Source organism: Solanum stenotomum, chromosome 11, assembly GCF_019186545.1.
Source record: "Solanum stenotomum isolate F172 chromosome 11, ASM1918654v1, whole genome shotgun sequence".
NCBI lineage: Eukaryota > Viridiplantae > Streptophyta > Magnoliopsida > Solanales > Solanaceae > Solanum > Solanum stenotomum.
In genome coordinates this window covers 31,423,134-31,495,222 of record NC_064292.1, presented here as the reverse complement: position 1 = coordinate 31,495,222, position 72,089 = coordinate 31,423,134, and the positions used below count along the sequence as shown (strand labels likewise).

Below are 72,089 nucleotides of genomic sequence, written 5' to 3'. Positions count from 1 at the left end.
TGATTATTCACCAAAATTCATCGAACCTAGTGCAAAAAGAGAAGAATGAGTTGATCAACCCCTCAAGAACAAACAAGAGATTTTCTTTAGTTCAGCCTCGAAATCCAAAGGATATCTCCCTAAAATTCGTCACAAGGTATGTGAGATTTCACTAGTGGGTTCTTTTCATCCACTAGGTCCCTAGAATTCAATCAGATTTTTTATTCTCTATATCTTGTTTAGACGTAGGGTTTCTAAAACCTTGGAAAATTGTTATAAGATAGTTGTTATAGTATTATTAATCAAATTATCATGTTTTTGTAGAAACGTTGCTTAGTTCATTGCATGAAACTCAGAACCCTAGTTGTGATGATTCTCCTAGTTCATGAATTACACTTGCTAGGTCAGTCAAACAGATAACCATGCTCTAGTTTACAAATGTTACATTATTAGTACTTAAATGTTGGATTCTCATATTTGCATGTCAGAACATCGAGTTATCCAGTATTTCAGTTATGTTGTGTCATATACATTTCTAGTTGGGAGTAGACTTAGCACCGAGTTGGACTAGGGTTCAGCATACCATTATAGTCCCAGAACTATATGCCCCCGTAGGATTATAAGTCCCCTTTGTTAGACATCAGATTTAGTGATCACGCTAGCCATGCCTATATACCCCTGGCAAGGTATATTGGGTCCTCTCGATGGGGGTATACATCGGACTCCACATTTAGCTCACCTGGTTTTATGTCGGTTAATAGTAGCTCCCACAGTCAGACTCTAGTACATTTGACCAGGTTTTCAGGTTTTATATCAGTATTCAGTCTCAGCATGTTATGTTCATTATTAGTACTTAGTCATTGCATTTACCTCAGTTTTTGGTTATATTTCAGCATTTGTATTCTGATTAAAATATATCATTGTTCAGCTTATCTATTTTGTTCAACTATTATCAATATTCTGCATGCTCAGTACATTCCAAGTACTGACGCATACCCTGAGCTACATCCTTTCATGATGTAGGTTCAGGTACTTAGCATCCAGATCACACGTAGATCGACTCTCAAACCGTATTACAACAGCTTCAATGGTGACTCATCATACTTTGAGGACAATATACATATTTTCATACTTAGTCTTTTAATTCAGTTTTCAGTTTTGCTAGAGTTAGCTTAGGGCATGTCCGAACAACTTTAGTCTGTTAGAGGTTTTTCAGACATAGTAATAGAATCAGTTTGACTTGTTAAGTTTACCTTCCGGTACTATTAAACTCTTAGAATATTTTATACATTCAGAATAGTTGGGTATTTCCCACTTTCAGTTATCAAATGATTTAGCTTCNTGATTAAAATATATCATTGTTCAATTATGCATTGTTCAGCTTATCTATCTTGTTCAACTATTATCAATATTATGCATGCTCAGTACATTCCAAGTACTGACGCATACCCTGCTCATGATGTAGGTTCAGGTACTTAGCATCCAGATCACGCGTAGATCGACTCTCGAACCGTATTACAACAGCTTCAGTGGTGACTCATCATACTTCGAGGACAATATACATGTTTTTCATATTTAGTCTTTTAATTCAGTTTTCAGTTTTGCTAGAGTTAGCTTAGGGCATGTCCGAACAACTCTAGTCTGTTAGAGGTTTTTCAGACATAGTAATAGAATCATTTTGACTTGTTAAGTTTACCTTTCGATACTATTAAACTCTTAGAATGTTTTATACATTCAGAATAGTTGGGTATTCCCCACTTTTAGTTATCAAATGATTTAGCTTCCACATTAGTTCAAGTTCTCTTAGATATTTTCAGTATGCTCATGATATGCCAACTTCAGGGTTAGCTTGGGGTCACTCGTGATCCTAGGTCCAGTGTTACGTCAAGGGGGTAACCTCAGGGCATGACAAACTTGGTATCAAAGCATTAGGTTTAAGAGTCCTAGGATGTCTAAAAGCCGTACTAAGTAGAGTCTCTTTAATGGGTGTGAAGTGCACCATCTCTATGAGAGAGAGGCTACAAAGTGTTTTAAGAAAAACTTCACTTTCTTTGTTATTCCTATTGTGCGTGAGGTATGATCCAACTTCTCCTTTCTAATCCGTCGTTATGCGTTTCAGATCATGCCTCCTAGTAGAGCTTACGCACGGAATGCTAATCTACGCAATGCTAATGCAGTCCCTCTGATACCGAACCATGAGGTTACGAATGCAAAGTTTCGAAAGTAGCCAATCAGAACAGTCAGCAGGTCCCAGTTCCTACTAACAAAAATGGTGGATCAACTGCAACTAGGGTTCGACATTTTGTTCGGATGAATCTGTTTGAGTTTCTAGGGTCGCAGGTTGGTGAGGACCCACAGAACTTTATTGATGAGGTTAAGAAATTTTTTGGAGTGATGCAAGTGACTGGTAATGATGGGTGGACTTGGTATCCTACCAACTTAAGGATGTGGCTCACATATGGTTCAGCAAAGGTCTACAACCCCAGCACCTTCATCAGCTAGTGCTCCATCCCCAGGTTTCGACAGGATCAGAAAGGTAGGGCATCAGGTTCTAAGTCTTAAGGGGTAACTTCAGGTAACAGGACTTTCCCGACTTGTCCAAAGTGTGGTAAGAACCATCCGGGCGAGTGTCTTGGAGGCAGGGAAGGATGCTTTGGGTGTGGTCAGTCTGGCCATAGCTTAAATGATTGTACTTCTACCGGGTAGGGGCAAGGAGCTAATAATAATATGGCTCAGTCTACAACTCCAGCAGCACCAGCAGGTCGCCCAATTGAGCAGGGTGTGTCGTTTGGTACAGGTGACGGTCAGTGCTAGAACATGTTGTATGCTTTCCAGGTTCACCAGGCCCAGGAAGATTTTTCTAATGTGGTCACTGGTACGTTACCAGTCTTTCATTTAGATGTGTATGCATTGTTAGATCCAGGGGCTATATTGTCATTTATAACTCCCTATATAACACTAAAATTCGGTGTCAGACCAGAAACTCTCTCAGAACCCTTATTAGTCTCTACTCCAGTTGGTGACCCAGTTATAGCTAGATGGGTATACATAAATTGCCCTGTCACAGTCTTTCAGAAAGTCATCTCAGCAAATCTTGTAGAGTTAAAAATGGTAGATTTTGATATCATTTAGGCATAGATAGGTTACATTCTTGTTATGCCTCAATCGATTGTAGAACTAGGATTGTTCGGTTCCAGTTTCCAAATGAGGTAGTCTTAGAGTGGATGGGTAGTAGCTCAATGCCTATGGGTCAATTTATTTCTTACCTTAAGGCCAGAAAGATGATCTCTAAAGGGTATGCCTATCATCTTGTTCGGGTTAAGGATTCAAACTCTGGAACCCCAACTCTTGAGTCAGTCTCGGTAGTAAATGAGTTCCCAAAAGTGTTTCCAGAAGATCTTCCTGAAGTTCGTCCCGAAAGGAAAATCGACTTCGGAATTGATTTCCTTCCAGATACCCTAACCCATTTCAATTCCTCCTCACAGAATGGCTCCAGCCGACCTTAAGAAATTAAAAGAGTAGTTGAAAGACCTTTTAGATAAGAGCTTCATCAGACCCAGTATCTATCCATGGGGTGCTCCAGTGTTGTTCTTGAAAAAGAAAGATGGTTTTCTCAGAATGTGCATTGACTATCGTTAGTTGAATAAAGTCACCATCAAGAATAAGTATCCCATCCCCAAGATTGATGATTTTTTTACCAACTTCAAGGTGCTAGTTATTTCTTGAAGATAAACCTCATATCCGGCTATCATCAGCTCTGAGTCAGAGATAGTGACATTCTGAAAATAGCCTTCAGGACTCGGTATGGTCATTATGAATTTGTAGTTATGTCTTTTCGACTAACAAATTCTCATGCAATTTTAATGGACTTAATTAACGGGGTGTTCAAACAACATTTGGACTCGTTCGTTATCGTCTTTATTGATGATATCCTCATTTATTCTCGGAGTGAGGAGGATCATGCGACTCATCTAAGAGTTGTTCTGCAGACTCTCAAGGTTCGCCAATTATTTGCTAACTTCAGCAAATGTGAATTCTGGTTATAGTTCGTCACTTTCCTTGGTCATGTGGTATCTAATGAAGGGATTTGAGTGGATTCTCAGAAAATTTAAGCAGTACAGAACTGACCCAGACCTATCTCTCTAACCAATATTAGAAGTTTCTTGGGTTTGGCCGATTATTACATGAGATTTTTTGAAGGATTTTCATCCATAGTTTCCCCATTTACCAAGTTGACTCAGAAGAAGGTCAAATTTCAATGGTCAAATGAGTGTGAGAAAAGCATCTCAGAACTGAAGACTAGGTTGACTATAGCTCCGATCTTGACCCTACCGAATGGTTCAGACGGTTATGTGATTTATTGTGATGCATCCAGGATCGGCCTAGGTTGTGTGTTGATACAACGAGGTAAGGTCATAGCTTATGCTTCTAAACAACTTAAGGTCCATGAGAAGAACTACCCGACTCATGACCTCGAGCTTGCAACCGTAGTATTTGACCTAATTATTTAGAGACATTATTTGTATGGTGTTCACGTAGATGTGTTCACAAACCATAAGAACCTGCAGTATGTGTTCACCCAGAAAGAGTTGAATCTTCAACAGAGGAGATGACTTGAATTCCTCAAGGACTATGACATGAACATGCTTTACCATCCTGGTAAGGCCAATGTAGTAGATGATGCTCTCAGTAGACTATCTATGGGTAGTGTAACATATGTTGAGAAAGAAAAGAAGGAATTAACAAAAGATATTCACTAGCTTGCTCGCTTAGGAGTTGGTCCTACGGACATGTCAGATGGTGGTGTGATAGTTCAAAATAGATCAGAATCTTCACTGGTAGCGGAGGTTAAGGAAAAATAGGATAGTGATCCTATATTACTTCAATTGAAAGGTGCAGTTCATCAACAGAAAGTTGAGGTTTTCTCCCAAGGGAGAGAAGGTGTGTTTCGTTAGCAGGGTCGCTTATGTGTTCCTAAGATGGGTGAGTTGAGGCAGAAGATCCTTACAGAAGCCCATAACTTCAAGTATTTTATCCATCCAAGTGCCACTAAGATGTACCGTGATCTGCGGGAAGTCTTTTTGTGGAACGACATGAGGAGGGATATAGCAGATTTTGTGGCTAAGTGTCCTAACTGTCAACAGGTTAAGGTAGAACATCAGAAACTAGGAGGTATGACTCAAGATATTAACATTCCTACTTAGAAGTGGGTAGTGATAAACATGGACTTCATTATAGGTTTACCTTGTACTCGCAGACATCATGACTCCATTTGGGTGATAGTAGACAGAGTTACTAAGTCCGCTCACTTCTTAGTTGTCAAGACTACAGATTCAATGGAGGACTATGCTAAACTCTACATCAATGAGATAGTCAGGTTACATGGGGTTCCCTTGTCTATTATCTCAGATAGAGGTCATCAGTTTACCTTTCATTTCTGGAAATCATTTTAGAACGGTTTTGGTACTCAGGTAAATCTCAATACAACATTTCATCCGCAGACGGATGGTCAGGCAGAGTGTACCATTCAGACCTTAGAAGACATGTTGAGAGCTTGCGTGATCGATTTCAAGGGTAGTTGGGATTATCACATACCTCTCATAAAGTTCGCCTATAATAATAGCTTTCATTCCAATATTCAGATGGCCCCTTATGAGGCATTATATGGGCGTAGATACAGATCTTCGATTGGTTGGTTTGAAGTAGGTGACGCAACATTGATTGTGCCAGATTCAGTTCATGAAGTTATGGAAAAAGTTCAGCTCATCAGAGATAAACTTAAGACAGCTTAGAGTCGTCAGAACTCCTATACGTATGTGCGTAGAAGGGACTTGGAGTTTCAAATCGATGATTGGGTTTTCCTGAAGATGCCACTTATGAAGGGGGTGATGAGATTTGGCATAAAAGGGAATCTCAATCCTAGATATGTAGGTCCTTACAGAACCCTGAAAAGGGTTGGTAATGTGGCTTATGAGTTAGAGTTGCCAATAGAACTAGCAGCTTCATCCAATCTTTCACATTTCCCTGTTAAAAAAGTGTGAGGGTGATCCGACATCAATAGTACTATTAGAGAGTGTCACTGTGAAGGATAGTTCACTTATGAGGAGGTGTCAGTTGAGATTCTTGACCGTCAGGTTCGTAGGTTGAGAAATAAATAAGCCGCTTCGGTGAAGGTTTTGTGGAGGTGTCAGTTCGTAGAGGGAGCTACTTGGGAAGCAGAAGCAGCCATGTAATAATTTCCCTCCAGTCTCTCAGTTTACTCTTGCGTAAATTTAGTCTCAGTATCTTGTTCCTCCAGTTGTTCTTGCATTTCAACATAATTGCATGTTCATAGAACTCAGTTCAGTTAGATATCAGTTTCCAGTACTTAGTGGTAGGGATTGCAGCTCTTTTCCTCCATACTCAACTAGTTTAGAATTCATTCAAGGACGAATGTTCCCAAGGGGGAGATATTGTAACACCTCAGACCTTATAGACCTATACAACAGACATTTTGTTGAACCACTGAAGGGTTCACGGACCGTGAGAGGAACCACGGTCCATCGAGCTGCTCGTGGTTCACACCCAGCCGAACTTGCTAGACCACGAAGTCCTTCACGGGCCGTGGACCACCACACGAGCTGTAGGAAGGCTCGTGGAAGCCAGGCAGAACCAACCAAGCTCAAGCACCAAACTACACAGCCCACCATGGGCAGTGGTCTCGATGACGGGCCGTGGATGGGTTCGTTGTCTTGAGCCAGTAGACCCAACCCCAAGTGAAGAACCATGGTGGCCTTCACAGTCTGTGGTCCTTCACACAGTCCGTGAAGTGGACCGTAAAGGGGACCTCCCAGAACCAGTACACCTTGGCCAAGAACCACGACCCACTTGACGGGTCGTGGTCTCAATGACGAACCGTCAGTGGCTTCGTGGTCGGCCCTCGTCAGTTTTTAAGTAGGGTTGTTTTGATCTTTTCCCTATGCATTGGGCATTTAAACTACGTTGTTTTACACCTAAACTACATCGTTTTACTCAGTTTAAGCCTAGTATTCTAGTCAGAACCTATCCTAAATAATTATTCATCAAAATTCATCGAACCTAGTGCAAAAAGAGAAGAAGGAATCGATCAACCCCTCAAGAACAAACATGAGATTTTCTTTAGTTCAGCCCCGAAATCCAATAGATTTCTCTGTGAAGTTCATCACCAGGTATGTGGGATTTCACTAGTGGGTTCCTTTTATCTACTAGGTCCCTAGAATTCCGTCAAATTATTGATTCTCTATATCTTGTTTAGACCTAGGGTTTCTAAAACCTTAGAATTTTTTTATGAGTTAGTTGTTATAGTATTCTTAATCAAATTATCATGGTTTTTGTGGAAACGTTGCTTAGTTCCTTACATGAAGCTCAGAACCCTAATTGTGTTGATTCTCCTAGTTCATGAATTACACTTGCTAGGTCAGTCAAACAGATAACCATGCTCCAGTTTACGAATGTTACATTGTCAGTACTTAAATGTTGGATTCTCAGATTTGCATGTCAAAACATCGAGCTATCTTGTATTTCAGTTATGGTGTGTCATATACATTTCCAATTGGAAGTAGACTTAGCACCGAGTTGGACTAGGGTTCAACGTATCATCATAGACCTAGAACTACGTGCCCCCGTAGGATTATAAGTCTCCTCTGTTGGACATCAGATTTAGTAATCACACCAGTCATGCCTTTATACCCCTGGCAAGGTATATTGGGTCCTCTCGATGGGGCGTATACATCGGAATCTACATTTAGCTCACGTGATTTTATGTCGGTTAATAGTAGTTCCCACAGTCAAACTCTAGTGCATTTGACCAGGTTTTCAAGTTTTACATCAGTATTTAGTCTCAGCAAGTTATGTTCATGATTAGTACTTGGTCATTGCATTTAGTTCAGTTTTCAGTTATATTTCAGCATTTATATTCTGTTCAGAATGTATCATTGTTCAGGTATGCATTGTTCAACTTATCTATTTTGTTCAGCTATTATTTATATCATGCATGCTCAGTACATTCCAAGTACTAACACATACTTTGCGCTATATCCTTTCATGATGTAGGTTCAGGTACTCAGCATCCAAATCACGCGTAGATCGACTCTCGATCTGTATTTCAACAGATTCAGTGGTGAGCCCTCATACTTCGAGGACAATAGATATGCTTTCCATATTCAGTTTTCAGTTTTTCTAGAGTTAGTTGGGGGCATGTCCCAACTACTCTAGTCAGCTAGAGGCTTTTCAGATATAATAATAGAATCAGTTTGACTTGTTAAGTTTACCTTCAGTATTATTAAACTCTTAGAATGTTTTATACATTCAGACTAGTTGGGTATTCCCCACTTTCAGTTATCAAATGATTTAGTGTCACACCCCAAAACCGGATGTGATGGCACGTGTCCAAACCCCACCGGACACGTCAGCCTAACACCNAGTTCATGTTTTTTTAGATATTTTCGATATGCTTATGATATGTCAGCTTCAGGGTTAGCTTGGGATCACTCGTGATCCTAGGTCCCGTGTTACGTCAAGGAGGTAGCCTCGGGGCATGACAACAAGTTTGAACATATATCACATTGTAAAAGAGTAATTACATCTAGTAGATCTAAAATGATTAACAATAAATATAAAGCAAAGAAGTTAGATCTAGCAAAGAAAGAGAACTCATTGTAGTTGAGTAGAGATCAAGAACCAACGAGGATTAATAGGGTCATAAAAGCATCTTTGAGCTCTCAGAAGATGTAGGGAGAACACTTCACCATGGCTAAAAGGACCTGACCAAGCAACACCAAAACTGACAAGAATTTGAGCGGACACGATGTAGATGAAGGATTGTTGATTACAAAAGCCAGAGAGTTCATTCGCTCTCACTTTACTTCCATTTTTTGCTTTGTAGGATTAATTTTAATTTTCTATTAGTTTTTGGGACCGATCCATTTGGACTGGTCATTTCTATTTGATTTGGTCCTTTTTAGGCCATTTTATTAAGAGAAAACACATAAAATCTCTCCTGAACTTGGTTGTAAAATTTACTTTAACACTTTAAATTTACGGATAATTATTTATCACCTAATCTCTTTTCAAGTGAATTTAATATCACCCTAAAATTATAATATCAGTCTCACAAAGGCAAGTGCATTCCATATGCGCCATGTCATCGATACATCAGCGCCACATCATTGCCATATCAGCACCACATTGAACATTATTTAAATTTTGATTTTTTAAATTCTTTGTTTTTGTTTCTTTTTATTTATTCATAATTTTATAAGTAAAAAAATCTCAAAAAATGAGCTTGCCTGTTCCTCAACTCAGTCAAAATTGCAATTGAACAAACTCAATGAAGGATGAAAGATTGATCCAAGATCTTAAAACCATTCTCATAAAAACACATTCAATTTTTAAGAAACATTATCAAAACAAATAAATTATAACAACTGAAAATTTAATTTGAGATTAAGAAATTATAAATTTTTCATTGAAAAGAGCTTTAAGTTCTTCACATTCAAACACTACCATTTGAAGCAAGAACAAATTGTTGATTTTTTTCTTTCCTTTTCAAAGGAAGATGAAGGAGTGGGGTGGGGCTGGTGGTATACTAAGGGCTGGGGTGGTAGGGTATGAGAAAGATGAAGGAAAGAAAATTTATTGGCTTAAAAAAATAATATTAGGGCCCGCTTATTTTTTCTCTCTTTAATATTTGGTATTTACGTACTATATTTTTTTTGACTTGCCATGTCAGTTGTTTGGGTGTATTTAAATACACTTGAAAAGAGATTAGAGTGGTAAATAATTACCCGTAAAGTTAAAGTGCTAAAGTAAATTTTGCTGCTAAGTTGAAGGTGAATTTTATTTATTTTCTCTTTTATTAATTAGTAAAAAGGCCACCTAGCCACAATTCATTAAAAAAGGGCAGTGTTTTCTATCAATTTAGCACTTCTCTTTCTTTCATTATTCTTCTTTTAAATAATTTACGGTAATAGAGAAATATGTGAATGATGGGCAAATACTACTACTTGTGAATTTTATTAAAAAGACATTTTAATTTATATTTTAAAAAAATTAAAAAAGAGGTTGTGTGTATAAAATTAACTTAAATAATATGTTTATATTGAAATTGTATTAAAATATAAATTATTTTTATTCTAAATCTTTTTTTTCAAAGTAAAATCTTAATGTAATCAACTTTTTATAATGTTAACAACTTCAAGGATATCTCAGACATTTTCATAATTTAAAAAATGTTTAACAATCCTTGTGTACCAAACACATCAATAACTTTTTTCCCGGCTACAACACTTTTATCCAAACATGTAACTGTTTATTTTTAAAATAAGTTTCAACACATTAAAAAATGCCTTTAAGATACTTTTTAAAAGCTATTTTTTCAGTCAATCCAAACAAGCTTTAAATAAGAGAATAAGAGACTATATGAATTAGTTTTGGACTTTTGACTTATAATATAAACCAAAAGTCATAGGTTACAAACTCTAACCTGATTTCTAGCTTATTTTTGTTTAAAATCAATTGCATACTTGTAAGCATTTTTTTTAATTTACTCAAAAACACTTGAAAAATGCTTTAAAACTATTTAGAATAAATTAATTCGAACATGCTCAAGTTAATTATCATGCAACACATCACATTCCTCTTCAACTAATTTTATCTCAAATTAACTGTTTGATTATATAATTATTTGATTTTACAATTGAATCCAGCTCATTTTCAAATCTCAAAAATTTATTATCTAAACGAATTAATAATTCTTTTAGACTAATTTTTTCATACCACACATTTAATTTTACTATTGCATATTAATCTCTAACCAAACTGAAATGGTTTCGATCACAAACTAAAAGAAGAAAAAGAGAGAACAAAATATATGTATGGAGGTGATTAGCAAGAGTAGGGGCCGGGAAGGGGCTGAGACTTAGGATTCGAAGACCAAGTCAGAGACTACTAGACGGCTAGCTAGTGAGCGGTTCTTTCGGGCGGGAAGCAGGGTACACCTTGAACCCTTTGAATTCAATCACCCGACTCTATGCCAGGTCATGGGCCAATATCTCGATGCTGTTGAAGGTATGAATGAACAGTTTACCCTAATTGGTTGGGGGTGGGCGGGAGCTTAGTAGTTGCTTAGTTAGAAAAAAGGCAAAATAATAAGACACTCGATAAGAAAAAATTGGAATTCGATCTGGACTTTAAGGCAGCCTCGTAGGAGACATTGGATGTAACCAGCCTTCAAAGGCGGAGGAGTCAAAAGCAACTTTCGATTCAAATTAACTAATCCGCGACCAACAAGTTTCCGAAAGAGAACTGAATGGAATTGTTACTTTCCAAAAATCTTGCTGAAAGTGAGAAATCATCAATTAAAGTAGATGCAACTTCTATTTAAGTCATTGATCTCATATCTATAAGTAGTGGACGTATAACTATCGTCCGCAGTCAACCTTACTTCGGTACAAAGGATTGATGTGTCTCGTTCCTAAGAATGTCGTATACAAATGAATTCACTTTTGGTATAGAATAAATGGGCGAAAATGCTCTTCATCTCCCCTCGCCGTACTTATCTCTGGAAGTCGCCCCTACAACCCCTTGACTCCTGCGGGCTTCCTTTTTCAATTCCAGAAGTGGAGGAGCCTATGTAGAAGAAGCTGTAGAAATTTTGGTCAATCGTTGAATAAAATCAACTGAAAGGGAAATCATTTCACCCTTTTTTTTATTTTGTGTTCATGAGTCGGTGTAAGTTGATTATTGGTCAAAATTAAAATTAAACTAATTTAATCAGATTTTAAATTATTAAAATCCAATCAAATATAATATACATTTGTCGGTTGGTTATTATCGATTTCGATTCAATTTAGTTTGGTTATTAATCATACAGAAAAATTATAAAAAATGAAAAAAATTCATTCAAAAAGAAAAGAATTCTCTGCCATTTTAGATCTTATAATTCTTATATAAAAACTCTAATTATGTTTAACCTTAGAGGTTGTTTGGTAGCTGGATAAAACAAGTCTTATCTATGTATTAGAGTCTGTATAACTTATACGACGTTTGGTAGGTGGATAAGAAAAAAGTTATTCATGTATTTAATTAATACGATGTTTGGTAGGTGGATAAGAAAAAAGTTATTCATGTATATAATTAATACGGTGTTTGGTAGGTGGATAAGAAAAAAAGGTATTCATGTATAAAATTAATACAATGTTTGGTTGACAATTTTGAAATTCGCATAACTAATATATGTATAAGTAATGATGAAATTTGTGTATTATTTATGCGGAATAGAAGATAGAATAATTAATACGTGTATAGCTAATACATGGATAAAAAGCTAAAAGGACAATGTTACCCTTATCAATTTCACTTGACTACTTTCTTCTTTTACATAATCAAAGAAATGTTTTAATTTAAATACAAAGTTAAAGAAGGAAAGAATATAATTGTAAAAAAATGTTATAATTTAAAAAATATATAATTTTACTAATTTTTAATATAAAAAACCAACATCCACAATAATAATTTATGCATAACTAAATTCCGCATAACTAAACATTGCATAGCTAATACTTGTATAACTAATACCTACATAACTAATACCCACATTACTAATACCTGCATAACTAATACTCACGTTATTAATACTTGCATAACTAATACACTGATTACTAATACCCACATTACTAATATATGTATAACTCTATCCAGCTATCAAACGACCATTGTTAGTTAATTCAATATAGTAAAAAACATAAATTTATTGAATAATACATAAACTTTTAATATTATTGCACACATAAAAATTGCATCATACATTATTCTTTTTCGTTAGAATGTTGCATTTTTTCGTAAAAAAAAAGTTGTTCATAAAAATAATATATTATATATATGTATATATATATATATATATTATCGATTCAATTATTTCTTTGTTATTTTTGAATAAAATAAAATTAAAATTAATTATTATCCATTTTTTAAAATATAAAATCAACTCACAACAACCAAAATAAAAATAAATTTATTTAATTTAATTTTTCCGTTTAAATTGATTTTACCTAAACCATGAACATGTTGGCAAGAGCATGAAGTACAGCCGACTTCAGAAGGACAGCTTCAAAGGGGAGTGAAAGAGTATGAGAGGGTTTTCCTCTGTAGCTTCAAGGGCTTCTTCACCTGCTTTCACCAATCTCTCTAAACAAAACCAAAATTCCCTCACACCCATTACTCCAAAACCCTCAAATCTTCATTCTGTTGCCACCACTGGCAACCCCATTACTCAACAAAGTTCACCCAGTAAGCCGAAGCCTTCATTCAATTGGAATTCCAACACTTCCATAGCAGCTAAAAAGGTAAACTTTCGAGCAAGTGTTATTGATCATAAGTATTTTTCCCAAATTCTTGCAAGAAAAGACTGGTATTTATTGCTAAACCACGAGTATAAAGCCAAGAGGGTTACTTTGAATCACCAAGAAGTTGTTAGTATTTTGCAAAATCAAGAAAACCCATTACACCCCTTTAGATTTTATATCTGGGTTTTGAAGATTTGTCCCTCTTTTGCGAAGAATCAATCAGTTAAGGTGGTTTTAAGTAATGTACTTTATAGGAAAGGTCCCCTTTTGTTGTCAGCTGAGCTTGTTCAAGATATCAGAAACTCTGGAAATGTAGTTACTGTGGACTTGCTTTGTGTTCTAATTGGTAGTTGGGGGAGATTAGGGTTGGGGAAGTACTGTACTGACATTTTAGAGCAGGTTTCTTATTTGGGGCTCGCTCCTAATACTAGGTTGTATAATGCGGTAATCAATGCGTTGATCAAGTGCAATTCACTTGACTTAGCCTATTTAAAGTTTCAGCTAATGCAGGTAGATAACTGTAAACCAGATAAGTTTACATATAATATTCTCATTCATGGAGTTTGTAAGGCTGGGGTTGTGGAGGAGGCGCTTCGTCTGGTGAAACAGATGGAAGGAGTGGGATACTCTCCCAATGTGTTTACTTACACAATTTTGGTTGAGGGGTTTTGTAATGCTAAAAGGGTGGACGAGGCATTTGAGCTCTTCGGGGTAATGAAGAGTAGGGGTATTGTACCAAATGAAGCTACTGTAAGATCATTGGTTAATGGGGTATTTCACTGTGTGGCACCAGATATGGGCTTTGAATTGTTATCTAGATGGTTAGAGAAAGAACATGTCTTGCCTAATGTAGCTTGTTCTTCCATGCTACATTGCCTTAGTACTAATTTTTTGCCCAGAGAAGCAGCTCAACTTTTAAGAATATCAATTGATAGAGGTTACTTACTGGATAACTCAACTCTTAACATTGCACTGACTTGTTTAATCAAAGGATTGGAGCTTGATGATACTTGTCAGATATTAGACTTCATCACTGTTCGAGGGGTGAAGGTTAGTGTTGATATTTATCTTGCACTTGCTGATGCTCTTTATAAAGGAGGGAGAGTTGAACAGGGGAACAAATATATGGACCAGGTGTTTAAGGATGGTCTTGTATCTAACACATTCTTCTATAACCGGGTCATTGATTGCTTTTGCAAAATCAAAATGATGGACAAAGCATCAGATGCTTTCAAAGATATGCTTCAGAGAGGTGTCACTCCCAATATTGTAACTTTTAACACTCTTATTAGTGGATATTCCAAGGTAGGGGAGGTTAACAAGGTACATGAGCTACTAGTCATACTACTGGAACATGGTTTTCGACCAGACATTTTCACGTTTAGTTCAATGATTGATAGCCTTTGTAGAGTAAATCGCATTGACGATGCTTTAGACTGTCTCACAGAGATGGTCGAATGGGGAGTTGCTCCAAACGCCGTACCATACAATATCTTAATTCGTGCACTTTGTGTCCTCGGGGATGTTGGTAGATCACTGAAATTATTACGAAAAATGCAAGGTGATGGAATAAAGGCAGATGTTTTCTCCTTCAATGCCTTAATTCAAAGTTTTTGTAAGATGAATAAGATTGATGAGGCTCAAAGGCTTCTGATAAGCATGTTGACCCTGGATTTGATCCCTGATAATCATACTTATGGTGCTTTTATCAGAGCCTTATGTAACTTGGGGAGATTTGATGAAGCTAAGAACTTGTTTTTTTCAATGGAAGCAAATGGATGCGTCCCCGATGTTTTGACATGTAAACTATATCTTGATTCACTTATTCAATCAGGCCATACTAAAGAAGCTCAGGATGTTTTAAAGGAGTGCGGGAAAAGGGGAATGCTATTGGAATCCATCACTCCTTCGTAGTATCTTTGATTTAGGAGTGATTATCACTTAATGCTCACAAGCTACACTGCTTGTTAGCCAATCATGAAACCCTTGCTATTGGCCCATCAGGCTGACCAAATGTACTATAGGTATGACTGCTTTCTTGATAAGTTTTTGTAGGTATGCTGCTATGATCTCTTCTCTTTGATTTTCTACTTGTTTTCTTCTTCTTTTGTTTCCCTATGCATTTTTATTTTGTTTATGAATGTCTGTTTCATTTTGATCTCTAAGTTTTTATTTAGCTTTATGCTTTCCCTGTTGATGCATGACAAAGAAAAATCTTATAGCTAATAAAAGTTACCTTTTCCCATCTTGCTCCTCTGGTCATTATAGTTGCAATTATGAATCCCAAATGGTAAAAGATGCTATGTAGGCAAGGACAAAGATGCGTACTTCCAGGCAGAGGAAAAAGTGGGATTTGGTTGTAATAAATTACTAGTCTAATACACTGGAAAGTGGGAATGGATAAGTTTAAAAAGTAAAGGTGCTGCTCTATGGACTGGTGATGCCTCAGATGTCGCCTTTTGTGTATATCATTTGTTCATAAGTGTTCCTATTTAATTGACTAAATAAAATACTAGACTTTTCAATAGATTATAACTGTGTATTCTATTAGGACATATGTTTTTCTCCAAGTTATGAATTAGCTGTGATCTATTATAGTAAGCAGCAATTCTTAATGTAATGTTAATTGAAGGAAAACCCTAAATGTTTTGTTTCCACGTTATGAATTAGCTGTGATCTATTATACTAAGCAACCCTCATAGTTCACTGTAATTGTTTGATTTGCCCTTTTAATTTATGTTGAGGAAAATATGGCTAAAAGACACCTATACTATACCTAAATTTGTTGTAATCATGTGACTTTTCTTTAACAAAACCCTTAGGGGTTGTTTGGTAGTGTGTATAAAAATAATGCTTTATAGAATGTATTAGCAATGCTTGCATTACTAATGCTTGTATTAGTTATACATAGATTATTTCTTATGCATTGTTTGGTTTGGTGTATTAAAAATAACATGCATTGTACAAAAATATTTATTTACAAAAATATCCTCCACAATTATGGTGAAAAAGATGTAAAAGGGATTGAGGGGTAATTGTGTCTTTAAAATGCTAATGCATGCATTAAATCCCTTTGCATTACTAATACCTAGAAATCCATGATATTAGTAATACACTCCCCAATACACAAAAGAGTGTATAACTAATGCAAGTATTAGTTATACATAGCATGAAAAAGTGCACCAAACAAGGTACTTCTAATACATAAAGCTAATGTATACATTAATTTTGCTAATACACTCTACCAAACGACCCCTTACAGTTTTGGGGGGATGGAATGAAGTAGAAGTTTCACTGAACACATTGGTGTGTCTGAAAAGTGAATATGGAACTCATCCAGAAGATGCTTTTCAGTGACGTCATATTGTAGTGACCAATGTTACTATACATTGAACCCTCGAATATGTTCGAAGATCTCAAAATAATATTCCAGTTTGTGGGATAATTTTGCACGATTCCATCGAGAATTGAATTGACCGTTCCTTTATTTCGACTTGAGTATGTAAAGAGAAATTACGGTTGATATTCTAATCAAAATATTAGACATTCCATGCCCTCGGAGAGTGCTATGTCATGCTTGGTCACTGACATATCCTACTTTACTTAATGGGCATGGGTCAATTACGACATGGTCACAGTTATGGAAGCCCAAGACACCTTAGAATGCTGCCTCTGCACATGGAGTGCAGCATCAGGTTCCATCTTAACAGCCTACAATTTAAGAAGGAGGCCTAGAGTTACAGTGAGTTGGTAATGTATGTTTAACAAAGATGGAGGGGATGCTGACTACTTCATTCAACATTGTATTTTTTTTTAGTTTGATTTATCAAAGAATTTCATCAACTAAATATTGTGTAACTTTCTCAAAGAATAGCGATCAGGAACAATCTCCACATTGTAAGCAAACTTCTCGATGAAGTCCTTAGCCAATGCATTCCAGCTAGACCATTGCTTCATTTCTTGGGAGGCAAACAATTCCAAGGTTTCTCTGTTTAAGATTCGGCTAAAGAGTCCCATTAACAAAGCCTCATTCTTACCAGCTCCCACAAGTTGATCACAATACGCTTTCAGATGAGCCAAGGGGTCCTCCAAAAGTGTCAAATTTCGGTATTTTGAACCTTTTCAGAAGTTCCAAATTTGGGTGGATACACAGATCTCCATAGTTCAGTCCAACAACATCTGGAATATAATGGAACTTGTTCATCGCTTTCATAATGTCTTCCTTTATACTCTGCTTGGTCGTTTCTTCTTTGGCCCTCCACTCTTTTTTCTGCACCTCTTAGTGATCGTGTTCGGGATAGGTAGTGTAGCTGTGTAGGGAAGATGTGGTGCTTGGTATAAAGAGCTAGCATGATGTGGGTTAGGGGTGGTTAAGTCGATGGTGGGGGGCTTTTGAACAGGAATAGTGGGTGGGCCATTTGGGACATGTTCAGGAGTTGGATTTGGAGGAGGAAATGGAGTGGAGGCCTTCCATCACTTGGAGTGTTGGCAACAATAGCCAGATTTGATATCTCAACAATTTGTTTCATCAACTGTGCAATCAACTCATTTTGTTCAGTAACAATGGGATCCATTACATCAATTTCAGTCAAGCCGATACTCTTACTGTTATCCGTCATTTTTCTTTGAATAAATTTCGGTTGGGGAAGGAGCCTTTTGGAGCTTTAGATCGCATGAAGTATGGATGCTCGACCAGTTTATCAACACAAATCAATTCTAAATACCTGACAGGGAAAAACAACTCAGACAAATCTGTTAGTCTTTGTTTATAACATATAATGCAAAATATCACATAGAGAGAAAATAAACACATAAGAGTTTCTTTGTTTGAGGACAAGTTAATCCATGAGTATTGGGAGATGATTTAAATAGGCAGGAATTTGTTTATTTGATTTTGGGGCTAGTGAATCAGGAATGTTGACTTGCATTGAGCTAAAGTCTTCTTGCATCTTTCACGGTTGTACTCTCGACAACTGTTGATGTGAACTTACTATTTCCTTGTAAAATGAAGGGGGAGAAGTAAGCTTTTAAAAGATAGGGGTCGGGCATTGAAGGCTGCCTACATATCTCATGAATGAGAAATCAGGTCCTCCGTAGTTCAATTTGAACAGTAGTAATTTTTTTGAAACTTTATTCATTCATAGATCCATTAATATGAAAAGGAAATAACAACGAACTTCATAAATTAAACTACGCCACTCCTGAGACTTCTTGATCTTTTACTCTTAATGGATAATGTTGTGGGGATTCAACCTCAATCTTCCCTATGTTGATGAGATGTTCCAAGTCAACTTTGAAAATACGACATAACTCAATGTCATGTCCAGATGTCCATGATAGAGGAAGACCTTGTCGTCTTCACACCACGCCGAGGAAGTTTTCCACTCAGCCACTACCCCCAAAAGCCACTTTCCATATTCCAGTCTACACAGAACCACATCTTCCCTACACTACCTATCTAGAACTCAATCACTAAAAGGAGCAGGAAAAAGAGTGGAGGGCCAAAGAAAAAATGACCAAGCAGAATATAAAGGAAGAGATGATGATTATATTCCCAATGTTGCAGGACTAAACTATTAAGATATGTGTATCCCTTCAAATTTGGACCCTTTGGGAGGGTTCAAAGTACCTAAATTTGACACTTTTGTAGGAACCTGAAATCCCTTGGCTCATTTGAAAGCATATTGTGATCAACTTGTGGGAGCTGGGAAAAATGAGACTTTTTTAATGCGGCTCTGTAGCCGAATCTTAAGTGGAGAGGCCTTGGAATGGTTTACCTCCCAAGAAATGAAGCAATGGTCTAGTTGGAATGCATTGGCTAAGGACTTCATCGAGAGGTTTGCTTACAATGTGGAGAGATCGTTCCTAACCGCTATTCTTTGGATCAAGTTCAACAAAAATGACGACTCTGATGGGGTTTAAAATATGGTTAGAGGTGGAGTCAAAGTGGCTAGAATTGCAATTAGGAAACAGCCAAATGGATTGCACTTGGAGTTACGGATGTAGTCAAATTGAGCAAATTCGACTAGAAATTGAATAAGACTAATTAATTAACAATCTTCATAATATTAATTAACTCGAAAAATGATCTACTGATTGATTAACAAAACATTTTTAAAAAACATATTAATAAAATTAACAAAACATTTTACACTGTGCGCATCCAAAGGGTAGCAGTTGCGGGTTTCCCTTGTCATAAAAAAAAAATAAATTAATAAAACATTTTAATATATATATAATTTAAATAGGACAAAATAACTGGAAAAATATTTCGAATTTTATAAAACTAATTATTTCCAATCGTTTTATAAGTTAAAGAAGCTCGATGATTAATCTACATTGTGGAGGGCTGAAATTGGGTGTCACCAACATTCCATCATTTTTGAGAAAAATGTACAAGTGAATGGGTGACCGAACAACATCGTTGGCGAATAAGCAATCCAATTAATTGTAGATACAATAATTTTTTCCTTACGGGCCAAAAAATATATATAAAACAAAAATGATGTATATACTTATTTTCTCTCAATATTCTGGAAAGTCTTCAATGATATTGTTCTGTCTTCCTTCTCAAAATGTGAGGATGAATCGAAATGTTAAAAAAAACCGCATGATTTTTTTTTAATGTGGCTGTTCTACTAGTAAGAAGTTGTAGAATCGGATTCCCTTGATACGCGTGTTCCTACCTGAGCTTAAATGGATGAAGTAAGAAGAGCACCGGGGTATACTTCAGCTGTCTGGATTTTGTATTGGACGATAGCATAGCTAGGACCTTTCATGTTCTGATTGAGCCTATGTTCAAACAACTGATGCTTTAATCATTCAGTTGACATCTTGCTGCTAGTCCGTGTTTATGATCTTTCTGGAAAAAGCAGGAGTTTCTGTCAATTTTACCTACTATTAGAGTCCTTCTAGCTTTGAATTAGAGTGTTGTTTTCAATTCATTTTGTTTAATATTTCGTTGGTTACCCCTAGAATGGCGGTAGAGGCAATGACTTATTGGAGGACAAGATGGAGGCCGGAAAAAAAACACCCTGCTTTTCTATACTATTTGGAAAGAAAGGTTTAGTAGAATTGTTTGAAGGATTAAAAACCCATAGATTACCATTTAAGTTCCTTTTGCATCTAATTTGTATTTTTGGTACAACAAGGATACTCCAGTTTGCATGGATAGTTGGCTTCAATTTGAGTTTTAATTATGGTCTACATGGTATATAATGTTTGTATAGCAACCAAGGGTGTTACCTAGCGATTAATGAAGCTGGAACAGACTATGGGAGATCATGACTCAAATTCCAGCTGATACAGAAAACGCAAGTGATTTCTTCCTATTAGTCCAAGTTTTGGTGGCCAGAGTTACCTAATTACTTATAATGATGGAAAGTAGCAGGTAACAAGTCAATTAGTTGAGATGCGACTGATTCTAACACTACCGTTATCAAAAACAATAGAAATTTATAATGTTTGTATATACGCATTTTCTTTGTGTTGTATCAATAATATAATTTTGAATATAAAAGGAGGTACAAGTTTGAAGAATAGGATGTTGGCTGTTCCAATAGGACAACGTTGTCCATATCAAACATTCGAATACTTGGAGATTTTGTAGTGATAATGATCTTGCAGAATTGATAGATACGTGATGCAGATATCTGAAGTGTGATTCCCTGCCATAGTTAACACTTGGATAACTCTTGTTGAACAACTTTATACGATAAGACTGAGGTGGTGTTGCCTAGCTATCCTAAATGTTAGGTACACTATAAAAGAGATGTTACACAGGCTGACAGGCACTCCAAATCTCATGGCTATGATGCACGCCCTTTACTTTTAGTAGATTTCTGCTCTACCTCTCAAGTCTTGAGGTTCAAAGGAATTCCAATCTTTTAGTAGTTGAAAGTTAATAGAATACTCCGCCACTAGGCATTACTTTAGGTACTCCTAGTATAAGTGTGTTCGTATTATATTTTTCTTGTTTTTAGGACTCCTGTCAGAGAAGTGTTTGGGGGTTAGAATTTTCACTTGTGCATTTATGTGTCTGCGCCTCTGGTGTAGTAGTAGTATTTTTTTTGTATGAGGATCGACTGTGCTTTTCCAAGGAGAAGCAGTCTTAGATTGACCTGCCCTGGAGAAACAGCAAGATTATCTTTTATCTCTTCTGTAGAAATCTTGATATTTTATATCTGCTTGGATAGAATGATATTGTTTTAGCTGGTTTACTTTTTAATTTGCTTGTATTGGATGGCACAAAGTTCCAAATTATATATCTCCTCTGTGAAATGTTGCTGTTCTACATCTATGTGGATTGAGATTGTGGTAATATTTGACATTTCAACTCAATTTTCCCCTAAAATGAGGATGAAGACTTTTAACTTTTAGTTATTTTCGCTTTTACTTATGTTTTTCACAGGATGGGAATGGGCTGAGAAAGCAAGCATCATGGCCAGCTATCTTCTGATCTAAAAGAATTGTTATATTACTTGTTTTTCCGTGAGATGGGGAAAAAATATGTTGGTGCTTTGTATTAAACACCTCTCTTGATCTTAAGAAATCTGATTTTCATTTCAAGGACCTGACTAAAGGAAAAAGAAGGAAGTTACTGGCGTTGTCTTATCAATGACAAAGTCCAAACAGATTTTTCTACCTGTTATAGATAATTCACCGTGAATATGAAGATGGAGCTCCTTGTTTAGGTCTCTCATGCATTAAACCTGGGTGTTAGTTTATAAAAAGTTTTTTCTCTGACTTCTTAAACGATGAATAGTTTTTTCTTCCTTTTCATCTTTATTCTTGTCTAGGTGGAGTTGACAGTAATCATGACTGATTTCAGTTTGTGTTCATGCAGCTTTGATGAAGTTTTCTCTCTACTAATTCCGTCAGCCATGTAAAGAAGGCCAAACATAAGTCAACAAGCAGTATAGGCTCCTGACATGTGCCTTTAGCCCCTTGTAATGTAGGATATGGAGATATTTGATTGTCTCTGTTAGTTGAGAACTTTTATCTCAGCATGTATGATTAAAAAAAAGTATCGATGTTCTGTTCTAAGTTGGCCTTTTGAGGTTAGGATGGTTATTCGTTTGGGGTTAAAAGGAGAAATGTGTAATGACAAGTTCAATCAATACCGATCGAGTACTTAGCCGAGCAGATTAGTAAAAGGAAGGATTACGAAGAAGTGATGCTGTCCCTTTTAACATTTTCTTTGGAAGCTGAGGTTGGTCTTTGCCATATTTCGTTAGGTTCTTCCTATATTTCCAGAAGTCCTCCTGGCTAAGAAATCATCAAGACACAATCCCCTGTATCAATGTATTTCTATGAGAAACCATAGCATGTTTCCTCTTGGAAATTTGTTATATGTATTAGCAAATTCAGTTTGTTCTGTCACATATAATATTTCACTAATGTGAACACTTCAAGATGAATTGTTGATATGCTTATCTAAGTAACAAAATTAGGTCTTCATACTATCACTTATTCTTACCCACCAAAGCTACCATATCTAGTTTATTTCTCTGAGGTTAGGTGTTGTGTTGCTTCTTCTCACCTAAAATTATAAGTTATTCTATCCTTCCATGTAACCCTCCCTTTGAAGAGAGTGTGTGATGGTTGGGATTCCTTCTTTATTAACTAAACATCTCGGATTCAGATGTAGGAATAAAAGAAACTTTTGGTAGGAAGCGTTTTGCCCTTAGTAAGCCTGATTTTGAAATTCGTTTTCTATCAGTGTTACATCAACATCCTGGCTTCAGATGCAGTACTAAGTACTATAAAGTGTAACTTGTGGGGCAAGGATGGATCTTTTTAGGTTTGATTTTCAATGCAAAATACGTCAAGCAAGTAAAGTCTAGTTAGTTCAACTTAATTAGTCACTCACCTTTTTAGACCATCCAATATTTTAACTTTCCATCGAGCAGATCACCCATTGCTTTTACTTTTCCCCATGGAATTTATCTTTGTTTTACTTGACTATTGTAGATTCTTCAACCATAAGCTTCATTAACATTCCATACCATAATTGTAAACTTCTAATATATATTTCTTCAATCATCCTGCAGGTAGAACATTACGCAACATGAAGCATTCTCTTCAAGCTTTAACCCTGACCTGTTTCTTGTTTTTCCCATTCACACTAGGTGACATATATACTTTCTACTTTTCTTCGAGTTAATTTCTACTTTTGAGATAGTAGTGCTATTATCTCAAAAACTAACTTTCTTTGTTGAAGAAAATTGGAATCGAGAATAAAGATGGCTTTCTAAGACAATAATAACTAGTAATTAGTTGAGTAATCGACCATATGAGAAATCAACCCCTTTTCTTCTTGCTCCGTTATATTGCTGATTTATTTTCATATATATGACATTAATGTAAATTGTTGTTTGATAGGTAAAGCAGATGATTATGAGGGTCAAACCGCCGCTGCAGGAGTACTTGGAAATGAATATTTGCCTAACTACGGAGATTCACATCAATATGGTGGTGGCACAATTGATGCTCAACCTGACTATCTTTTCTCTAAAGCATTGCTATGTTTCACTGATAAGCATGTAAGTCCCATGCAAATGATGGATGTTCTCACTTTATCTTTGGTCTATTTCGCCGACATGATTTTGGATAACTTGAATACAATTTGAAATGCAATAATGGATGAGTAACTTAGTTCAAATATTGAAGCTGCAGATATACAGTAGTTGTGAGGAGTCTTATAGATTGACTGAGACAGGGGAGCTCCATGTACCACCTGAATATACCGATCAATACTGCAGAGGACCCTGCTTAGAGGAGACTCACCATGTGCTTAATTGTCTTGGAAGCATACTCTCGCACTTCAGATTTTATAATAAGGCCACCATTAGAGCAGTCGAAGAGACTATCAAGGAGGGATGTAGCTATGGCCCTGAAAGAGGTCAAACTTTCTCCACTTTACTATACAAAAGTGTCCAGTATGTTCTGTTGAAAAACATATTGGATATCATTAATTTGTTTCGAGCTGGGAGTATTTTTTTAAAGAAACAAATGTTTAATTTATATACGCTGACAATATACTATTCAACGTGTTTGAACCTTGTTGTCTCTTTATCGAAGTTGAACTCATTCTGAAATTTGTCGACAGGTCTTTTCAATGTTGCTGAGCACATCCTAGCTTATGATAACGCTGCTTTTCGTGCTTCAAAGTCGTCCATGCTGCATAGCTTTGTTCTGATGACTTTGGCCCTTATTTTCTTCCTTTGAAGCAACGTTCACAAGTGAAGATATTGCTGGAAAAACTAGCTTCTGATTTACACGCAACGCTTGTTGTTTAATTTGACTAGTGTGTTGATCATGTAGTATTAGTAAACAAAAGTTCATTTATTGGAAATTCTTGTTCCATATGAATTGTTGTAGTCTTGTAGATATACATCCAAAACTCTTGAAAGATACAACTGTACGTTCTTTCTTGAATGATATCTAGTAAGTTTTTTCCTTAATTGCCAGTTATCTTTACTAATCTTAATGTCTAGAACTTGCATTAACTTTATTCTGAAGAAAGGGAAGGGCTCCCAAAGATATTAATATTAATTGTGATTGATGAAAGAAACAACGGAACATAACAGGAGATCAGGAACATAACAGGAGATCAGTTACCGCGATTAAAATACAACAGTTGCAACCTACTTTGATTCAAAAGAAACGCGACCGGATTGGCAACAAAATCTGTCTCTCCTTGATACATGAAAGTCCCCATAAACTAAACTGAAAGGGGCTCATCCATTCTCTCTCTCTATATATATATAATAGTTAAAAACTCATCAATTTCCTGTTGACGAAACTCTGCATTCTATTCCATCAATGACTTCTTTGAAGGAACTCTGCATCTTCTCAAGAAATGTTACAATCTTCCTCTCAAAATCAAGAACCCAAGTTTCTGTTTTCTTCACTCTCTTCTTCTTCACCTTAACTCTCCTCATTTTCTTCTCCTCTCCCTCCGCCGTCACCACCAAGATTCTTGCTTCTCGTCTTCACTCCCACTCATTTTCTTCCATTCATGAATTTGACTTCGTACCAGTATCTGATACTCACACAACTAGCAGTACAGTTTCAGCACCCACAAACTTCCCAACAAAATCTTGGATTTTCAATGTTACTATTCAAGAAGATGACAAATCTTGTGATATTTTTGATGGTGAATGGGTCAGGACAATGATCTTCATCCGCTTTACAAACCGGGTTCTTGTCCGTTTATCGATAATTCTTTCAACTGTTTCAAGAATGGACGTCGTGATACAGAGTATCTCAGGCTTAAATGGAAGCCACATGGTTGCGAAATCCCAAGGTTAAATTCTTGATTTATAATCCCCTGTTTTTTCTCACAAATGCATCTTCTTGTTGAATTCATCTCTTTTTTAATAGGTTTGATGGGTTGAAAATGCTGAAGATGTTAAAGGGGAAAAAATTGGTTTTTGTTGGAGATTCATTGAACAGAAACATGTGGGAATCTCTGGTTTGTGCTTTGAGAAACTCACTCATTGACAAGAACAGAGTGAATGAAGTTTCGGGCCATCGTCAGTTCAGAAGTCAAGGATTTTATTCCTTCAAATTTAAGGTTCAATGAACTATTTATACTACTAGTAATTAATGATTTCAAGTTTCTTGAATGATATATGTTTTGTTATGTGTAGGATTTCAAATGTTCAATTGACTTCATAAAATCCCCATTCCTAGTTCAAGAATGGAGGTTTTCGGATAAAGCTGGAGCACGTTGTGAAACTCTACGACTCGATACAATCCATGGCTCTCTTACTAAGTACCATGATGCTGACATTATCATCTTCAATACTGGTCATTGGTGGACTCACCAGAAAACTCAGAAAGTGTATAGACTATCAATCTTGTGTTTGCTGATTTTGTTCTTTTTTTTTTCTTCCAAGAAATGATTTTTATTAATTTCTCTGTTTAGGAATAATTACTTTCAAGAAGGGAATCATGTGTATAACAGATTGGAAGTGGCAGATGCATATACTAAGGCATTGAAAACATGGGCAAATTGGGTTGATACAACTATCAACAGCACCAGAACTAGGGTGTTTTTTAGGGGATACTCAGCTTCTCATTTCAAGTAAAACTTCTCTTTTTTCGATAGTCTAATGACTCTTTTTAACCGCTATGCTTTCTTCATTATTTTCTTATTATTTTGCTTGGATTTGATATACTTGAGGGTCTTTCAAAAACAATTTCTCTTCTACCTTCACGATGTAGTTCTCTCCAGACCCCATTTTGTGGGATGTTATGTTGTTGTTTGATAGTCTGATGAGGGATAGCTCCCTTTTTGGCAGAGGTGGTCAATGGAACTCAGGAGGAAACTGTGATGGGGAGATGAAACCGATAATAAACGAGACTCAATTAGGTCCATATCCATGGATGATGAGAGTTCTTGAATCAGTAATATCAGAAATGAAAACACCAGTTGTTTATCTCAACATTACAAAGATGACAGACTATAGAAAAGAAGGACACCCTTCAATTTTCAGAGAGGCAAAATCAAAGAGGAGGCCAGGGATGTTTCAAGACTGCAGCCATTGGTGCCTTCCTGGTGTACCAGATTCTTGGAATCAGCTACTTTATGCAACTTTGCTTCAATCACAGCAAAAGTTTTCCCATCCCAAATAAGCCATCATTCTCTCTTGGCCTTTTTCACTAAGGTCTTGTAATGTGTAAATATGATCAAATGCACATTTTTGCTTTAAAATTTGGTTCCAAGTGATTACCACAGTCACATGAAGTTGGAGGAAAGTTGTTTTCATAGCAAATCCACAAATTTGTTGTCTTTTTTCTATCGTCTCGTAGTTGCAAAACTATTAATCTCTTCGTCTCAATTTATATGTAGTTTGACATGTATTTACCAACTTTGAACTCTTGACGTAGTGGTTAGGAGGAAACTCTTTAACCAATCAAGTTTGACTTGACATAAAATTTATGAAAGACAAATTTTTGAAACTTGTGGTATAAAATAAGTTTGAGATGTATGTGACTACAAATAATGTCATTAAGGGCACAATGAGGATTTTAAAATTAAACTGTTATTAAATATAGAAATACATCATTTTTTTAGACTCGTTAAAAAAAATGAGTCAAATAAATTGAGATAGAAAAAGTCTACTTTATCTACCATTCTAGGTGAATGTGTTAGTCCTATTATATTTTAAGAGTCCAATAATTTATTTTACTAGGATTATGTATATCTTTTTTTAAAAATAAATATATTGAATTGTAATAGAGAAAATACATAATTACCCCATCGAACTTATACCCTTTTTAAAAGTAGACACCTTAAGTTTGCGGGGGTTCTATTACCCTACGAAACTATTTTTAACCATGATAAATACACCCTTTTAACCCATTTTCAGAGTATGTGCAATCTCAAATTCAAGAGGCACATAAAAGAGTAGAAATTAATCCCAAAGCCAATGTTTTAGTGCCATGTGGCATACCAATTAAAAAATTTCTTTTCTTTATTAAATAGACTATTTTCCATCTTCTACAAACCTCCATTGATGGCCATTGAAGTGCCCTCCATGTTCAACCAAAAAAAATTCTCTTATCTCAATTCAATAGTTCGATCTATAAACGTGAGATGCCATATGAACTTTTGGAGTTGGCAAGTTCTCGAAAAGTTCCTTTTCTGTATCAACTAAAATACTCTGTTTATAAATTCACTATTTCTTTCTCTAAGTACCCAACAATCTGATAAGCTAATTTGGGGACGCCAAATATGAATGAGTTGAAGAATACACCTTGGACTGCAAAGACTAATGCACGTTCGTACCATTTAGGGTTTCATAACGGATAGATCGATGAAGGACATGAGATGCATCCGTTTGTTCCCTGCTTCTTCGAAGAGGGTTTTGATCACAGTAAGCCCGTATTGTTTACTTAACTTGATAACATTTGTGTACCCATAAACAAAGAAGATGCCATTTGAGTTGTCACTGCTATGAAATTCTCCAATGATGGAGCTTCTTCAATCTGCCAGCGTAAAAGTCATACAAACATCTGTAATGGAGTTTCTAAAATTCTCTAGTCGTCATGATTTATGTACAAAATATTTAAGATAAAAAAGGGAATTTGTCAAAATTTTGAACGGATCTGAGTTTTACCCAACCCTTTATTAAAGAGCCAAGAAAAAATACAGTTACATTAATTTATTTGGAGGTGAGACACACTCGTTGGCAATGAGGTTGTAGATGATGTTAAAATGATGTATTTAGTGTGGTTGAAAATAATTTCGTGGGGTAATAGGACTTTCACGAACTTAAGGTGTCTACTTCAAAAAGGGGTATAAATTCGATGGGGTAATTATGTATTTTATCACTGTAATATATTGATTATAATTTGTTTCATGTGATTTTCAAATATGTAGTTTTTATTTTGAATCTTTTTAAAGAATATATAGATATATTGAAATTCACATGTTACATGTACATTGATCATCGTAAGTATATTTTCCCTTCTTTTATGAAAATTGTAATTGAATGTATATAAAACGGAAAAGGGTATGAAAATGATTTAAATTAAAAAATTTCATATCACCTATAGAATCATAATTGCTTTTAATGTCAATTTTAGAATAAAAAATGCCCCTTCTTTCATATAGTGGAACATACGTAAATTTGATTAAATAAATGGTGTTGATTTATTCGTTCATGTGACACCAACCATAAATATTTCGACAGATCTAGCTTCTTGGAATTCTTTTTATGAAAAGATGCCGAAAAATAATTTTAATGGATTTTAAATTGAGAGTTAGCCTGAAATAGCAAAACCTATATATATATTAAAGAGTCAAGTTCACTAGGTTAGAAATCATACTTCAACCACCCACAAAGTTCAAATGAAACAACCTAAGAGTCATACTAGTCTATATTATAACTTAAAGGACCTTTTGATACGTCGATAAAATTATTTCTAGATTATAGTTCGTAGAGTAATTTATTTCATTTGAAAGGTGGGATAAAATAATCTCAAACTGAATGAGATAAGATGGGATAGTTAGAATTAAATTTGAGATTAGATTTACTCTATGCTTAGTTGGCAGCATAAATTTATCTCGAGATAAATGTATACCGTAAATCAAACATCATATAAATTTAATATCAAATATAATCCTAAGATATCTCACCTTATCCGAGACAAAAAGTTCAAGAAAAACTTGATGGTTATAATTCAATTTCTCTGTTAGGTTCTTGTGGAATAATTGATGTTTTGAAAATTAGAAGTGCCTAAAAATTCTAGATTTAAAAACGCCCAATTGATCTTGTAACAATCTTTTGAGTTAAAAATATTTAATTTACTTTTTGTTGTAAATATATTTATGTGGATGTCCATAACTTCAAGGTGTAATTACACAACACCTCCATAACCTTCATTCTTGATATTTCTTCATAACTTACATGGGTAATGTCTCCATAACTTTCATGGTTAAGGTCATGTTTATGACTAACATTTTGTATGCCTCTATGTAATACTATAAATAGAGGCATCAGAGTTTATATTGGATACACTTGAAAATTTGGAGAACACTTAAAAGAAAGAAAATTATCTTGTAATGTTCCTCTTGTCTTGTATTCTTCTTATCTTCTTCTTTATATTATTCTTTTGTTCTTAAATTTTACAACACATTCATCTTTTAATAATAGTAAATGCTTAGTAATCTAACTCTATATCTACTGAATAAATAAAGTCAAATGAGTCAAATATAAGTAGAATGAAGGAACATTTGGAAAATTAATATAAAAAACAATTATGATTCAATAGATAAAAAGAGAAATTTAAGCATTAATACATTAAAGATCTGTTTGGAAAGTCACTTGGTAATTAAAATTAGTGTAATTATTAAGGTAATTATCAGTCTAACTAGTAATTACACTGACATGTTTGTGTGACACACTGTGATTACAAATATATTGTTTGAATGCGCAATTGGAATCATAAGATTATATTAAATTTTAGAAATAAGAGTTAATTATTTAAAATTTATACTAGACAAATAAGAAACTTTATAGATGATATTAAATTAAATATTTAAGATATATATTGTCTTTTGAAAATATATTAATTAATAAACATATGTTCTTAACTAATATTATTAAAAAATAATTGATTTATATTTTTCAAATTAGTCTATTTCAATTGAATTAATCATAAAAACTAAAAGTACAAAAATTTTATAACATCATGAAATACATGATTGACAAAAATATTAATATTATAAATAAAATGTCATAAATTATTAAAATATTTGACAAAAAGATAATCAATCAAGTCTAACTAAAAAATGAATGACTTGCAATGTGAAATCTCAAGTCAATACTACTAAAATAAATGAAACTAAAAATATAACATAGGTTCTAAATTCAAATATTTATTTTTTAACGTAATACTCTTATGTAAAATTTCAACATAATATACATAAATGTAATTTAAAAGAAAAAGGAAACATAAGTCTATAACCTTACACAACAATATATTCTACTTTAATTTAAAAATTAAAATACTAACAAAATTATATTAATGAAAAAAATAAATAAACATGGCATAAAAATAGACAATACGAAAAATATCATGGAATCATACGAAGGAAAGATTGAAAATGAGAAAGAAATGAAATATAAATAATATAAAGTAAAACATAATTTTTTAGAATAATAAATAAAAAAAGAAGTTAGATAATAGAAATTAAAAAAAATTAAAAATAATCAACTTATAATTATACCACGTGATTACCAGCAATTCATAGTCCCTCTCTGAGAATTGGAGACGGTAATTACCCCTACTAAATATACCAAATTACCCGCGAACCAAGTAATTACATGACCAACCAAACATGTTAGACAATGTAATTACACCAAACACACTAAATCCAATTACCAGGGTGACTTTCCAAGCAGGCCCTAAAGAAAGAAATATTGAAAACGCTCTTGAACTTGACGTAAATTATCAGTTTTATCCTCTAACTATTGATAGTCTTAAAACACCATCTACTTGACTAACAAAACTCATATACACCTCCGATCTATCACAAGACATATCAAATGATTTCAAACTCTTGCAAAAGCAAAAAACTCTTAATAAAAATTGAAAGAAGTGTTAAAAACACCTCTAAATAATCCAAAATATTTAGTTAGTCAAATAAAAAAAATATTTTTAAAACAATCAATAATTAAAAAATAAAATTAAAAATTCAAGCCGAATTTAGGTCTTTCTCATTTTGCCAAGGAAAGAAAGAAAAAGAAAGATAGTCTAGTCTTGGCGAGCACACCATGTCGACATAACAAAGAGGAAGCAAAATACTCCCTTATATCAATTGTTTCCTTCTCAACACTTTGAGCCAAATCTATACTCCTACTATTTTCCCTTAAATCTCCAATACACATTACCGGAAAATCTCTCGCCGGTGAAATGAGACGGCCAGCGACCATGAACATCGACGCCATGGCTCGGAAAGTCGACGTCGACAATCGAATTCCTCTTCGCAATTACTACAGGATCGCTAATAATCTCCTCCGACAGGTAGAATGTTTTCAAATTCTCCACCACTTTATTTTGTTTTACGGATATCCTGCCCCCAAATGGATTGAATTGGGTAAGCTCTTTATTTGATTTTTCAATTGGGGTTATGATTGTTATATTATTGATACAACTATTAAAGCTGCAACCTTTACAACTACAACTATACATCAATACCAAACTAGTTGCGATCCGTTAAATTATTCTTCTATATCCCAAGAATTCAAAACCCCTTCCTTTATTTGTTTTCTCAACTCGGGTGCCAACTTGTTAGAGTTGAACTTCTTATTTGATTTTTCAGTTGGAGTTTTAACTTTTTACTGATATAAGCTGTTTAATGTGGACCATAGCAAATACAACTAAAGTTGTGCCTCAATCCTAAACTAGTTGGGGTGCACTATCTAAATTATCTTTATCGATTTTGCTCTACTCGGGCCTATTTGATTTGAATACTGACCATTGTTATGATGATAAAACTGTAACTTTTACGGCTGATGCCTCACTACAAAGTTTGTTGGGTTTGGCTATATGAATCTTGGTGTCTGTTGCATTCCGAAACTTTATATTAACAAATGGTTTTGTGATTGTCTTATGGTTTACTTACAGGCTAGTATTCATCGCGGAGAGAAGAATATCATAGACTTGTATATAATACTTCTGAGATATTCAAGGTGAATCAGGAATAATGCTTTTTTTTTATGGCCAATTTATCCTTAGTTGGACATTTATGTGTTTGCTAATAACTAAATGGTGTTGTTTGTACAGTTTGGTTACTGAAACAATACCCTCTCATCGAGATTACCAGGCTTTGCATCCTAAAGAAAGAGCATTATCCAAAAAGGTCAGTGTTTCATCAGTTCATCTTCCCAAATGATCCTTTACAAATGGGGTTACTTTGAAGAATTTTTCTTATATTTACTAATTAACATTCCGGACTGCAAATTAATTCTTCATATGATCTGTATAGGATTTGTTATTTTTAAGTAATGTGTCCAGATACAATTTGTGATGGCGTGCTTTAAGTTGACGTCTCGACTTGAAGATGACAATTTTTCTATTTTTGATTGTCTGATTGTCTCAGATGCTGTTAACTGTGCTAGATGAACTAGAAGGTTTAAAACCTGAATTCCAGCGCCAGTTTCACGGAATCGGTGAAGTTCAAGTAACAGCTCAGCCTTACCAACTCAATAATCTGGAGAACCATCGATACAGACCAGTTGGGAATTCTTTAGGACTGCCTTCTACCAGCAATAAAGCATCTTCAGATTATGATAATCAATGGGTACATAACATACTGTTTTTATTTTATTTTCCTTGAATTGTTTGGATTTTGGTTGATCTGTTGCATTTTATGATATTACTTTGGCTATTCGATTTTTCTATCACTTTATGCTGTTTTCATATTTCCTTCTTTAGAAACTAGAATGGTAAATAATTTAAATTATATCAGTTGTCATGAAAGTACTTAAATTATATTAGTTTATGGGAAATTTTCTCTTACTGGAAGTCACATTTTCGTATTTTTTTTCCATCTCAGTGAAGTAAAGGGCATAATTTCTTTGCCTCCAATATCATTCCAATTTATATTTTGTCACTGTAACTTTCATGGCCTTCTCCTTAGCCTTGTTTGTCTTTCTTACACCTTTTCTCTCTTCTTATGGAACACAAATTTGTATATGGTAAAATTGCAGGCCATAACAAATGCACCTTCATCTACGTGGAAACAGAACAACGAATATTCTCGTATTTCATCCCCAAGTTCGATTGACAAGCAATTCCAAAAGCTGTGAGTATCCAAATTAAGAAAATTACTATTTTTTCTCAGGGATGGGGGTTGTTGTGTTGCAGAGCATGAAAAAGTGTATTTACATAATTTGTTTGTCTTTGTTGGTTTCCCGAAGACTCATTTTTCTAAAATCTTTTGGAATATTCTAGATACATAATAATTTGACTTACTACTTTTGAGACAACCAAGATCGCTTTTAATTTAACACCAAGACAACACATTAATTTTTATACTCCCCCTCAATGTATCGATTTTGAACTCCTTAAAGCTCACAAAATTTCTTAAATTTTCCTTGGGCAATGCTTATTGAAAATACTATCAACATAAATTTCTTAATTCAGTAACTATATTCCCATTATTACTAGTAAAAATCAAATCATCAACCTAAATAGCAACAGTAAGAATGAAGTTACATCGTTTCTTCCAGTTCAAAGAAGTTACCTTGTTTCTTCGCTAAAGAGTTGGCTCACTCTTTGAAAATCTCTGAATATGATGCACAAAGTAGTTTTCAATTTGATTATACCATCGCATGGTGCTTGCTTCAACCCATACAATGCCGTTTTGAGCTTGTATTCTGTCTTTTAACAGAACCATCATGTTTGATTTCTTTTTCAAGTTCACCATTCAAAAATTGATTTATATCTAGTTGGTACAATAACCAACCTTTTTGTTCAACCAATGCAATAAGAGTTCAAATTGTGTCCTTCCAAAGACATGTGCAAAAGTTTCATGATAATCAACTCCTTCCTGTCTGTTGTGAATGAATACCCTTTTTGCAGCTAACCTTGCCTTGTACTTCAATAGGAAACCGTCCATATACTACTTGATTTTGTAAGTCCACTTTACTCCTATGGCTTCTCGATTTTCTAGTTTGCTTACCAACCCCCAATTCTGATTTTTTCGATTACTTGAAATTCTTCCACCATTTTCTTTTCCGAACATCGTCTGTAATTGCTTCTTCAAAAAGCTTGCTGGTTCAACCACTACCTTGGCTTGAGTTGTGAGAACTTGAACCATCGCTTGAAGAATATGGTTTGATCACATCTTAGAGCTTCTGCACCATTAATTTCCTCAAATGGATCGGATGCGGGCGAAATTCCCGCCAAAGCTGCTGCGCGAACGCCGTTGCGCCTTTTCTTCAAACACTACAACTTGTCATTGAACCTTGCGTTGCTCCCAATTCCAACTTGCTTCTTCGTCGAATAACACATCTCTACTTATAATAGGCTATAAAAATGCATTTCTAACTTGTTTCAACAAGCATATGCCTGTTCTCTTTGGATTTTGAGCATACCAAATGCAACCTAAAATCTTCAAGTGCTTCGCCGAAGAGGGAGTTCTGTTTTGCACCGCTATTCGACACCTTATATCAAGTACACCGTTATATGCACTGCTTCAGACCAAAAACTATTTGGCATTCCCTTCCATTTTAGCAATTATCATTGTTTTTTCCATTCCAACAACAATTTGATTCTTCCTTCCGATTCACCATTTTGTTGTGGCGTGTACCGATGGGTACCTGCCTTTCTATTCCTTAATCTTCACAAAACTTATTAAACTCTCTTGAGGTATATTCTTCACCTCTATCACTCCTCAACACCTTTATATGGCGGCCACTTTGTTTTCCAACATAATTTAAAACTTTTTCGGAACTCTTTATATCTCAGATTTTTGTTTTATGAAATAAGCCCAAGCCATTCTTGTATTATCATCAATGAACAAATAAAGTACCTACTTCCGCCAAGAGATGTTGTCCTCATTGGTCTACAAACATCTTTATGAACCAGCTCCAATGTTCATTTTGCTCTCCATGCACCACTTCACATGTTGCTTTCCAATTGCACACCCTTCGCTAACACCACCTTCATCTTCAATTCTTGGCAGCCATACACCATATTCTTTTCTTTTAGTAGCTTCATCCGTTGAATATACAAGTATCCTAGTGAGCATCCAAGGGTGTGGCCTACTGGTCAATGAAATGGGTTGACAACCATGAGGTTTGTGGTTCAAATCCCTGTAGTAACTAGGTGATTTCATATGTCTTAGCCTTGGTGGGCAGAGTTACCGGGTGCCTGGTGATATAATGGAAACTCTCTGGCTTCCCCCAGATTCATTTTTTGAGAGGCCTTTAGAATACTCTAGATTCTTAATAACACACTAACATACTAACTACTTTCGAGACAACCAAAATCACTTTTAATTACGACAAAGACTACAATAATTTTACCAGTCTTTGTGATCCTATGTCATTGGTGTTTGAGCAGAGATACTGCTGTTGAAGAAGTTAAAACTGGTTTCTTGTCCTAAAAGGTTGGTGTCACCAAGCTTGCTTGAATACAGTCAACTAGTCAGTTTATGCTGTGAAGTTCTGTGGTATAGGGTTTCACAGCGTTTATGATATATTGGAGTCACTGGTTATAAGCTTTGCTGGACATTTTGCAGTTATAGAACTTGCAATGAAATTCATATGCTTGTAAGTTTACCTGAATAAATCTTTTTCAGGTTAAGAGAGTTGTTTGCCACATGCAGCACTATTGTCGCCAGGGAGAACTAGTGAAATTATCAATTTTAAGCATACCACTAGTCCCTATATTTTCAGCAACCTAACTTTGACTGATACAACTTTTCACTCTCGTCTTAACTTTTTTTTTTTTTAAATTTGGTAACTTCACTCTCATCTTAACCTTGTGCAAGTCAAGTATGAATGTTTAATTTGTCATTAGAGGTTTCAAATGGGCGGGTTGGGCTTATTTTGAGCGGTCAAGATTGACTGAGTTAATAAATGGGTAGGTTATTGACCCGCCCAAAAGCTACTTGGGCTGAAAAATGGGATAAATGCAGGTCATAGCCCCCCCCAATTACTAAGTTTTAATTGTTTTATTTGTTCTATTCTAATTTTTTATTACCTAATAAATTGTTTTTCTTTATTATGACTAAATATAACATATCAAATTAAAAAAAATGTCTTTCACACATTTTTTGACAAGATTGCTCATGAGTCAAATTGGGTTACATATCAACCCAATTTTTAATGGATTGACATAGGTTTAGCTTAAATAGGTTGAGCTAATAAATGAGTGGGTCAATAACCCGCCCAAACTTGAACGGATTGGGTGGGTTGGGTTTGATTTTGCCACCCGTATTTGTAATGGTGGAAGTTTATTTTTCATGTAAGTTCTGTCATTCTTCTAAAGTATATTGTGTGATAGTTTGTATGGTAACCGGAAATTTCCTGATGTAATTTCAATGGTTGTTGCATAAATTTATTGTTGCAGATCTTTCAATTTTTCTGTTCCAAAGCAAGAGACATTATCAAGGCACTCTTTTTTTGGCCCCAATGGTCTTCGTGGTCAATGGTCAGGACCTAGTTCTGAGATAAAGGTAGTTTTGTTCCGTTAAAAGGTAGTTTAAGATCTTATGATAGAATTCAGCCTAAACAAAATGACCTTTTTTTTTTTCTTACAGGTTAATTACCCAGTACATGATGATCTAGCTCCAAATGAGATTTTGAGGTTAGGACCCTGCCAAGTTTAGTTATTGCTATTGCAGCCTACTAAGAGCTATGAAGTCTTATACGATAGATAATTGAATTAGTAATCGTAGTAGCCCAAAACTTTGTAATACTATGTTTTTCTATGTTCTTATTTCTTTAAATTACTTTGGTACAACATTTTGAATGTTCTGTCACTATTCTTATAGCCTTAATCCAATTGAAGATAGACCTTTGGTGTCTAAAGACACTAACTTGATAGTGGATAAGTCTTCTATGGAATCAGTTCTTTCTTTGGATGATGGGCGATGGTTACATCCTACTGAGGATTCCAATTTTCAATTTCTTGACGATGTGCGGAGTGATAATATTCCTTTGAGTAACTTAAGGCAACCTTCGCCTCCTCCAGTTTTGGCACAATTACAACAAGAGTTTCGTCCTATATCTCCATCCAAAGTTGCAGATCCAAGACCTGGGCCCGCTAAGTGCATTCAGGATGAACCGTCCAGTTCAAATTCTTTTCAACATTTGCATGTTGTGAGTTCTTATTTTATTTTACATCATTTTGGCTTCTGTATCTCCTTGATCCATAGAAGTCTTACTGTCATATTTGTAGGAAATTTGTGTTAAAGCCTTTGCAGTTGTAGTTTTAAATCAGCTTTACCTGATATAAAATTGTGCTTGTATGACCTTTTCTTCTTTATTCTTATGCTGTAGCCAGTGAGACTGATGGAAGATTTCTTGAGGTTAGCTCGAGAAAATACAAAAAAGAATTTAGAAACTTGTGGAGTTCTTGCTGGTTCACTGGTATGAAGTAAACACAGTAAATCTAATTGCTAATTGCTAAATATGAAGTTTATGAACTCTATTTATGTGATAATTTATGTCTTGTATTCCTCAACTTGCAGAAAAACCGTGTTTTTCACATCACTACTCTTATAGTCCCAAAGCAGGAGTCAACTTCAGATTCAGTAAGAAAAAATTATGTTTCATCTGTACGCTACATTAGATTTATGCTTCAGCTTGACCTCTAGTTTTCAGAAAGCAAAATTAGATGAATTAGGATAGAGGAAGTCCAAATCCTGTATGTAATCGTCTCTAGATTTTGAAGTGAAACTGCTGAACCAAGTTCGTAAATTGCTTTTTAGGAGGATCTTTCAAGTTTCCATTGTTGAATTTAAAAAACCTGAATTGGGATGGAATTGCTGGAAATAGCACTCATTATGTTTTCAATTCCCTGTTTTCAGAATAAAAGTTAACATAAGAAACAATAAGTTAGTTGGTAGTTTCTAAATTTCAGATATGGTTTCCTAATACTCTATTTTTACACTGTCCTGATTTTAAAATGAAGGTGCGAGCATGATAATACTACATGAAAGGAAATATCATACTAGTTCAAGAATAAAATATTTTGATATGCTTCAATGATAAAGAGTGGTTTTTACATGTTTCTAAACACAACTTTTGATTCTCAGTGCCAGACACTAAATGAAGAAGAAATTTTTGAGATTCAAGACAAACACTCTCTCTTTCCTCTTGGTTGGATCCATGTAAGTATTGCAAGCAGATATGTTGACTTATGATTCTATGCTTGGTCAACATAAGTGTCTTCTACCGAATATGAAGATTTGAATAGTGAATTGACTTTGTTGTCTCTGTGGAATAAGATAAATAGATAAGAAAATTCAGCTGATATAGATGTGTTCTGCTTCCATGGAATTGTTTGAATTGTCTAGTTTACACCTTTATAAGATTAATAGAGTATGTACTCTCTTGAATCTTGTAAAAGTTCCTGCAGTACTGCTCGACAGCTATCTGTTAGTATCATTATTTTTCTTTCAATATCGGTTGGAGTCATGGGAGCTAATTAAACACTTGGGTACCTTGATTGTAATACGTTTTCTATCTCAAGTTACTTCATTTGCATTCATAGTAGGGGACTCTGTTATGATTTATTCTGACGTAGTTGATGGTTTTGTTTCATTCATTAAGGTCACAATATGCTTTGGCAACACTAGTGGCTTTGTTTATTTTTAAAGATTGTAGGGGATGACTTAAAAATTGTAGGGTATGACTTGAGTTGAATCTTTGATTGTTCTGACTGTCATTAAATTCTTTGTTGTCATAACTGGCCTAAAATCTACTATATTGGAAACAAAGATGAAATGCAGGACAAGTCTCTTGCGTGGTGTAAATGAACTAGATTTAGTTTCTCTCACATCTTGACAGGTTTTATCACCCATGAGTATGACTTGTTGGCTTCTTGTTTGTGATAAATTGCAGACACATCCATCACAAACATGTTTTATGTCATCAGTTGATCTGCACACTCATTATTCTTATCAGGTAATAAGCAATGCTTTGTGTTACTTTACCTTAGATATGACGGAAAGCTTCAAATATCCAATTCTTTAGAATATAAAGTGTGTATATTTCTTTATATTCCTCAGAAGTTGAAACCTCTCCATCTTAAGTATAAATGTGAAATGGTAGAATGTAACTTTACAATCTAACTATAGGCGGTTTGGGGTAGTTCTGTATATTGAATATCTTTTACTTGTGGCAAAAGGATTTGCTATAGATTTCAAATCTTTGAAGAGTATCATCTGAAAAATGCGCATTATATTACCTAATCAATGATTTTCATCCCATGGAGGAGAATGGATTTGTAACTGTTCAAGTTTTTATCTGAGGGTGCATTTTTTTGTTTCTCTTGACACACTTGCTTTTGGCTCATTTGTAGATTATGTTACCAGAAGCAATTGCAATTGTGATGGCTCCTACAGACACAGCCAGGTATATCAATTCTCTGGCATTGCTCGATTAGTTTGTACACAAAAAAGGATTCTAAGTGCAGTTCTGATCCCCAGCTCCATAATTAACACACTTGTGAATTGTAATTTAACTATGCAAGTCTTGGGTGGACTAAGCTCTCTTTTAAAGAAGTAAATTATTGAATGATTTTTAATTGAATCAAAATTCTGGTGTCTTACTGTGGCAGTGATTGGACTTGCCCATGCCTTTGGGCTGTTCAGTCTCATGCGATGCCAGTGAAAAATGCACTTATTAAAGTAGTTTTTTAAACTGTGGAGTCCTAAAACCTATATAGTACAGAGATCCAGTATCTGAAAAAAGTCAAATAATGGAAGCGACTCCAAAATACTGATTGTAGTTTCTTTATGTGACAGCCCTCATGGCATATTCCACTTGTCTGATCCTGCTGGTGTGTCTGTTATTCGGAAATGTCAACAACGTGGTTTTCATCCTCACGAGGAGCCTGAGGATGGAAGTCCAATATATGAACACTGCTCTCATGTCTATATGAATGCAAACATGAAGTTTGATATTGTAGACCTTCGGTAACCTCACAATTTATAAAAACCTTGGAAAACAGCGCATTTAGGAGTTGCAATGATGGTTGTATAGTATTTTGTCTTGAACTTTTAAGGTATACGGCACTTTTTTGTACATTCATTCTCAGGGATCTGAGAATACAGTTTATTTGAAGTGAGCGATTGTGTATTTCCCTTGTTTTCTTTTCTAGTCCAATAATTTATGTTGTACATGAAATGAAGACTTTTGGTTTTGTCATTCACATTCTTTCCCTAAAACCATATTCGATTGACTTTATTCATGATATATGTTGCAGTTATAATCTGCAGTGTTCATATATTTTGGGAAAACGTAACTTTTAGAGTTTGAAGCTCTTCAATATTAGTTAGATAACTTTAAGGTGAAATAATGTACTTTTTTTTCTGCTTCCCCATTCAGATGCATATGATTGAAATAATAGTCAATTTAATGTGTTTCAGTTAAGTATGACTGAATGCATGCATATGTAAGAAAATTAAAAGGATCATAAAAGGGTTTGTTAAATTTGTTGTTAGGCTCTGACATTTAGTAATGGTATTATTCTCTAGAAATGAAATTATTCCAAGAGGAATATGGAGTAGGAAATATACATAATTAGCTTTATTTCTTGTTAGATATGTGAATTATAACTTTTGTAATCAGATTATGAGCGTCTAAAAGCCGTCTTCTTTGGTCATGGCCATAGTGTAAAACTGGTGTATTAAAAATAATTAATGCCAGCATATCTAATACATGTATTGCTAATGCTAGCATTATTAATACACTTTATTTAGCATTATTTTTATACACTCTACCAAACGACCCCTATATGTCGTATTTTAACATAGAGTTGTTATTGCGATTTTCTACTATATATTTTATTATTCTAGTATCCAGTTGATACGCGACCAATAGGGTAAATGAATGATCTCTAATAGAATTCGAGGGAGGAAAGTTAGAGATAAAATGTGGAATTGGGGGAGTACGATGCATTTTATGGAATAGATCTGTGGCTAGGATAGAAATATACCTAATTTACCTTATTTGGTTCCCATACAGAAGATATAAATTTATTCAGATGAGTTATGATTATTATCACTTAACATTGTATGTATGAAACTAATTTTGATAGACAATAAGATGTTCAATAACAACAACAACAATTACGCCTTATAGCTAACAAAGGAACCATGATAGATCAACAATAAAAATTACCCCCTAGGTAAGCTCAGCTAGAGCCACTATCATAGCTCGACATTTTTCTAAAGGTTGCACTTACTTGACCTAACCAATTTGAATTTTTTACGATAAATAATTGTGATTTTAATAAATTGATCACTTACAAAACATTAATTTTCAATTTTAAAAGATAGACCATGTACTTTTAAAAATAAAAAAGACGATAAACAATAGTAAAATTGAATAAACCATTTACATTTACACATAAAATTTGCAAGTTGTAGTTTTAATATGTATGCAATTTAATAAATTGTTCAATAAATAATACATTCAATAAGACCACAAATGTCATGTGGTGATATATTTGCCTTTTCAACTAGTAAATGTTAAACAACTCACATTTCAAATATTGTATTGAATTTATTTAGCAACAAACAACTCTCTCTAAAATATAAAATTTGTAAGCTAATTTATTTAAATAAATTTACTATTACAAATATAAAACATAAAATCAAGAAAAAAAAAACAAAATTATTAGATTTGAGGGGTATTCCCATGGTATTAAATCCCATGTATTACTAATAACACCAAATGGAATGTATTAGTTATACATCCTATAGTATAGGGTGTGGATTAGTTATACATACACTCAAAATTCCTACTAAATATAATATTGGCAAAAGGCATAAATTGCCCCCTAAACGTATACCCAAAAGTCATTTACACACTTTAACTAATGGGGTGACCTATTACACACCTTAAGTACATAAAAGTATATTTATTTCCCCCTTCCGTCACCCAACCCAGGACATTATGCCTAGAGTGAAAGCCACTCGCCTCCTATTTAAGCCACGTAATAAAAGACCCCAATCCGATTCATTTGACCCAAACCCGTTTCTTTTCACCCAAACTCGTTTCTTTTCACCCAAACCCGATTTTTTTCACCCAAATCCATTTTATTTTACCCTAGTCCATTTATTTCACCCACCCGTTTCTTTCTCTAAGAACACCAAAACCTAATCGAAAAAATTCATCTGTAAATCCTAATTTTAGCTAAAGATTTCTTCGATTTTGTGGTGTTTTTGAAGCATCCTTGTAGTTATATTTGAAGAACATTCTCGATCGAGGCGTTCATCATTTGGTGGAAGCAAATCGGTGGTTACTAGGGTTTGGTGGGTACAATCGAGACGTTTATCGTTCATAATTTGTTGTCGTCTCCATATTTGAAAGGTCAGTCAAACATTTCTAGGGTTACTTCATAGTTCATACTTTTTAGCTTAGGGTTATTTCATCTTTATTTTTTTTTTCAAGTTTATTGTATGTTGTCTTTCATTCACATNNAATAACTAAATTGAGAATTATAATAGTTAAATGTACACAAAAATATATTACCAGTATGAGAAAAACCATGTAACCAGTTCGAATAGCAACAAGTGTTTGAACATTTTCATGGTGGATGCAACTTCTATACTTAGTGATTTCCTAAAAGACTTTAAATAGATTTTGAGTTTGGATCTCTTTAATTTTAAAATTTTAATATTATATTATATTTTTTAATTATTTGTATTAGCCCACGGGCTGGCCCTACCTATATTTCTCAAGCCCCACAAATCAGCAGACTTATTCAGGCCGGGCTAAAAAGCCCTTTTTTTAAATGGGCTCCAAAATTTTTAGCCCAGCCCTATTAAATCCCAGGTTAGGCAAGGCCGGCCCAACAGGCCTAGCCCATATTGTCGGCTCTAATTTTAAGTCAACATGCTCACAATTCTGAACGTGCGGGGTGTTTCAATTAGCTTAAATTAACTTGATCCCAAAGTCCACATTGCAATTTCAAGTTTAAAACCTTAAAAATAAAGGGAAGGATGAAGGTGAAACAATGAAAATTGGGGTGGATATAAAAGAAAGGAAGTTGATTGTGCCCATGAATAGAATTAAGTGTTTTGATAATAAGGTGAGCAGAAAAATAGAGAGAACAAAAAGTTTGAGAAACTTGAATTTATTTTTAGACAATTGCTCCTTGAAGTAAATGTCTTAAAGTGCATAGGGGAGAGTAGTCACTATTTTAATAAAATATTTTCTATTAATCACTTAACCGAAATTACAATCCGTGAAGTCCTTTTAATCCTATGTTTCTAATTTTTTTAAAAATAGAATATGACACTAAGGAAAAACTTGTGGTATATCTTGTATGCATGAGAATTCATTTGGAAGAGTGAGCGCTATTGTTTTATTTATATTTTTTGAAATTAAGTTGTCATATATTGTGAATATGTGACGGGACATTTCTCTTGAAAAGTGAGATCACATAAATAGTGTAAATTCGATGATCTATTCGATTTTTCTACTTGATAATATATGATTGTATTTACCCTATCAATTATGCGGGTGAGTTCGTTCGAAAGGATGCATTTGCCATCTTAATAGAATTGTCAATTGTTAAATACACTTTTATTGATAGTTTTCTTGATGTTTACTTTTACTCATTTTTATGTTTAAAACTTATGCACGTGCTTTGTGAATTGTAGGTAAAAAATCAAGAATTTCTATTTACATGTTGTACACGTAAATCTTCAGTTAGTTATTTATATGATGGATCAAAATTTTAAAACAATTAATCCAGATAAAATGCACCAACTTTTAAATGTTAAAAATTATTAATGTTTTAATCTTACTAGCATAATACTTAACATTAAAATGATTGGATATTGTCTGAAATTGCAAATATGATTAATTTAGTGAAGTTAGGTAAAATTTGTATTTCTAACATCATAATATGCTATGTGATCGTATTTTTTTTTATCTAATATTGTATTGTAAACAAGTGTTTGATGTATATTCCTTTGTGTCTCTTTGGCTGCTTCGTTATAGACCAAATCATTTGTAGAATATATTTTTTTCTTAGACGTCCTTCAAAGTTCATCTTGAATAATTGATGCTCCTAATTTGTCTAATAATTTTTAAAAATTATGAGATTGTTTAATTTGAATATATTAAATAATATAAAAAAACATTGACTTGTAATTGAGCCTTCATTAATGACTTTATGCTGGTAGTTGCTTAAAAATGAAGATGGTCAATATATTTGATAATATTAGTTCTTTTAAGTTCTTTTAATATCGGACTGGGTAAAACCTGAATTAACCGTGGTGCACTTGCGGGAAACTCCTTGCCGAGGGCCTGTGCACCCCCGGGATTAGTCGGGGCTCAAAGAGACTCGGACACCCGGTGCAAATCAAAAAAAAAAAAAAGTTATTTTTGTTGATATACAAATAACATTCTCAAGTTGGCATATATAGTGTTTTTTAATTCAAAAATGAAAGTGTGATTTGCACTTGAATACTATTTAATGAGAGCGAGAATATGAGTCTTGGTTAATAGGAAGGAGTGCATCTATATATGAGTAAGTAGGAGAGTTGTCTCTCGACATGTGTACTGTTGTCATGCATGGTTATTCCATATTGTCTATACATGTACATATGGACATTCTTAATTAGTTTAGTTAGTGTTATAAATTATAGAATATATATAACCCATTCCCCTTTACCCATTAACTTCTCNTAGTTCTTTTAAGTTATTTTTGTTGATATACAAATAACATTCTCAAGTTGGCATATATAGTGGTTTTTAATTCAAAAATGAAAGTGTGATTTGCACTTGAATACTATTTAATGAGAGAGCGAGAATATGAGTCTTGGTTAATAGGAAGGAGTGCATCTATATATGAGTAAGTAGGAGAGTTGTCTCTCGACATGTGTACTGTTGTCATGCTTGATTATTCCATATTGTCTATACATGTAATGGACATTCTTAATTAATTTAGTTAGTGTTATAAATTATAGAATATATATAACCCATTCCCCTTTACCCATTAACTTTTCCTTGATTGTTCTTCATTTTCCTTACCCATTTAATGTGACTGATTGGATTAAGCGGATATCCCTTTCCCTTACCGATCTTTAATTTCCTTTGCCGTGAATATATCAAGAAATGTGAATTTTGTGATATGCGCCATTTGTGACTTGAAATTTATTGGGTGGAGAGAAAGATTGAATCTTTTCCTCTATTTCATAATTGGGTCAACGTGGGTTGCTTTCTGATTTTGTAAAGGAGCAATGGAAATGGAGAACATTGAGGGGTCGTTTGGTGTGATGGATAAAAGAACTTAATCTCGGGATAACTTTTTAGTGGCCTTTAATCCGTTGTTTGGTTGCAAAAGTTGGAATAACTTATTCCATGATTAACAGTTAGTCCTGGGATAAGTTATCCTTACCTGGGGGTGAAACAGTAATTCCGGGATAACTTATTCTGGGATAAAGTAGGTAAAATAACAAAAATAGCCCTCCTTAAACTCTCTTTTTTACACCACTTTACATTCATGTATATTAACATAATTTTTCACAACATTTCTAATAACATTCACAACCTTAATTATTAGTTGTTCTTATGATAATATATTTTTCCATTAAAAACATTTATTTTATAAATATAATTTTTATATATGAATATATTATAAGTTGAATTTCTTTACCTAATTCTTATGTTTATTTTTATTTCGATTTCGCTTAAAATGTTCACTCCACTACTAAATTGCACATTTTTAATTAAATATTTTACTAGTCACTTAAAAGTTATATTTCATATATCAATTATAATGTAAATAAATTTAATGATAAAATTTCGATTACTTTAATAAATTTAAAATGAAAGTTTTAGTTTTAAGCTAAATAAGATGAATGTTTAGTTTTAAACTAAATACGATGAAAGTTTTATTTTAAAGCTAAATAAGATGAAATTTATATTTTTAATCTAAATAAGATTGAAGTTTTATTTTTAAGTTAAATAAGATGAAAGTTTATTTTAAAAACACACGGTACAATCATGAAAATGCACACACAAAATATTTAAGCTAAATAAGATGAAAATTTTATTTTTTAAAAAAAGAATAACTAATTAAAGCTTGCAAAGTAAATGTAATAAATAAATAAATAAGGTGGATGGTATTATCGTAAACAAACAACTTATTCTTAGAAATTATGCAATGAATATAAGTTTGAATATGACAAACCAAACAAGCAATAAAAACTAATCTCATCATTACTTATCCCAGCATAACTTATCCCAGCATAATTTATCTCAATATAACTTATCCCAACATAACTTGCATTCAAACCAAACGACCCCTCGTGTTTCGTCAACTGATGGTATTGAAGATGAAGAGATCCAGTTATCTCATAATCATCATCATCAATTTTCTGCAAAAACTCATAATATTGAAAAGGATGGACAAAGGGAAAATAGGGGAGGTGCGGACCCACATGCTATTGTGGAGTGCACGTGCACATGTTAACTTCCGAAAAAATCATATATATATATATTTATCTTGAGAAACTGTCAGAAACTAAATATTTTTAATAGTACCCCCACAAAAAGTATGAAATGGTGCTTTGTACTAGTGTAAGCTAACAAATCCACCCAAATGACCGGGATTCAATCCTAAGTAGAACCTTTTTTTTGTAACTTTTTTTAGCTTAATATTGGTGCACCCGGAGAACCTTTTTTTTATAACTTTTTTAGCTTAATATTGATGCATCCGAGTTTTTCAAATCCTGGATTCGCCTCTTGGAAGAAGCGGCAAGAGAGACGGGGTGGGGCATGGGTTTAAAATAGGGAGCGGGTCATTCGGGTTAATTTGAGTCAATTTGGAAATTTCCGTCAATTGAGGGGTATAAATAGTGAAATTAGTGATGGCAGCGATGGTATGGATATAATCAACCAATATGCATACTTGAACAAGATCAATAATGATAACTGGAGCAAGCAAATGGAACGACAAGACAGGTTATTATATACTGCTATTTTTGACCTAGAATGATGTATATGAGCGAATAGTTAAATAGAACGAAAACATCCTTGGTAAACTGCATTAGAAAATAGCAGGATGTACAAGAAATGAAAAATAGTGAATTCTTTTCACAAGGAAATGGAGATAATCAACAGAGACACCAGGGAAGCCAAATGTATTCAAATACATTCTCCAATCTATATCCAGAAAGTATGGATACATTGTTGAGAAAATAAATTCCTTCCATCAAAAACAATTAACTACGCAATGACTATATACAATTATTTTCCATCAGTGCAGGAACACAAGTTGTTTTGCCTCCAGCAGCAGCACTACACCATGAAAAAAATTGTCCACTCACTTGAAGAAAACAAAAGTTACCAAAAAGTGCTCTTTTAGAAAATCCAACTTGTTTATTCTCTCCGATACATATAAGAAAATGAAAAAAAATTATAAATCAGAAAAAAAGAAAAACTAACTGAATAGTGAAAAATTCAATGATCAAGATTATTTAAACAACGTATTTACTTACACCATATCAACTTCATTCTCCTAGGGGGCCAGGGTCCATTTCAGGCAGAAAAGAGCTCGCACTTTGGAACTGTAAGCAAGTTAGTTTATTAGAAATATGCATCACAGTTGCACTGAATTAGGAGCAAATCCATCTATTAAACTGTAATTTCAGCATACCATGTCATAACCAGTCATACGCTCAGGAGTGGCAACAATACCAACTGGAACTTGACAACTTAATGGGTCTAAATCCCGTCAAAGCAATACACTATGAGTCGAGCATCAGAGCATAAGTATGAAAAAGAAACAGAGAAAAACATGACCTTTCAAGTGTTCATCTGTGATATACGCTTTACATATGCTTCAATATAATAAATCAGCTTAAGAGGGGAAAACATCTGTAGTAGTTGTCAAAGTTCAATCCAGCTCAATGTTGAGCTTTAATGGAGTAATCGACTCCATTATTGAGAGAAGGAAGAAGCAATTTGTGAAATGAAAAACTGTATATTGAATCATCTACCACAGATGTGAGGTTTATATATGTACATGTATTGTGAAGCTAATTTTGTAACTGCTCCTATCAAACTAACAACTTTCTAACCGACTACTCTAACCACATTAGATGACTACTATACAGATTACATAATTATCTAGTCTAAGCTACTTCAGTACTTCAATATAATACTTCAATACCCCCCCAAGTTGGAAGGGATGAACGTACTGCCAACTTGCCAAGAATAGATAGATGAGAGACTCCTGTGAGGGCTTTGGTGAAAATGTCTACTAGTTGATCCATAGTGGTAACATGATGCAAGGCAATGAGACCTTCTTGCAATTTGGTCCTTACAAAATGATAGTTGATCTCGATGTGTTTAGTTCGCTCATGGAATACTAGATTTCTGGTAATGTGAAGGGCAGACTGACTATCACAAAATACATCAATGGGAGAAGGGAATGAAATGTTAAGTTCTTCAAACAGCCTGCTTAACCACACTAATTCACCCACCACTTTTCTAAGAGATCTATACTCAGCTTCTGCTGAAGACAGGGGACACATTTTCTTGTTTCTTTGATTTCCAACTCACAAGGTTGTCTCCTAGAAGAACAATATACCCAGTGACTGATTTTCTGGAATCAGGGCAGGCAACCCAGCCTGAATATCAGTAGGCTCTAACTCTACATTCAGTGTTTTTGGACATAAAAATATCAAGGGTAGGATCTTTCTTCAGATATCTAAGTAGGTGAATAGTTGTTTGGAGATGAGGCTCTCTGGGATCCTGCATGAATTGGCTAAGGTGCTAAACACTATAGGCAATGTCTAGCCTAGTGTTTGTCAGGAAATTCAACTTCCCAATAAGTTTTCTATAATAAGAGGGGTCAAGGAGAGGAGGACCTTGTTTTGCTTTGAGTTTGACATTTGGATCAAGTGGAGAGGACATATAGGTGTAGTCAAACAGATCATATTCTTTAAGTAATTCCAATGCAAATTTCCTTTGTGAAATAAGGACACCACTAGTAGTATATAGGATTTCCAGGCCCAAGAAAAAAATCAACTTCCCCAAATCTTTGATCTTGAAAGTTTCATGGAGAAAAGCCTTCAGGTTCTCTATTTCCAAAGTGTCTGTCTCAGTAATGATCACATCATCTACATATACAACTACAAAAATGGTAGAACAACTGTTCTTCTTGTGGAAAAGAGAGTAGTCATTCTCTGAGTGTACATAACCTTTGATTGAAAGTGCTTCTTCCAACTTTTTATACCACTTTTTATACCACTGTCTACTAGCCTATTTCAAACCATAAAGAGACTTGTTTAACTTACACATCAACCCTGGTTTATTAGGAGCAAGGCCCTGAGGTCCCTCCATGTAAGCTTCCTCATGTAAATCTCCATAGAGGAAAGCATTGTTTACATTTAATTGGAAAATATCCCAGGCTCTCTTCACAACACTAGGAATCAATGATCTAACTGTCATCTTGACAACAGGGGAAAATGTCTCTGTATAATCCACTCCTGCTTTCTGAGTGTAGCCTTTGACAACCAATCTATCTTTAAATCTCTCAATGCTACCATCAGCCTTGTGTTTTACTTTGTAAACTCATTTGCATCCTATGGCTTTCTTCCCTTCAGGTAAAGGAACCGGATCCCATGTATGGTTAGTAGGGATGTTCGTGATTTGGTTTGGATCGGTTATTAGTTAAAACCAAAACCAAACCAATCTAGTTGGTTTTTTTTTAATTTCTAAAACCAAACCAAACCAAACAAAAAAATAACCATCGATTTAGTTATTGGCGGTTTGGTTTGGTTTGGTTCAGTTTTTCTGGTTTATTTGGTTTGAAAATAATATTTTTTTTGAGAATATATGTATCTTGATAGACACAGACACCTAGTACATGAACAATCCACTTTTAAGCTAGTGTTGGTTCAATTAAGCAATACTAGAGTTATCATTACACAAACAAAGTGATTCAATTAAGAGAAGTGTGTCTATCTTATGAAAGGTATGGTAGGTAAAGACTAAAGTGATAAATTTTGATGGACTTAGACTTAGGATTGTAATAGTTGGGCTAAAATTTAAGTGTTTGGGTTGAGAAAATGGTAAAGTTAAAAACTTCAGTTACTTCAAATTTAATAAAATGTTTATATTTTATTTAGAAATACTATATAAATAATTATAAAATTTATATATCTAATTTATCGGTTCGGTTTGGTTATTTTTGTAGTTGTTTTCTAGTAAAACCAAAACCAAATCAAATGGTATCGATTTTCAAAATTTAAAACCAAACCTAATCAAATCAAACCAAATATCGGATTTTTAAATCAGTTTGGTTCCGATTGCGGTTCGATTTGGTTTTTTAACCATAACCAAGAACAACCCTAATGTATGTAATGCCTCATATTCTTGTGGCATGGCTGTTTTCCATGCATGATTGAGAATTGCCTCCTCAAATGATGATGGTTCACTATCATTGCAAACATTGTTAACCAATTGCTGACTTGTTAATGCTAGGAAATCAGGAGCAATGTGACTATGTCTACAAAATAGTGAGCTTAAAGATAATGGTGTAGAACAAGTTGTTGCTTTAGGTTTAGGACATACATAATCTTGCCGGTAGGTAGGTACTTTGTGGGTTCTAATGGATCTCCTTTGAGGGTGAGTAGGTTGAGTGTTAGGTGTAACATCATTTTGGCAACAAGGAGGTGTAATGGTGGTAGGACCAAAATTTGAGGTTGTAACACTAGTGTTCCCTTGATTATCATAGACAGGTGTAATACTTGGTACCACATCATCAATGAATACATTAGCACATTGTACAGATTTTGACATATATTTAGAGACAACATGAAAGGAAGTCCCCTTAGGAGACAAACTAAAAGGAAACACATACTCATGAAACATAACATCTCTAGAAACACGCAGTCTTTTTCTGGCTACGCTAATACCTTGTAACCTTTTGTTGCAGATGGATATCCAATGAAGATGTGTGGTGTGGTCTTTAGGTCAAATTTATCTCTGTGGGGCTTAGGTACAGTAGGATAATAGAGGCATCCAAATGCTCTCAATTCAGAATACTGTGGTTTCTTATTGTGAAGGCTTTTAAAAGGACATTTGTTTTTCAGTGATGTGGTGGGCAGTCTATTTATGATGTGTGTTGCTGCTAGGATGCATTCTTCCCAATACTTTAGGGGTATTTGTGACTGAAACATTAATGCCCTAGCAGTCTCAAGAAGGTATTTGTGTTTTCTCTCAACAATGCCATTTTATTAGGGTGTATATGAACATGTTTTCTTGTGGATAATTCCTTTGGATTGAAAATAATTTTTTGCCTCAGTGTTGGTAAATTTCATGCCATTATCAGACATTGAATGGTGGTTTCAAATTGGGTTTCAATCACAGAAATGAATGCTTTTATAACTTGTAAGGCATTGCTCTTGCATCTCAACAAATGTGTCCAAGTGGATCTACTAAACTCATCCACTATGGTAAGGAAGAATTTGTAATTGTTATGTGTTGGAGTATGATAGGGTCCCCAAAGGTCAATGTGGAGTAGTTCAAAGATTTTGGTAGTTTCAATGGTTCTTGTGGGGAATGGAAGTCTGTTTTGTCTGACCATGGGGCATATGGTGCACATGAAAGGTTGGTTGGAAGAAAATTGTGCAGGGATAGAGGATATACTCTGCATTTTAACAAAAGGAACATGTCCAAGCCTATTATGCCATAACAAGTCTACATTATTTTCATTAGATGAGCAAGGAACAACAGACTGAAGGAAAACACTGTTATTGCATGCAGCTTGAAGAGAAACATTCTTATTACAAGGAAGTAAAGATGAACTGTCTACAACTGAATGTAAATATGGTAAATTAGAAAGACTAGAACTAGAACGATAACTTGGACTAGTGGAACTGGAACTGCAGATGCAATTACAAGAGGAAATGGAATCTGTCTTAGAAATGACTCTACTGCTCTTCAAACACTTTGAACATAGGTAATACAATCCATCTCTGCTACTACCAATCTCTTGAGGCCTCTTCATTGAAGGGGCCTGCAATATGCATGAAAAATTAGTAAACAACACAATGGAGTTGAGCTGAACATTTAAAGAGTGAATAGAAACCAAATTGTATTTGAAGGAGGGTACATATAACACCTTATGTATGATAATTTCAGGGGTAAGTGTTACATCACCAAATTCTTGTACCTTAACCTTATAACCAATTGGAAGACTGATAAGCATTGGGTATGGTAGTGTTTTTATATTGGTCAAAGAGGCTTTGCTAAAAGGCATGTGGTTGGAAGCTCCTGAATCTAGAATCCACTGATCAACTTTTGATTCATAACATTTACAAGATGGTTAACTAAAATCAATTGAAGAAGTGCAGATCACAATACGTGCAAACTTTGCAGCTATCCATGAGTGTTGTCTGGACCATCACTGCATTGAAATTGTCGCAGCAAATGCATCATTTGTCCATATTCCTCTTTGGTTAGACTAGCATTTTGATCCTCAATCTGGATTGTTAGACCCTTCCCTTTATATGAGACATCAACAACATGTTGTCCATGTACATTTGCCTTTTTTCCTTTCCCTTTATTGGACCTATAAGGTTGTTGTTGATCACCCTGGCTACTATTGTAGTTCTGGCTACTGTAGCCTTGAGTGTTGTTAGATGTGTTGGTGGTATTCGGATAGTCATGCAGTTTGTAGCACTTATCTTTTGTATGCCCTGGTTTCTTACAATACTCACACATTGGTCTTCTTGTAGAGTAGTTTCCAAATGTACTGCCGGATGCATAATTGGGCCCGGGAGAATAGTTTGTCTTAAAGGTTCTTGAAAAAGAAGCTCCAGATGAGCTTGCATTGAGAGAGGTGGACTCCATAAAGAACTGATTGTTTGGTTTAAACTTTCGCTGTTTCTCTTCCTGGATCAGTATGGAAAAGGCTTGCGCCATGCTTGGCAATGGAGTCATCATAAGAATACTCCCCCTCACCACAGTGTACACTTTAGTGAGTCCCATGAGGAAATGAATCAATGTTCTAGATTGCTCTGCCTTATGTGAGTTATCTTTTGCACCACAAGTGCAAGTGCACGTACATTGACCCTGAGCATTCAAAGTGCACAACTCTTATCATAACTTTTTAAGTCTAGTGTAGTTAGTAGTGATATCAAAATTTCCTTGAGTCATGTCAGTAATCTCCTTTTGTATTTGGTATAGCTTCGCACCATTGATTTGATTATATCGATCCTCTAATTCCTTCCAGAGTTCTAGTGAATTATTTATGTATATAACACTATATGCAATTTACTTAGTAAGAGAGTTAAGGATCCAGGAAGTTACCATATCGTCACACCTCTCCCATTGTTGCAGTTGAGAAGGGGTTGCCCCTAGTTTCACACACTCTTCGGTGATGAAACCGACTTTGTTCTTCACAGAGAGGGATCACATGACGCCTCTTCTCCACAATCGGTACCCAATTCCATCAAATGGAGTTGGCACTAACATTGCACCTGGATTATCTAAGGGATGCACATAGAGTAGGTTAATTGTGTCAACTGTTGGTTGTCCAATTATACCCAAAGGAATGACATTTTCAACTCGATCGTCCATGGTGGAAAACAAAATCCAGAGGAGAGATTGATCAATCAAATAGATGAGAGATTCGATAGATCGATAAAATAATCGATTACAAAATTGTAGAGAATTACTTGCGAAGTACATCTCAGAAGAAGAAGAAGGAAGAAGAGACGAATAAATTTCGGAATTAGCCGTTAGGCTCTAATACCATGTCAAAGTTCAATCCAGCTCAATGTTGAGCTTTAATGGAGTAATCGAGTCCATTATTGAGAGAAAGAAGAAGCAATTTGTGAAATGAAAAACTGTATATTGAATCATCTACCACACATATGAGGTTTATAGATGTACATGTAATGTGAAACTAATTATGTAACTGTTCCTAACAAACTAACAACTTTCTAACCGACTACTCTAACCACATTAGCTGACTACTATTCAGATTACATAATTATCTAGTCTAAGCTACTTCAGTACTTCAATATAATTCTTCAATAGTAATTAACGTCACATATATAGAAATGAAAAAAATGCAGCAAGAGTTCAGAGTCTAGACAACTTAGCAGGAGAAACCCGTCAATGGTAGAATCATTCAGAAAATCATCGTTTCCATAATACAAATTTAAATCCATTTTAAGTTGATAAACATAATCCTTACGTGCCACACACTCTAGGGAGAGTTGGCAAAATAGTCACTCTCAAAATTTATTTGAACATTTAGACACAAGTCTTGAAAAATTAGCTATATGGACACTAATAATGACATCATCAATTATTCTTTCAAAACATACAAGACCAACTCCAAAGTTTTTAATTACACTTTAATTTCCCCACCTCTTTCAATAATTTTTAAATTTTTCCCACCAAATAATTTCAAATTTAAAAATAATCAAAAAAGAAAATATTATTCAAGCCCAAAAAAAAGCTTCCATTTTCCAATCGATTTCACCTACTTTTTCCGATTCCAACAATTTTTCCGGCGAAATCTTCCTCCTCACAACTATAAATCTCCATTCTTGCTCATTGCCTCCATTGTTATTCCATTAAAAAAAAAACAAATTGTAAAAAACATTTTCCCACCATTTTTACAAGTTTGAAAAGATTGCAAATTCCACTCAATACTACTTTAGTAGATAACATCCATAGTTTAGAAGCCCTACTGATACAGTTCTTCATTTTAGAGCTAGCCGAGTATCTATTATATTCAATTTCATTTATTGACGATTTTGTTTGGAGGTTTTCTTACCAATCCTCTCCCAGTTATAGACCGACACCGTAATCTAGGATTAATTATTATTATTAATGGTTATTATAGGGTGTGTGGGAGGAGACTCCTAAATGTTGGATTTGAAAATCATGTGACAGTGGCCTTCACATTTTATCGCAGTGGTTCATACACGACATGGTTCAAATCGTAATTGAGATGTGGGGAATTATCTTGCGATTCAAGAAAAGTTGTGATTAGCTATCTAATAAATGAAATGGAAAAAATACATTCAACATTCATAAAAAAAATGACAATCAAGCGTCTCTATACATGTTGAATGTCACTGTCGATTGCACTAGGCAAATATTTAGTAAAATATCGTCTTGAGGTCTATGGTACCCGAGTCACCACATATTATAATCGATGACAATGATTCAATTTAAGATGAAATCTTAGGTGATCATTAATATGGATGCTTATCCCAATGAAATCGGAAGATCCCAAATTGTTTCAAGAAAAGCAACGGAAGTGTGGATCGGGATCATAACCCAACCACAGCTTCTCCGATGGATCTAATTTTCAAATAGCACAAACATTTAACAACATGAATGACTTGAAAATATTGTCAGACCAAGCGTCGACGAGGAATTCTTTTGATTATCCTACGTTGAAGAATTATAGTATATAGTTCAATGTGAAATATATATCCCCTGATTGTGCCTGGATGCTGCGGGCGGGGAAATATGAATGCCTGGCCATATTTTCATCTATAAATAAGTTGGCAATCAAATCTGTATTGTCAAACATGCCTTGCACAACCATAAAGAAATCTCAATCAAATTCATTACGCCGAATTATGTGAATTTATATCGAAACGGAAAGAGTCCAACACTAAAGAAATTTAGATAATTTTTTTTCAAGGAATTTCATTATAGTTTTAGCATCTATGAGTACTATTCACTTATGCATAAAGTCGACGTCTACCTTGTTGCGTACTCAAAGTTAATTAATGTTATCATTGTTGAGTTCGAATAGTGTGTGCCGCATGAATTATTAGATGTGAATATTCCTTCACCTTTGTCGATATGAAGGTCGAAAGATAGAAAATAAAATGTGTTAAGGATGTCGCTGAGACTTTCAAGACAGGAGAAGGAATAAATGTTTACTGTGTAATAGTTTTGGACACAAGAGAACCATATGTAATAACAATAAATCCTAGATAGACTTGTCCCACTTTGTTTTTGTAACTCAAGATAATGTATGTAATTTGAGACTCTGCAGTTTGGTATAATTAGTGGCATGTCAGTTTTTTCGACTTTATTCCCTTTCTATAATTATAGACTAAAATATAGCATATATTATGTATACTGTCTATTCGATTTATGTATTACTTACTGCATAATGTATTGAAAGTTTCTATATGATTCGATGAATTTATACTAAACAAATTGAATGGTCTACGGAGTCTACGTTTGACTAAGACCATTATTATCAAAAAAGAAAATAATTAATTAATTAAAAATAAATTGTTGAAATTTACACAACTAAATGAGCTTAAACAAGTCGTAAGATCATATAAGAGTTCACATACATTGGTGACGATGATTAGAGGTGTGTAAGGATGAGTAGTTGTTATACAATCAACATTCTCACATTAATGTTGATCAAACACAAGTATGTTATGACTTATGAGGATTTCATTTGTTCAACTACAATTCATTCTCATACATCTCTAATTACTATGCACAATTTATGCACTCTTAGATGATCATATGACTTGTTTAAACTCAATTAGTTGTGTAAAATTTAATTTTTTTTTTATTAATTAACCATTCTCTTTTTAAAATTCTTATAGTTATAGTCTATACATGTGTATCATAATCTAGTAAGTTTATTATGGATGAAGGTCTTAATATAGGCTAGACTATGCTTAGTTTGGTCCTCGACTTCTTATAGTCAATTCTATCCTAAGACCTTCATCCATATTAAACTTACTAGGTTAGCATACATATGTATAGACCATAACTAGTCTAATTATGAAAAGAGAATATTTAATTAATAAAAGATAAATTATTAAAATTAATACAATTAAGTGAGTTTAAACAAGTCATATAATCATATAAGAGTTCACATAAATTGAAGATAACAATCAAACATGTAGGAGGATGAGTTGTGGTTGAACAAATGAAATCCTCACAAAACATACTTGTGCTTTAGTAAACATTATTTTTGAGGATGTTAATTATATAACCACTATCCATCCTCATACATCTCTGATCGTCGTTCCCAATTTACGTAGACTCTTATATGATCATATGGTTTGTTTAAGCTCATTTAGCTATGTAAAATATTAATAATTTTTTTTTATTAAGTAATTATTTTCTTTTTTGACAATATGCTAGTAGGAGCTATAAACTCACACAATATATTATTGATAAATCGTGTAGTTTAGATATACAATGAATTCAATTGATGGTCCTCAATATAATATAATTTATGTAGTTGTTTACTTTTTTGTTATATACTAATATTCTGGTTATCATTGCACCAACCAACATAGAACTTACAAATGATGGAGTGTCAATCTATGTGTTCCATCATTTACCAGCCACATGAGATATAATTGATTATATTTATGATGTACAATACTAACAAAATTTAAATATCCACTTTTGCATCGGTAGTAAAGTACAACTCAAATTACATCCAATTGTAACATTTGACTTTTTTATATATATAAAAAAGAAGGCAGTCTTTGTTTTAACTCCCTCATTTTATTGACTTCATTTTTTAGTCAATTTTAAATAACTACAATGTCTCAAGCATCTCAAACATCCAACACAAAAATATTATTGCTCCATCTAAGTAAACGAAGATGTATTGCCTTTTGTTATATTGTTGTTTCATATAAATAAATGAGGAATGCGCAAAGGAGAATCTGAATACTTTCCAGAATTATTTTTTAATAAAAAGAAGGTAATCTTTGTTTCAACTCCCTCATTTTATTGACTTCATTTTCTGTTCAATTTTAAATATCTATAATGTCTTAAGCATTTCAAACATTCACTGCAAGAAAATTATTGTTCCATCTAAGCACACAAGAATGTAATGCCTTCCGTTATGTGTCTTCTATGATGTTGTCTCTCCATCTAAATAAACGAGAAATGCACAAACAAGGATCTAAAGTTTGTTAGGAATATTTTTCAAGATGAGAAAAAGTCTCATTTATCCAACCCTGCAATCAATGAAAGGATAAATAAATTTATAAAGTCTATGTATTACTACATTAACATATAAAAGTTCATAATAAATCGATAAGATGATAGATAAGAAGTACCAGAAATACCTAGAAAAATTTGTATAAAGCGTACAATGCATTATTCTTCTTATTAAACGTTTCTTTTTTTTTTTGTTTGTTCAAATCAATCTTGATCTTCAAACAACTCTATGCTAGCCCAAACGACTATGTTCCTAATGGATAACTCTCAAAGAAAGTTTAACCAACCACTATTTTGATTTGGTTTGAATCCACTTTCTTCGTCAGATCCCTTGTTAGCAGCACCGATTGCACGAACCAAACTAAAAAGCACTTCAGCTTTTGCTCCTTCTCAATTGATTACATTTGTTCAAGCTTATCAGCCTTTCAATAGGGATGTTCTTGTTCTTGGTCACCTTGAGATAAATTTCACAATATTGAAGGACTTTGCTCATGTTTTATTCACGGGATATGCTAACAATTCAATCCTGTAATCAAAGCAATTTTCTTTAAGCTAAAACAAGTTAGCTTATCTTTCACATAGAACCATATGTCAAGTAACTTTTTTTTATTCTTCGTACATCGCAACAACATATAATAAATTATTTATTTATTATATTTAAAATGCTTCGGTAAATGTCTCAAGTGTTCAAAACAGATTTACTTGAAATCAGCATAGAGCTTTTGATCAATAGGAATTTTTCTAAAGTGATCAAGATAAACCACCATCCTTACTCATACATGAATTTTTCTTAAAGTGATCAACTTCTTCAGCTTTATGTTTCTTACTACTGCAAGCATTAGAAGTAGTTTCTTTAATGATTTTTTTTTATCTTTAGTCATACTTTACAATCTATAAGCAAAAATAAATTTGTAGTGATCAATCTATCGACCACTGGTCTATTAATTGACACAGAAAAATACTCTATCAAACATGCAAAACAAGTAGGAATAATTCTAGAAAGGAAGAATGCAAAAGACATCAATCAGAACACCATTAATGTTTACTAAAACGTAGAAAAAAAATTCAAAATTGATATACAATATAAACATAAAAGTTCAAAAAATTTCTAATCATTATCCAAAGCAAAACACAATTAAAGATGCAGAATCAAGAACACAAGCTCAAAACATATCAAATTTTGACAAACAATTGATTTATTTTTTTGTAAAAATTCAAAATTCACTAAACTAAAATGCAGCAAAAAAATAGTAAAACGGAGCAAAAACCATCTGGGAAAGAAAATTGAACTTACCTGAGCACAAGAGGCTTGGGGAAGAAGATTGGAGAAAAATATTTCAACTCTTTGAGGTACTCAAGAAAATTGGGAAGAAGAGAAGTTGAGAGGAGAGAGGAAAGTTATTAAATAATTAAATGAGTTTTAGAAAAGGTATAATATGTAACGAATATAAAAGGGACTTGATTGTATTTTTATAAACTTCTATTTTATACCCAAGTTTTTAAATGTAACGACCGGGTTCCGTCATAATAGAAAATCCAACGGAGAAAATTTTTGGGTCGGAAAACTTTTTAGTAGTAACTTGGAATTTTCAAACCTAGTCAAGATTTGGACGAAATCAGAGTCATTAAAGTCTAGGGAAATCTGGTAAAAATTGGGTTATCTAATTATGAATTTGATAACATGAGTAGATAGCTAAGACGTTAAGGAACCCGTACGACTTTACGGAATTGAATTCGGACGAGTAGAACTCTCAGAATTGATCTTAGCATGAACAGGTAGTTTCTGAGTGTCGTTGGTGAAAGGTGTGTTATTAAATGGGGGTCTTCGAATTATTAATTTTGTTCACTGGTTCCATGCAAGCCACTAAGGTGGGATTTTTCCTGCCAGGGTGAGGCCGCTGTAGCGGGGCAGGTGCTGCCATAGCGGGACAGACGTGACTTAACGTCTGAAATAAACTCCAAAAATATTTTATTCTACAATTTTTGAACTTGAGAGCTAAGGAACAAACCCAGGGGTTTTCTTGATAGTTTTCCACCATTCTTGAGGCTAAAGGTAAGCTTTTTACTCCCCGAATCCATTTTTCAATCCGTAGAACGTAATCTAGCAGGTAATTATCGATGGGAGAGGGTTTTGATCTGGAAATTCTGGTGGAAAAAGCCCTAATCTGGGTACGAGAATTATGGGTTTGATCTAGGGTTGATAGAATTGTTGGTAATTCGGGTAATTAGTTATTTTTTATTAATTCCCATGTTATATTAATTATTTGTAGACCAAGAACAAGCGGAACGAATTCGAAAGGGGAAGAATCAAGTTTCTTAGGGGATTCAAGCTTGTTTCGAGGTAGGTGATGGTTGTGATTTCATGATTGTGTGATATATGTTTGTTCTTGGTTCATTTTAATACGTGTATATATGCGAATGTTGCACTATTGATCACACTAGTTGTAAATGAGATAGATGAATGATGAATTCCATGAATAATTACTTAATTGTATGATCTTGAAAATATACTTGTGATTGTGATTGTGCCTTGTTGAATGGATCGGGTGTTGCGTTCCGACACACTAACTTGGATCGGTTGCCACTTTCCAGTATAAATATGGGATCGGTTGCCTCATTCCAGAATAAATATTGGATCGGGTACCATGTTCCGGTATGCTAACAGTTTGGGTTTGGGTTCCATGAAAGGACCAATGACTTGATGTAATTGCAAATCTTAAGAAATGTGATATTGCACGTTGTTCGTAAATAATGATGATATTGTATATGTTCGGTGTATGCATGTTATTATTATGTTGTATTGACTTATGTATCTTACACTTAGTGGGATAGCCGTGTGATCCTACTTGTACACTGTAGTTGTGTACTAATACTGCACTTGCTCTTTCTTTGTTGAGTACAGCGCATCTTCAGACGGCTATTGACGTACCTCGCTTAGAAGATCAGTGATCGCTTTAAATTCAAGGGTGAACTAGTTCTTCTGGGCTGCCATGAGTTCTCTTCTTGTTCAGTCCATTTCATTCTGACTTAGAGTAGTTCATTAGTTATCTTATGTTTAGTTGGTTGTACCCATTTTCCTTTAGACTTTTGGTTCATTGTTAGAGTTTTGGTACATTGACTTTCAAGTTCTAGGTATTTACTTCCGCATTTGTTTAGTTGTTAGACTATTGATTTGGAGTTTATGGGAGCTCCCTATTTCTTTCCGTAGCATTTAACTTGCTTACATAACTTAAATGTCTTAGTATTTGATTAACTTGGTTAGCTAATTAGTATAAATGGTTCTCCCACCGGGGGTTCGTGTGGGTGCCAATCACGATGGTCTAGATCATGGCAAAGTTGGTATCAGAGCCTAGGTTCGTTGATCTCGTTGTACTAAAATGAGTCTAGTAGAGTCTTGCGGAATGGTACGGAGACTTTTGTACTTTTATTCGAGAGGCTATAGGACTTTAAGAAGTCTTTTTGTCTTCTTTTGTATGCTTTTGTGCTATAACTTGATTCCAATTGTTATCTGGTGATTCAAATTGGTATCTAACCTCCTTCACTCTTCTGTCCGCAGATGGTTAACACTAGATTCAACAGCGTCAGGCCCGTAGCTCCCGTCAATACTCCAGCTGAGGAATCTGCAGCGAGAGGTCGCAGTCGAGGTAGGGGTAAAGGAAGATCCAGGTGTAGATGCCGAGGAAGGGTGGCACCTACTACAGATGGAGTACCAATTGAAAATGCTCCTAAAAATGAGTCCCCTCCTACGCATCATGAAGAGGTAGAGAAGAATATCGAGGTTGAGAATGAGGATAATGTAGGACAAGAGGAAGAGGTGCAGGCTGACAACATACATTCCTCTCATAGACCCACTGTTAGCTCAATAAATCATGTCATTCTTGAAAGAGTTGGTAGATCCTAGAGTGCTTCCTTCTGTTCAAGCAACTCAAGCTCTCGCCAATCCTCATATTGCCATCACTGTCCCTAAGGTGGGTGGAACTGAAGGTAATGATGCTTTCTTCAGTTTTGTGACTTTTCAAATTCAAGGTGAGGCTAAGCAGTGGTGGAGAGCATATGTGGAATGCAGATCTTCAGTTTTACCTCCACTTATTTGGACCCAGTTTCATGCCCTATTTTGAGAGATATATGTGCCTAGGACTTTGAGAGATCGCAAGAAGGATTAGTTCATGGCCTTGGAGTAAGGTGGTATGTCTGTGGCTGCTTATGAGGCCAAGTTCCATGCCTTGTCAAGATATGCTACTCAACTAGTGACTACTGAGGAAGAGAGGATCCGTTTATTTATTAAGGGACTTAATTCTGAGTTGCGGTATTATCTGTTCATATGACCTCTGTAGGGAGGAACTTTAATGAGGTAACATACTTTGTGAAGAAAGTAGAGAGGGTGAGGTGAGACGGTCAGGCTAAGGCATTGGCTAAAAGGGCCAAGAACTCGGGTAACTTTCAAGGTTCTTACTCCAAAGGGTCAGGGAGGCCAACACTTGCATCCAAGCCAATTCTCTCCGCTAAGGCCGCCTCTACAGGTAATTACTGAGGAACTCCACCTCATAATTTAATTTAGGATAGCCAGGGAGTCGCACCTTTGACAGGCAGTAGGCCATCTTTTGATCGTACTTGTTATAATTGTGGAGAACCTAGGCATATGAGGAGAGTTTGTCCCCACCCGTGCATGATGGATTCCGCGCAGCAACAGACTAAAGCAGTGGTACTTGCGGGAAATGGTAATAATTGTCAAGGGCATCCACAAGGTGGGCGAGGAGGAAATCAGTGAGGCCGCGGAGGTCGGGGAAATGGTAATGCAGGCAGAGGTACAGTGAAGCCATGCAGGGAAGTCGCATGTGACGATGATAAGGCTTAGTGTTACGCCTTTCCGGGCAAGAATGAGGCAGAGGCGTATGATGCAGTGATCACATGTATTATTCTTGTTTGTGACCGGATGGCTAATGTGTTATTTGATCTGGGTTCTACTTATTCTTATGTGTTCGTGCGATTTGCCTCAGCATTTGCTATGATTTGTGATATACTTGATGCCCATATCCATGTTTCTAGCCCAGTTGGGAAGTCTGTCATAGTCACCCATGTTTATCGTGCTTGTTCTATTTTATTTATTGGTTTTTAGACTTGAGCTGATTTGGTGATTTTGGATATGACTGACTTTGACATAATCTTAGGCATGACTTGGTTGTCCCCCTATTATGTTGTGCCTAATTGTAATACTAAGTCTGTAACTCTAGAAATTTCGGGAAGGGAAAAGTTAGAGTTGGAAGGGGTGTACAAGTCTAAGCCAGCTAAGATCATATCCTCCATTCGGGCTAGGAAACTGGTAGGGCAGGGTTGTTTGGCTTATCTGACTCATATTCGGGATATGGAGGTTGAATCTGTAACACCTCGACTTTTCAAAATGTCTAAATTAACTCGTATCTTCGTGGAAAGATAAGAAAGGTGGGTAATAAATTTAAAATGATGTGGTATGTCATATTTTAAGTGTTCAAGGGTTGTATATAAAGTTTTGAAGTTAAGTAAGTGGCAAAATAAAAGTTGGCGAAAGTTATCGTAAGTTCCTTTTTAAAGATTTCTCTGAAATTTTGGTCAAATGTATTGGATGTTTTCTCCCAATATATATAGAGTTAGAAGGCCTACGAGTCTAGTTTGCAATGCACAAAACCCCGTAACAAACCGACATCAGAGTAAAAAAGTTATGAGGGTTTTACTAGGGACTACCGGGGAAGAATCCGGGTCGGGTAAAAAACATGGAATGTCGGCTTATTTAATGTCTTAAGCCATGAAAACATTTCATTTCAGTTCCAAACCAGAGAGAAAGCTTAAGAGGGGGTTCCTATGGAATTCTAGCATGATGAAAGTTAGTTTTTGATGATTTCTACCATAAAACATTACCCCTGTGCCTAGAAACGTAATCCCTACACGTGGCAATCGTTTTTCCCTTCTATTAGCTACATTTGGAGCTGGTTTTTGAAGATATAAATTTGTAGTTATTGGTGTTTCTTCAAGGTTTAAACTTGGTTAACTAAGGTAATCATCTCGAGACTCTTTTATGATTGTTTCTATGAATTTCTATGGACGTTTCGACAAGTTGGGGCAATATGGCAAATCTTCCGATTTAAGATTAATTATGAACTGTTTATAGGTGCATACCAGCTATGTATATATAGTGTTTGCGAAGCTTAGGACATAAGGAACAACTTTTGTGAAGGAACTATGGTCTTTCGAGCGTTAATTGTAAAGGTATGTTAAGGTTATTTCCTTCGTTCGACATGCTTCCTTAGAGGTAGTTAACGTTGGTGATCTTGTTGATGTAATTGTTAGTGATTGCCTGATTGGGTGGTTATAAACCCTCATTTTAGGGACTCACGATCTGTTAAGAAAGACGCTAAGTTAGGAACGACTTGGAGATTATTCATACATATTGTTTATAGCTAAATTGTTCACCTTTAGCCTATTCAATTGTTTGTTGTCGCCCTTAGGGCTATTGTGGTTAGTTGTTGAACTATGAACTGCCTATGGGGGATATGATCTTGTCTAATATGACTATGTTATTGCCAAAGAGGGCTATGTGTTGCCCCCGGGGATATATTGAAGCCAAATAGGGTTATGTGTTGCCTACGGGGCTATTTTGATGCCAAAGAGGGTTATATGTTGCCCACGGGGCTATATTGATGCCAAAGAGTATTATGTGTTGCCTACAAGGCTATTTTGATGCCAAAAAGGGCTATGTATTGCCTACAGGGCTGTGTTGATGCAAAAGAGGGCTATGTGCAGCCTACAGAGCTATGATGTTGCCTAAGAGGGCTATGTGATGCCTACGGGGTTATATTGTTGCCAAAAAGGGCATTGTGACTTCTTACAAAGACAAAGGGCTACCGATATGGGTATGTATATTGATTTGGCACCTTTTGGGCTTACGGGGGCCTAAGTAGGTGGTATATTGTTTTTACCTGCCGAGCTTATGGGGGCTTGGTTAGGTTGGTGTTTGATCATTTTTGTATTTTTAGATTCAGTAGTGGGTTAGCATGCTTATTTAAAATTTTGGTTTCCTTACGTGATTATTTTTTGTATATTATGATACTTGCTCATTTATTTTATAACCTTTCATTACGTTATAGCCATACTGGCCTAGGTTGTTGCTTTGCTGAAGCTTGCGAGTTGTTTGATGTATTGTATTGATATATTCCTGCTGTTAGTTTTGGTATGGATATCATGGTGGCCTCGATGGCCCAATCAGTACTTCTGTGCTAGTTGACTATTTATTTATATGATATCCTCGGAGTAACTGTGTATTTTATAGATCAGTTGATAGGGGCCTTGCCGGCCGAGGGCTTAGTTTTAAGCCGAGATATACTTGTTTATTTCCTTGATTGCGTATGGTTGCCATGCGCTAGTAGCAAATGATTCAACAGGATCGGCTCGAGCTTAAGTTTTGGCATTAGGATCCAGTTGCGCCCCTCGAGTTTGGGTCGTGACAGAATCTCCATTTATTGAGTCTATTCCTGTGGTGTAAGAATTTAGAGAAGTGTTTCCTACTGATCTGCCTAGTATGCCTCCGGATAGAGACATAGATTTCTGCATTGAATTAGAACCTGATACTCGTCCCATTTCCATCCCTCAATATCGCATGGCTCCAGTGGAATTAAGAGAGCTTAAGGCTCAAATCCAAGAGCTTCTTGATAAAGGATTTATTCGTCCTAGTGCTTCCCCGTGGGGTGCTCTAATTCTGTTTGTTAAGAAGAAGGATGGTAGTATGAGAATGTGTATTTATTACCGGCAATTGAATAGGATCACTATTCGAAACAAGTACCTGTTACCTCACATAGATGATCTTTTTGACCAATTGCAAAGTGCATCAGGTTTCTCCCAGATTGATCTAAGGTCTGGCTACCATCAGTTAAAAATTAGGCCTAAGGATGTGCCAAAGACAACGTTTAGAACTCGTTATGGGCACTATGCGTTTCTAGTTATGTCTTTTGGTTTGACTAATGCGCCCGCAACTTTTATTAGTTTAATGCATGGGATGTTCAAGTCATTTATTGATTCATTTGTCATAGTCTTTATTGATGATATTTTGGTCTATTCAAAGAGTGAAGAAAAGCATGCCGACGATCTTCGTATTGTTCTAGGTGTTTTTGGGGAACAAAGGTTGTATGCGAAATTTTCTAAGTGTGAATTTTGGTTGACTTCTATTGCATTTTTGGGACATGTAGTTTCAAAAGAAGGGGTAATGGTAGATCCCCAAAAGATTGAGGCGGATAAGAATTGGGTTCGGCCTATCTCTATGACAGAAGTTAGGAGTTTTGTGGGGCTCGCTAGCTACTATCGTCGATTTGTGAAGAATTTTTCTTCTATCTCCACTCACTTGACAAATTTGACCAAAAAGGAGATACCATATGAATGGACAGAAAAATGTGAGAAGAGCTTCCAAAAGCTCAAGACCCTCTTGACCACCGCACCTATTCTAATATTACCGGTTGAAAGTAAAGATTTTATAGTTTATTGTGATGTTTCACATTCTGGTTTGGGTGCTATGTTAATGCAGGGTAAGAATGTTAAAGCTTATGCATCGCGATAGTTGAAAGTTCATGAGAGGAATTATCCAACGCATGATTTGGAGTTGGCAGCGGTAGTATTTGCTCTTAAGATCTAGCAGCATTACCTTTATGGGGTCATGTTTGAAGTATTTATTGAACATCTTAGTTCGCAACATGTGTTCACTCAAAAGAATCTGAATTTGAGACAACGAAGGTGGATGGAGTTACTTAAAGATTGTGATGTCACCATTCAATACCATCCGGATAAGGCTAATGTAGTGGCAGACGCTTTGAGTCGAATAGCGATGAGTATGGGTAGTTTAAGTTGCTTGAGTGTAACCAAGCGACCTTTGGCTAAGGAATTCAGACCTTGGAGTCTAAGTTCATGCAGTTGGACATCTCAGAGAAAGGTGGAATGTTAGTTAGCATTGAAGTTAGGGCCACATTCATTGAGGAAATCAAGGCCAAACAATTTGAGAATAAAAACTGTCAATATGTTCGGATGGGAACTTCAATCGCGACAATAACTACAACCGGAATAACTATGGCAACAAAAATGAACGGGTTGGACCATATGTTCCCCCTCAAAATCGGAAATCTGGTTCAAGGGAAGTTGGAAGTAATATGTCACGTATTAAGGATATGATGCAGAAGATGATGAGGAGGTTTGATGCAACTGATGAGAATGTGAAGGAGATGAGAAATGACTTGTTTGATATTGGTCAAAAAGTTTATGCCCATGCAGTGTCAATCAAGCATCTTAAGCAGCAGATGACTCAATTGTCAACTATAGTAAATCCACGTCAACCTGGCACTCTTCCTAGCAACACCATCCAGAATCGAAAGAATGATGGGCATTGTATGGCAGTCACTACTCGAGGAGGTAAGCAAACCATTGATCCACTTATGTCGTCTGGGTGGAAATTGAGAATAGTAAAGATGATGATGCGGTCAAGGTAAGTGGAGAGTCCGAGAATGCGACAGAGAAAGAAGTGTAGGTAACTTAGAAAGTTGTCCCCATACCTAGACTCCACCTCCCTTCCCATAGAGGTTAGTGAAGAAGACTAAAGAAGGCAAATACCGCAGGTTTATTAGCATGTTAAAGCAGCTCTCAATCAATGTTCCGTTGATAGAGGCTTTGGAGCAAATGCCTGGGAATGCAAAATTTATGAAGGACATGGTGACAAAGAAGAGGGCAGGGAGCTTCGAAGATGATGATAGATTGCAACATTGTAGTGCTATTGCTACAAGGTCCCTTGTGCAGAAAAAGGAGGATCCTAGTGCCTTCACTATTCCATTTATTATCGGGTTGTTGCATTTTTCTAAGGCATTGTGTGAACTTGGTGCTAGCATAAATCTGATGCCATTGTCTATTTACAAGAAATTGGGTCTGGGAGATCCAAAACCGACTACGATGCGGTTGCTCATTGCCGATAGAACTATGAAGAGGCCTATTTGTGTGCTCCATGATGTACTAATGAAAGTGGAGTCGTTCATCTTTCCGGTGGATTTTGTTATTCTTGATTGTGAGGTCCATTTTGAGGTTCCCATCATTCTTGGGAGACCATTCCTTGCCACTGGTCGCCCTTAGTTGATATGGAAAAGGGGCAGATGAAATTCAGACTGAACAATGAAGAGGCAACTTTCAATAAATGTAGGTCTATGAAGCAGAGTAGTGAGCTCCAATCAGTATCTGTGATAACAAATAGAATTGAGAGTAGGTCTGAGGTGCATATTGAAGAAAGACTGGGTGTTGAGGCACTAGCAGCTGTTATGATGAACTTTGAGAGTGATGGTATTGAAGAGTATGATGAGTTAGTCGCCACACTTGATAGGTGCGAATATCGTTCGAACCCAAAGAAGCTGGAGTTAGACATGAAAAATCGTGAGTCCCCACCCGCAAGACCATCTGTTGAGGAGGCACCAAAATTGGAGCTTAAGGCTCTACCATCACATTTGAGGTACGTATTCTTGGGAAAGATGAGACTTTACCGGTCATCATTGTGGCAGATTTTAATGGGCGACAAGTAAAGTGTTTGGTTTCTGTGTTAAAGAGGATCAATCGAGCTATTGGGTGGACTATTGCGGACATTATTGGGATTCCTCCTGGTATCTGTTCTTATAAAACCAAACTCATTCCAGATCACAAGCCTAGTATTGAGTACCAGAGAAGATTAAATCTGCATATGCAAGAAGTAGTTAAAAAGGAGATCATCAAGTGGTTGGATGTTGGAGTTATCTATCCCATTGCAGATAATAGTTGGGTATGTCCTGTTCAATGTGTGCCCAAGAAAGGTGGGATTATTGTGGTTCCTAATGAGAGAAACAAGCTTGTTTTGATGCGGCCCGTGACTAGATGGAGAGTCTACATGGACTACCGGAAGCTACATGCTTGGACAGAAAATGACCATTTCCCTATGCCATTCATAGATCAGATGTTGGATAGACTTGCAGGTAAGGGTTGGTATTGTTTTCTTGATGGTTATTCGGGCTACAATCAGATTTCTATAGCCCCGGAGGACCAATAGAAGACTACCTTCACTTGCCCTTATGGGACTTTTGCCTTCAAACGGATGCCATTTGGGTTGTGCAATGCTCCAGCAACCTTCCAGCATTGTATGATGTCTATATTCTTTGACATAGTGAAGGACACTATTGAGGTATTTATGGATGATTTCTCTGTGGTAGGTGACTCTTTTGATCGATGTCTAGATCATTTGGCTGAGGTGCTTAAAAGGTGCGAAAACTGCAATCTGGTGCTAAATTGGGAGAAGTGCCGCTTTATGGTGAAAGAAGGGATAGTTCTGGTTCATTAGATTTCTGAGAAGGGCATTGAGGTTGATAGAGCAAAAGTAGAGGTAATAGAAAAGCTTCCACCACCTATCTCTGTAAAAGGTGTTAGAAGTTTTCTTGGGCATGCAGGTTTCTATAGGAGGTTCATCAAGGACTTCTCTAAAATTGCACATCCATTGTGCAAACTGCTCGAAAAGGAGTATAAGTATGATTTTGATGATACTTGTCTGAGACCATTTAGAGAGCTGAAGGAAAAGTTGGTTATTGCACCTATCATTATTTCACCGGATTGGGGACAACCGTTTGAGGTAATGTACGATGCTAGTGGAGTGGCGCTTGGTATAGTATTAGGGCAGAGAAGAGAGAAAATTCTTCATCCTATTTACTATGCTAGAAAAGATCTAAATGTGGCCCAGAAGAATTATACTGTGACTGAACAAGAACTTCTTGTGGTGGTTTTCGCATTCGAGAAATTTTGATCCTACTTGCGTGGTACTAAGGTCATAGTGCATACTGACCATTCTGCATTGAGGTATTTGATGGAGAAGAAGGATGCAAAACCGAGGTTGATTAGATGGGTATTGTTGCTGCAAGAGTTTGATTTTGTGGTAAAAGATAGAAAGGGGATCGAAAATCAAGTTCCCGATCACTTATCCAAATTAGAGGAAGAGGCTATGCTAAAGCTTGGTGATAGGGCTGAAATTAATAATGCTTTTCCATATGAACAGGTGTTGGTTGCTTCTCATGATCTGAGTCCTTGGTTCGCAGACTTTGCTAATTATTTGGCAAGCGATTTGGTGCCCCGGATTTGTGTTTTCACCAAAGGAAAAAATTTATGCATGATGTGAAGAAATTCTTTTGGGATGAGCCTTACTTGTATCGTAGTTGTGCTGATGGGATTATTCGTCGCAGTGTGCCCGAGGTTGAGATGTATAATGTACTTAAGGCGTGTCATTCATCGCCTGTTAGTGGGCATCATAGTGGTATTCGGACTACACATAAGATTTTGCAATGTGGGAACTACTGGACTACCATTGATGCGCTCAAATTACACCTCCCTACAGAAGTATAAGCAATTGTTATCAAGTAAAGAGGGAATAATAATGTCTAACCCTCAAAAACGAGGTTTACATGCCTTATTTATAGAAAACAACTCCTAAATTAAAAGGGAAACAAATTAAGGAAAGTTTGTTCAGGCACGCGTCTTCATTCCACGAGACTGACTTACGGACTGTCAATGGATCTACGGTCAATAAGTCCCTTCCGTCAGCCAGAACTTAGAAAATATTTCAGCTTCCAAAAATCAGCTTCTTTGAAGCAAACAACGGACTTGCAGTACGGACCGTAGAACGATCTACGGTCCATCAATCCCCTCCGTAGCTCCACACTTAGAATCTTCAAAAATCAGGTACTGGAACCCTCGCAGTATCAATCTACGGATCAATCAGTACGGTCCGTAAATCAATCTACGGACCGTCAATGGCCACCGTGGTTCCACACTTGGTCAGATTTCCCTGATTTGTCTTCCATACCTTGCCTGCTGATCTACAGTCATCACCTACGGACCGTCAATGGACTTACGGTCCGTAGATCACCTCCGTGAATGCCCTTTTTCTGCATTTCTTTCAGTTGTCGCTATACTTCCGCGCCTGAACATCTTTCCTGCAAAATATGATAAAAACACATAAAAACCAATACAAAAAGGCCCTAGACACACACAACTTGTAAGTGAAATGTATTAGAAATACCGTAAACTCACGGTATATCAACACCCTCAACTTAAATTCGTTGTTTGTCCTCAAGCGACGAACTACGACTCTAAACGACACTTGTATAGAAGCAAGCATTTGAGGCCCAAGCAATCACATGGCTCTCTACCCCCCTCACTTTTCAGGTGCAACTTCCTTCTCTTAGACTCGACAAGCTAATCCATGCAGATCAAACCATGACACAGATCGACCAACTGACACACAACATACACCTTCTCACTGTCACCAAGGTACCAACTTTCCAACAATGTAACTAGTGCCCTTACTTCAAACGAAATCTCTTTTTCACAAAAAATGAATGGCATTCATGGTACAAGGATTTATTCAACACTTACGCTTAGAAGTAATTTCAAATATAGTTAGTGCTTAATGCCATAAGCTTGACCTTATTTTCACTGCTTAGACTCTCCAAACTAGACTCTAGGATCACTATAGGACTTTATTGGT

General features: G+C 35.3%; 3 protein-coding genes and 1 pseudogene across 4 annotated transcripts; all 4 read left to right on the top strand.

The window, feature by feature from the left end:
- The first annotated feature begins 13,073 nt into the window (after nt 1-13,073).
- LOC125844802 (putative pentatricopeptide repeat-containing protein At3g16890, mitochondrial) lies at nt 13,074-21,814 on the top strand. The gene is made up of 2 exons (XM_049524141.1): nt 13,074-15,364; nt 21,751-21,814. The coding sequence occupies exon 1, from the start codon at nt 13,125-13,127 to the stop codon at nt 15,252-15,254; it is 2,130 nt and encodes a 709-aa protein (XP_049380098.1). The 5' UTR covers nt 13,074-13,124; the 3' UTR covers nt 15,255-15,364; nt 21,751-21,814.
- Nucleotides 21,815-23,107: 1,293 nt separating this feature from the next.
- Nucleotides 23,108-24,687, top strand: LOC125844810 (uncharacterized). The gene is made up of 4 exons (XM_049524148.1): nt 23,108-23,470; nt 23,724-23,884; nt 24,018-24,243; nt 24,451-24,687. Exons 1-4 carry the CDS (start codon nt 23,410-23,412, stop codon nt 24,567-24,569), a joined length of 567 nt encoding a protein of 188 aa, XP_049380105.1. The 5' UTR covers nt 23,108-23,409; the 3' UTR covers nt 24,570-24,687.
- A 467-nt stretch (nt 24,688-25,154) lies between these two features.
- LOC125844805 (protein trichome birefringence-like 4) lies at nt 25,155-27,087 on the top strand (annotated as a pseudogene).
- A 4,536-nt stretch (nt 27,088-31,623) lies between these two features.
- Nucleotides 31,624-40,741, top strand: LOC125844803 (AMSH-like ubiquitin thioesterase 3). Of its 2 annotated transcripts, none has more exons than XM_049524142.1 (14): nt 31,624-31,883; nt 32,487-32,551; nt 32,646-32,721; nt 32,962-33,162; nt 33,572-33,666; nt 36,942-37,047; nt 37,132-37,178; nt 37,366-37,693; nt 37,874-37,963; nt 38,065-38,127; nt 38,632-38,706; nt 39,386-39,502; nt 39,900-39,952; nt 40,345-40,741. In XM_049524142.1, the coding sequence occupies exons 1-14, from the start codon at nt 31,773-31,775 to the stop codon at nt 40,517-40,519; spliced, it is 1,602 nt and encodes a 533-aa protein (XP_049380099.1). In that variant the 5' UTR covers nt 31,624-31,772; the 3' UTR covers nt 40,520-40,741. The 2 variants fall into 2 exon arrangements, with proteins under 2 accessions (XP_049380099.1, XP_049380100.1); XM_049524143.1 differs by having other exon boundaries at nt 31,626-31,883; nt 39,440-39,502.
- The last annotated feature ends 31,348 nt before the right edge of the window (nt 40,742-72,089 follow it).

What these genes read in the sequence shown, in the direction of transcription:
- LOC125844802 (XM_049524141.1), top strand. Translation starts at nt 13,125, where the DNA reads ATGAGAGGGTTTTCCTCTGTAGCTTCAAGGGCTTCTTCACCTGCTTTC.
- LOC125844810 (XM_049524148.1), top strand. Translation starts at nt 23,410, where the DNA reads ATGAAGCATTCTCTTCAAGCTTTAACCCTGACCTGTTTCTTGTTTTTC. An exon ending in GTTTTTCCCATTCACACTAG is followed by an intron (nt 23,471 to 23,723) that starts GTGACATATATA and finishes GTTGTTTGATAG; the next exon opens with GTAAAGCAGATGATTATGAG. An exon ending in TAGCTATGGCCCTGAAAGAG is followed by an intron (nt 24,244 to 24,450) that starts GTCAAACTTTCT and finishes ATTTGTCGACAG; the next exon opens with GTCTTTTCAATGTTGCTGAG.
- LOC125844803 (XM_049524142.1), top strand. Translation starts at nt 31,773, where the DNA reads ATGAGACGGCCAGCGACCATGAACATCGACGCCATGGCTCGGAAAGTC. An exon ending in CAGATTATGATAATCAATGG is followed by an intron (nt 33,163 to 33,571) that starts GTACATAACATA and finishes GTAAAATTGCAG; the next exon opens with GCCATAACAAATGCACCTTC. An exon ending in GACCTAGTTCTGAGATAAAG is followed by an intron (nt 37,048 to 37,131) that starts GTAGTTTTGTTC and finishes TTTTTCTTACAG; the next exon opens with GTTAATTACCCAGTACATGA.